We start from the raw sequence: 72,089 nt of genomic DNA on the forward strand, positions 1-72,089 counted from the left end.
GTGGAACCATTTCTCAACAGTCTTGGAGTGAATTGAGTAAATCTGTCACAGCTTATAGCTGGGGGAAAGTAGTGGGAAGGGCCCTCATCATGGGGCCACCTGCCCCAGAGCTGGCACTGCGGGGCTGCTGCTCCTTGGCTCCTGTGACCCTGTAGACTCCAGGGGGCAGGAAGGCAGCTGTCAGCTTTCACATGGCACTTGCTCCTGGCAAGCAAGCAAGTCCAGCAGCAGCCAAACCCTTGTCATGTTCCAATCAGCCTCACAATGGTGGAGACTCCACCGACTGGTGGCAGGTCACAGGAGTGTGGGAGCTCATTTGCCTCCCACATCTGACCCCCTAAACCATACTGCTTCCCCTCCTGAAAGCCTGAAGTGGCCTGTATAGAGAATTTCTTGTTCAGAGTCCCTTTATACAAACAAGTAACAGACATCACAAGGATCGTGGATGGGTGTCTTCCCATGATGGTTTACTTATAATTTACCGTCTAAACTGTTCCAAAAGACAGTAAAGAATAATAAAGGCATATATACACATGTGTGTCCACATTTTAGTTTGGATAAAATGGATTCTAACCCTCCTCGCACTTTTGTAATTTGGGGTCATGGAAGGACTGCCCTGTGCACTGTAAGGTGCTTAGCAGTGTCCACTAGGTGCCAGCAGCACCCCCACCCCCTGTTATGACAACAAAAACATCTTCGGACATTAGATTATAATAAGGATATAATATAGATGTGTGTCTATGCATGTGTATAATCAAAAATTATAGAGAAAAATGGAGAGTCTGATGTTCTTAGAAGCTGAACATTACATTTAGTCTGGCAAGTTCTGAATGATGGAAGCCAGAGTAGGCAGTAGCTTTACTGTAAGAGTCCTGGCATGGTTAAAATTCACTAAGGGCATCCCAAGGCCTCAAAACTGGGCCCAGGTTCAGTGCAGTCTCGTGCATGAACTCATTTGGTCCTTATTATTATCTCTACTTTATGGTGAGAAAAATGAGGCTGACAGAGGTTAACTAGCTTTTCTAAGGCTGTACAACTAAAAGGCAAGGGAACCAGAATATGACCAGTGGGGTGACTCTCAGCCACTAGAATTGTGCCTGCCTCCCAAATACAATAGCCACGAACCACGTGTGGCCACTGAGCACTTGGAATGTGACTGGTTGGAACTAAGATGTGCCATGAATGTAAAACATACTCCTGATTTCCAAGACTTGGTTTAAGAAAAATAATGTAAAAAGGTTTCATTAATGTCTTATGCTGAATAAATGTTGAAATCATATTTTGGGGTATTAGATTAAATGAAATATATCATTGAAAATCATTTTCTCTAATTCCTTTTATGATTTTAACATGTCTAGTAAGTATGTTTAAGATCTGGTGCAGTGGCTCATGCCTGCAACCCCAGCACTTGGTCAGGCTGAGGCAGAGAGATTGCTTGAAACAAGGAGACTGAGATTAACTTGGGCAACACAGTAAGACCCAATGCTACAAAATGTTAAAAAGTAATTAGCTGAGTGTGGTAGTACATGCTTGTAGTCCCAGCTACTCAGAAGGCTGAAGGTGGAAGATTCCTTGAGCCCAGAGGTTAGAGGCTACACTGACCACTGCACTCAAGCCTGGGCGACAAAATAAGACCTTGTTTCTAAACAAATGAAAAATACAAATTTTCAGAATACATACATGATTTGCATTAAATATGCTAGATAACATAATAATATCTCCCCTTGCATCATTTTAAAGAAAGGCTACAAAGAAAAACCATGTACTGTGGACCAGGAGAGAGATACCCTCAGCAAGGAAACCAGTATCATCACCTTATATACAATTAAAATCAGATAAATATTTTGGGGAATTAAGTTATGTGTAAAGTTCGTAAAGAGCCAAGTGAATTCAAAATTAAACTTTTCAAAGTATTTATATTCAAATTCGTATGTCAATCAACACAATTATTCTCCTCAATGGCATCAAGTCATTATTGGCTGGTCCCAGGCTCAGCCCTGAGTGGACCTGCAGCTGTGACAGCTTAGGCATGCCCTTCTGTCCCTCTTCCTGATAACTATTTACTTGCCACCTATGCCTCATTTCTGTGCGTTTCAGTTGGTTCAAGGCAAAGAATGATTTCCAATCAACTTACAGTTCCAGATACTGGCCTTTCTTGAAAGCTTTATTTGATTTTTTTTTTTTTAATTTCACACAAGCTTGTCATCCAGAATGCTTCTCCAGGTGCTTTCTGGCTGTCTGTTCAACCCACAGAGTCCCTTATGCCTCCTCCCCTTATCTAGAGATAGGGCTTCCATCAAATTCCCACCTCCCTTCTAGATGGGCCACATGATCAACAGGTCTCATGTTGGTAGCCTGGAGGCCTGAGTCCATATTCTCACCTCCTACCCTCCTACCCATGTGAGCATGGGCTGGATCTGAGAAACGCACTTGATAATATTACTGACCTGGTAGGGTTGTTGTGAGGATTAATAATTAACCCATGTACAACCCTTGGAATACTGCCTGGAGCATGCCAGTGCTCTGTAAACTTTAGCCACTGACATTTTCAGTTGTCTTTGGATTTAACAAAAGGGAACAAATCTTGTACATGAGGATATTCTTGCTTCCATCTGACCCAGGTGCCTGTGCCCATCCTTCCTCTCAACAACTCGGGAGCTCAACTGCAGACACTTGAGCTTGGTGGCAGAGAGCGGGAGGTACCACCAGAGATGGAGCAGGTGGCACAGCAGTGACAGAAGAACAGCAGGAAGAAAGCTGCTTCTACTATGTTGTTATTAAGGCTGATGAACAACTCTGATCATCACACAGTTGAAAATTACCGGATTCAGGACCAAAGCCAAGGGATTTGTTTCAAATCGGTAAATCCCCACAAGAGGAAGTCTCTAAAGCAGTCTCCAGGAGAGCACACCCAGAAAGTGCATGCAACAGGCTGCAAAGGGCTTTGTTTGTAAGGCCTGGGGGGTTGGGAGCAGGAGGGGGTGGGTGCTGCACTCCATTCCAGCTTGGTGCTGAGCCTTACAAGATAGAACAAAAGCAGGCAACAAGCTAGAGACCCAAGGAAAGGCAAAGCACCCCCTACTTCAGTCAATAATTGGAGATGGATGAAGGTACCTGCTAAATAACCTCACTTTGCAACTTTTATGCAAAGGTTTGACAAATGACACCCGTGAAAGGTACAAGAAAGTGATTAAAACCAGCCCATGCAAGAAGGCAGAGATAACTATCTTGGCGTTTGAGTCTCCTCTAGTTTCCCTACCCAATCTCCTCACCCCCATCATTGCCTTGAGCTTTATGGAGGTTTAATATACTTTTTTTTTCATCTGGTTACGTTCTTCTTTCCTCTTTCCTCCCTTTACCCCTCTCTGATAATTGAGCTTGTTCTTTGGGATCATTTTATCCAGTAGACTTTGTCCATTTAATGAGCCAAAATGTGCTTCAGCTTACTGTCCAGGCAGGAATTTTTGGCGCATAAGAATTTTCCCCCAAATCCTTACAAAGACCCTTTCCTGTTGAGGAAAATCAGTGGGGGCTCCTACTAAACCCAGATTCTTGGGCTTCAGAGGAGATATTCTGAATCAGATTTTCTCTGGAAGAGGGCAGTATCTGTATGACCAGGGGAATCTTATCATCAGAAAAGCCAGTGCAACTGCCAGGCTTTCTCCTGCCACTTGCCTGGCTAGTGGTTGCAGTGCAGGGTATGGAGAGTCAGTATTAGTTCTTTCATGGTTATGCTTTGCCCCTTACTTGGCTGAATGCTTCATCAAAGCATTGATGATTCAGGTGGTGATCCATTAAAGGGACCAACTCCATCAAATGCAAAATCACAGGGCCCCAGAAACTCTCACATGCTAATGTCTGAAGCTAACTGAACTGGGCCAGATCAGAGCAACTGTAGCCACACAGGACTCTGTCCCCAGAGGCCCCAGATATGGTGAGAAATGTCAGAAGGCATTAGTGATGTCAAGGAAATGAATTATACTCGGAAATAGCAATCTTCAACTTGGTCTTAATCTCCCCCTGCATTACTCAGAGTTACGGGGAAATGTCACCATGCCTGCTGGTAAAGATGACAGTCTATAGTTCCTTCCACCACACTCATTGGCAGAAAAATAATTCACTCAAGCTCCATTTCTTAGCATGTCTCAACCAGCTTCCTGGTGGAAGAAAGACATAGATATAGGATGCATGTAAGCACCTTAAGAAAATGCACTTAGGAATCTAGGCCTAAAATAACAAATGATTTGACTCTAAATAAATGTGCAACATGTCAGAAATCAAGTCCCTTCCTGCTTACCCTGAGTAAAAGAAAATATAGGTTAACCTTAATAACCCTTTTTTTCCAGTCAGTGGGTCTTTGAAAACCATCACTGCACTCTGACGCTATGTTTATTACTTTTATGTAATAAAAGTAATACACTATTTCTATCATTAATAAATTAGTTATTATTAATAAATGACTGCTATTACTATGTTTATTACTTCCTGCATAAACATGGTGGATGATTCTAGGACAAGACATAGCTAGGTTTAGCATGCAATTTGTTAATACTGCTCTTAAAAATAAATAACAAAGTGACTCTTACAAGCTCTATTTTTCTTGTTTCCAACCATTTCCATGTGCTTTACATATGCTGTATTAAACAAAAAACAGTTATTATTGTATAAAATTCATGCCTGATAAACCCATGTGGGGAGAGGCAGGAAGAACAATGTGGCCCTCTTTCAGGGTGGCATATGGAAAATGATGGGGTCATTAAGGCATGAAGACTAAGGACCTGTGAGGTAGGATTCTCTATAGGCCCCCATGACTGCAACTCTTTGTGGCGCCTGTGCATGATAGCATGAAGAATGATGAAAAAGTAATACTTCTGAACCCTACAAGGAGAGCCAAACTCATTTAAAATGACAGCTGTCATTAATACAGATGTTTATTGACTTGTTGGGGGAAGGGAATAATACTAAGTGTTGGGTTGGGGGCAGAATGACCTAGAATATCTAACAATAGCAATATGTAGACCCTGGCCCTACTCTCTGCACAAAAGGACAGCCATGACGTGCATCATGATGAGAGTCACAAACAATCACCCAAAGAAATCCAAAGAAGAAAAGCTCCAAGGCAAAAAAAAAAAAAAAAAAAAAGAGCTTGGTGTTACCTGTCTAGTTTATGACCTTTTCCCGTTTTTTTTTTTTTTTTTTTTTTTCCAACTGTCCTTCAAGGGGGCTGAAAACCAATTTTCATGCTATGGCTCTAAATATCAGTTTATCCCTCTGACAGGGTTCTGAGCATGCCCAGTAAGAATGATTTAACGCTGTGCTGATGACTTGCAACAGAAGAGCGTCATGTGAAAAGGTAGTCTGCCACAGCTAATGGGCTCTTGTTTCAAAGGGATGCTGTGTGTACATTACCAGTGTATGGAGAAGGTGCAGAAAGGCCCAGGCAGCCATTAGGAATGGAGTGTTGTTGATGATGAAAAGGCACTTTGCCGGTGAGGGAATGGTGGGAGAGAGAAGGCTTATCTGTCTTTTTGATTAGAAATGCATGCTTCCTTTCATCATCTGAGCTGAAAAATTGGCTTCTGCTCTTGGTTTATGAAACCATTTTTCTTTTTCCTTTCTTCCCAGGTTTGCAAACTGCTTAATAAATTAGTTACTGTGAGGTGCACGGGGGCCACAATAACCTTAGAGGCTTTTCCCAAATGCATCCTTAATATTTTATAAGTATTTAAATAGATTTATTCAATTTGAGCTGCCTGATTTATTAAAGCTGGCATTCTGGCACAAAAACGGGGTTCTATGCAGATTAAAGCTGATCAAAAGAAAGAGGCATTTCCAATTCATATGAAGTTTTTGAGGAATGAGAGCAAAACTTTGGGGTACAACTCATTGACCAAACAGGGGAAAAAAAAATCTGAAAGCATAGAAGCTTGAAATGGGAGCATCAAGTCCTTGGTCACACAGATATCTGAAAAACTCATTTTCATTCATTCATTGATTCAGTCAACATTACAGAGACTGCTGGGAATTGTACGAGCTACTAGTGCCTTTCTGTTGTTTTGTTAGAGCCATCCTAAAAAGATAATAGGACCAAAACTTAAGTGTCTAGTTAGCTCTCAACCCAAGAAAGACAACAACAGAAGTTAGATAATCTTATCTAAGTTTTCATTCTGAATTGCAAATAAAAGAGTAACCCCCAGTCTAACAGGAAGGGGCAAGAATTTTGGTTCCAGAAGGTCGTTCTTATCTCCAGAGAGTGACTGAGTCCACAAACAGTTCCAAGGAGATGACTCCTGTGTCAGCAGTTCTAGAGATGCTAAACAGACCAGTCACGCCTTGGGGATCCATGAGACCCTATGCTGGGACTACAGCTTCTAAAGACCACCCTGAGCTACTAATCATTTGTACAGAGCTTCAAAAAGTCAGATTCCAGATTCCAGTGGCATCAGGTGCTCAGAAAGAATCCTTTGCCATGTGTCCAAGCAATCTGTGAGAAGTTAAATTCTATTCTACTGGATTAAAAAAGTGAACTTGGAGATTTAGAACGGGTCATGAAAGCACCAGAGAAAGTAGTTGGAATTAAAGAGAACATAAATCACCTTCTCAAAATATATTTTTCCTTATTTGCTGGATTTCTACATGCATACTATTTGTCAAGTATTAAATCTAAATAGACATCTAGTCCCAAAGAGGATGAAATATGTTTGAAAGCATACAATAATAAATGTCATGCAACATAATAGATAATGTCCCAGTAATACTTTACAGAGTATATGAACAATTAAGGTAATTATCAATACCAACTATTTTATAGAAATGTGCTACCAAAAAAAATTATACTAGAGTCTCAGTGATAAGAAAGCAGCAGCCATGATGGCAGTCTTTGTAAGGCCTTACCTTTTCTCTTCTCCACTAATAACTGTTTGACTAAGAGAGCTGAAAATTATATCATTTGTGTTAGAATCAAATACAAATGGAATAATTGTCCCTTTTCTAATCAAAACACATTTGTGGATTGAAATACCACATGGGGCAATTTACAGTTAATCATGACGTTAATAAATATGACTCTAAGCTCATAAACAAACATTCTTTTGGCCAATATAAGAAATTATTGTCAAGCTTGATCAGACATGTAACAAAAACTGAACTTTGCAGAAAGTCAGCAAATTAACCATCTGAAAATAGAAATGGGCATCAGCAGTAATAAAAGATTAGATTTAGCTAAAATGCTTAGACAAATCAGGCATTGGCATTAGGAAATATTTAAAGCTGGCTTTGCTTAAAATGGAAAATATTAAGTATTACGAGAGTATTAGCTTCTCTAAAGAGCAAAAACTAGATGCTTGGTGATTAGAAATTTTAAAAACTAGAAAATCAGGTTTATCAAAATCAAAATTACCCAGAGCCTAAATTATATCAGAGCCACTTAACAAATGTTATTTTCAAGTGATATAGAAATATTTAGTACTCATTCTATTTCCATTACAGAGCTTGTGAATCCACTTGAGATTCCCTCCCTTAGCCTTGCCTAAATGTAAAATATGTATTTATTTTGGTCACAAAATATCTAAATGGCTATAAACGTATTGCAATCATCTGCAAGACCAGGGCTAGATCAGATCTGCGGAGGTGCGAAGCATAGAAAAGCTTAAGGCACCACCTTTCCCTCCTGCTGCGCATTTAAAACAAGAACACAAACCTTAAATCACAAAACTAATATGTATGCTACAACTGAAGTGTCTTCTTTCAGATCTACTCATTTTGGAGTGAGTGGGATAACTACCACTTACTTTCTGGGTACCCTAAGTGAAGTCTGCTCTTTGGCGATTCCAAACTTTGAAAAAAAAAATGCTTTAAAATGAAAGAAGTATAAGTTAATATCATCATCCAGTCTTTAAGAAGGAGAATATTTTGTCTGTTTTTGTTTTTGTTTGTTTTGTTTTGTTATTTCGTCTGTAGGTCAATTCGTAAATATCTACATCCCAATGCAACCTAGTGAAGTACAAGTGTAAGATCATACTCTAATTTAAGCATCTAGGAAACACAAGCTTTCATCTGAAGAATTGCAATAACAAATGCAAAGATCCAGTGCTTCCTTTGGATTGTTTAGGTAACTGTCATTCTTCCCCATTTCTACTGAAAATATACACCTAAGTCCAGAAAAGAAGAAATTTTGAATAACAAAGCAGTGTGTTCAGACTCAGGGGGCCACTTTTTGTTATGTGCAGGACTTTTTTATGATCTACTTTCTACTTTTCTAAAACTCTATTCAATCAATAAATATGTCTAGTAAAAGTAATAATCATTTGTATTTATGCGACACTAAATACTCATCAGGCTCGGTTATTTATATTGTCTTAACTTGTTAAACTCTTCCAACTATTCGGTACAGTAGGAACTATTTTTAATCCTCATTTTCTAAGTGAGAAAACTGAAGTTTAGCGAGCCTAATAAACTTATCCTGGTTAATGGTATAGCTGGGATTTAAACCTAGAAAGCTTTCAGAACTGCTGGCAAGGACTAGCAAAAGCAAACGTACTCTGGGTGTTCTGAATTGCTTACATTAAAATAGTCTGTGTAAGCCAAGATTGCAAAATGTTCTCGTTCTACATTATGTAAGAAAAAATAACTACTCCTGTTAAAAAATAGAATTTCTCTTTCTAGCTTTAAGTTCACAGTTTGTTGTTTCACTTTCTCTATGATCAAGGAAATAGAGTAAAAGAAGTACTTATTATGCGGCATGCAGGTCCTTGCCTGAATCTACTTGCCCTTCTTCCTTACTGAAAACCAGACTAAACATTTCTCAATGTCTACATTTTAAAATTTCCAATAGTAATGAATTGACTGTACTTGGGTTACTTTAACCAGATCCCCTCACTGTTAGCAGGTCTCACCTTCTACTGACATAATTTTATCACCACACTCATGGCCTTTCTGGGCCTATCCTTGGATTGTCCAATATAATTAAAGTCCACGTAAAGCACTGCCTATTCTGAAAATTGTTGTTGGAAGACCAGCAATAAGGCAATGAATTCCCAAAGCATCATATCTTAAAGGAACCTATAAATGAAATAAGTCAAGGATGAGGCACGTAAGTGGCTGGGAAAAAAAAAAAAATCTCCATTTAGTTTACACAACTTCAGCTTCTCTGTCTGTGCAGATTCCATATAAGGAATAGCAACTTTTCAAGCCAGCAGGCCTGGACATATTTCTTGGTCTTATAACTCACAGTTCTAGACATTCCAAGGTAGAGGGTCATTCAAGCAGAGTTGTAATTTCTTGTGTATATTTATTTCCAAAGTATCTAATGCATAGTTTCCCAATGAAATCATAGATGGAGGATAGGGGAATGCTAACTGGGTTATTCTTCAAGCATGCCTACAAGAGGCAGTCTAAAAGAACGGCTCTGAGCTTATCAAGCAGAAGTGCCAGATGAGAACTGGACCACCGCAGCAGGAGCTCTCACCGCCGTGCAGCTCACCTGAGCTCCAGCTTTGTCTGGGAGGTGATGTAAGAAGAGAAGAAGGAGAAAAGACATTCATGAGATTTAAGGAGTAAGTTCCCCTATTGTCACTAGTAGAGTGACGTGCATAACACGCAAACCAGGTTGATAGGGTAGTGTGATAGAGTCCAACAAGAATGTGCTGGGAGGTCAATGATCAGTATTCAAGTGTCTCCTCCAAATCCCAACCACTTACCAGCAGAGCAGCCCTGAGCACACCACTGACACCTTAGTGGTTGGATTGCCTTGTTTGTGAAAGAGGTTGGACAGAAAAAGATGGCAGCACATTCTCTTTGGATCTGACAGTCACCAAAAATTAGAAGTCAAATCTTTCATATTTGAGTTTTTTGTACTTGCAAAGTGAACAAATAGTATATTTAGTTTTACATCTTTAGGTGAAAATTCGAAAGGCAGGATAAATAATAAAATGAGGACAGTTTTTAAAAAGATCTAAGGCTGATCATTATTTACTTTAAGATAATGAGAATAGTTTAGTCAAAAGCACTTCTTAAACTTTATTATAAATACTGAATTATCTGAGAAAAAATTAAGTTACCCTCTAGTCATTCAACAAACATTTTTTGATATCTGTTCATTCATTCAGGTTTTACCCAACAGATGCACTCCCTGGTATTTGGGATACATATCCATGAATAAAAAGATGGATCCAGGCCTTCCTGAATTACATTCTCCTGGGGAGGGGCCGGTGGACTTAATAAACAATAAAGATAATAAATAAAAATGTTTTTCTGTAAGCTAACACATGTCATGTACTAAGGAAAGAAGAGAAAATTTAGTAGGCTAAGGAAGTTAAGAGTTAGGAAGTTGGAGTTGGGGAGTAAGGTAGTTTGTTCTCTTAAATAAAGTGATAAGGGGCCAGGCAAGATGGCTCATGCCTATAATCTCATCACTTTGGGAGGCTGAGGCTCGCCGCTCCCTTGAGATCCGGAGTTCAAGACCAACTTGGGCAATACAGTGAAACCCCATCTCTACAAAAAAATACAAAAATTAGCAGGGCATGGTGATGTGTGCCAGTGGTTCTGGGTACTCAGGAGGCTGAGGCAGGAGGATGGCTTGAGCCCAACAGGTTGAGGTTACAGTGGGCCAAGATCATGCCACTGCAGTTCAGCCTGAGCAACAGAGAAAGGCCCTATATCAAATAAAATAAAATAAAGTGGTGACAGTAAACCTCATTGAGATGACTGACATTTCAGCTAAGATTTCTAGGGGTGAAGATGTGCACTATGCAATATCTGGAGAGGAGCAGCATGGGTGTTTAAAGAAAGGCAGATAACCTATAAGAACTGTGGCTCATTGCCCAAGGAACATGAAAGGCCATCACAGGAATTTTCCCAGAGGAGAGTTGCAACCTGTTGCTAAATTCAGAAGTTGTGCTAAAATCCAGAAAGATTTTCTTTATATGTTTATTAATGTATTTATTGTGTTGCTAAGTGAACTCCCAGAGAATTGGGAGTACACATATGTACTCCATATTATAGTTATGTACACATATGTACCTAGTATCATAGCTACAATATATATTCATATTATAACTATGCATTAAGTAAATCAATGTAACTTTACAGTTCAAATAAGTATGTATATAAGTACAGTCTCTTATTCTAACTAATGCTACCAAACCACCATCAGGCACTGAGTGTTGGTGGTCTAGTTGGGAGAATGGAAAAGTTTTGCTCTATCTAAATGTATTCACCCATTAACTATGAAGCCCAACTCAAGCATTTGTAGAATTGAATTCTACTGGCATTTATTAAGTGCTCACTTCTGTGCCAGAAAATGTGTAAGGCAAAACTGGGAATGAGGAGGCCCTAGTGGGGAAGGGTATAAAGCACAGAGTTTGGTCACTTAATCTTAACCAAATTCGCCTTCTTGTTTTCAAAATAAAGGAGACTATTTTCTATTGCTCAAAGTTTTGGAGGGGATTAAATCAAATAATGCATCATTTACCTAGAATTGTGTTGGTCCCATGTTTTGTAGCCACATAGCAAACATTGCTTATTTCTCACCTGAATTAATTAAAGATGTTATTATTTTAAAATTAGCTAAGATGAAGCCAAGAGGGAATACCTTCAATATTTTAAAATTCTATTTTGCTGATATAAAGAAAATGTGGTACATGTACCTAATGGAGTACTATTCAGTCATAAAAATATGAGATTCTGTCATTTGCAACAACATAGATGAAATTGGAGGTCATTATGTTAACTGAAATAAGCCAAGCACGGAAAGACAAACTTCACATGGTCTCACTTATTTGTGGGAGCTAAAATGTAAAACAATTTAACTCTTGGAGACAGAGAGCAGAATGATGGTTATCAGAGGCAGCGAAGGGCAGTGCGGGGTTGGGAAATGCGGGGAAGTGTGGGTGGTTAATGGGTACAAAAAAAAAAGTTAGAAAGAGTGACTAAGATCTTGTGCTCAGCAGCACAATAAGGTGACTATAGCTAACAATAATTTATTGTGAATTTCAAAATAAAAGAATGAAACTGGAACATTCATAGCATAAAGAAAGAACAAATGCTTGAGGTGATGGATACCTCATGTACTCTGAAGCGATTCTTACTCATTGTAAACATCTCATTTACTTCATAAATACATACATCTACAATGTACCCCAAAATTAAAAATTTAAAAAACAAAACAAAACAAAAATAACCCGGCACTTGAAAGCTCTCTTTCAGCCACTCAGTTTTTGCTGCTACATTGACAAAATTACTTAACCTGCTGAAGGTTAAATACCAGTGCCTGGCATTTATGGAAAAATGCTTAGAAATGACAATAGCTATTGCTGTTTGACTGCTTTGTTCCAAGGACTGCTCTAAGAACTTTATTTTGTATGAACTCATTCACCAACCAAAGTCCCTACAAGGGAGGACCTGTTATCTCCCCATTTTACAGATAAAAAACTGAGACACAAAAATGTTAAGTGATTCTCCCACAAGCACAACACAGTAGTTCTAGAACCTATACTCTTAATTATTTAGTTAATAAATTACTTAATTACTTCTTCACCTTCTCTTTTCCTTCTCCTTTTTCTCTTTCTGCTCCTTCCCTTCCTGCCCCTCTTCTTCCCCCATATCTCCATCTTTTCCCTCTTATTTCCTTCCCTCTTTTCTTATTTTTTCTTTTGGTGAAACTTGAAATAGGGGCTGGGGTATGGTAAGTTTGGGACTGGAATGTATGACCAGAGACGGCCACTTGCAAAGTCATGAATTAAGAAAATTTTCCTTTTGACTATCTGACTCTCTTCCTCAGTTTTCGATGCTCTTATGTGTCCCGACGCCTAGCAAATGCTACATTTCCTGTTGGCAGGGACTTGCTCTCATCTCTACAAACTGTTACTTATATCTATCTGAGATACTCTCAAAAGCCAAGGTATTAAACAGGTGGGATTTGAGATGGAAAACAATCTAGCACAAACTGAGATACAGATATATTTAGGTGCAGAGGATTCTCAAATTTCTATCACAATAAAGCAGCTACTGCCACCTTCTAGTAAAGTCAGCCCAGAACAAGGGGAGTGATAAAAAGGACAACACACCAGTTGCTCTGGACCCCTAAACTCTGGGCCCCTGGCCACTCAGAGACCTAGCCTTGAAGCTTAGGGTTGGGTGCCATATTACCAGCTCAGCCACAGTGCAATCCACTTTCTACATGTGTGTGGCTGCTGTACCTACCACTTCCACCCTCCAACCTCACATTCTCATGTTGAAAGGGTTACAGGGTTCAAGGTAAGAATTCTGGCTTAGACAGATCTATAGGAGGGCTGCTTTGCCTGAAAGCAAGGAACAATTGGAGTCTGGAGTCCACATAACTACAATACCCAATTAGCTGGGAGTTCATTTAGTAAACACAGTTCCCTTTATTTGACGTACTTTCAGTGTTGCTTATGAGCTATATTCTACTTAAGAGTATGAACTCAACAATTATTTGCCTTTTATTATGAATCATTTATTTAGTCAATCTAATATTCTTCCCTTATGCATCTTAATACCTCAATTAACTATTATGAGTCATTTGTTATTTGTATACCAGAAAACTGCTTTCTAACTATTACTTATTGGTCATAATCAATTAGGGAAGTTTTCAGACTGTGGCTGTCTTATATAAATACACTGGTAAAGTTCAGCTCCTATGATTTCTGACAATTAAATTGTTCTGTCACTTGGGGACTCTCATTAATCTCAACTTGTCATCCTTGTTTACGCAGGTTATAATGGGCTATGTATATAAGTGAAATGAGATGCTAAAAGGCTTTGCCTTTTTAACTCTTCGATGAAAATGAAATTGAAATAATTTCATAAAGTGACAACTTTGAATTGCACAGTTTGAAGAAACTGTATTCTGGACAGTGGCCTGTGAACTTCACCATAACCCACAGCAATCTTTGTGTTTATTTGTAATTAAGAAATTAGAAAAATGTGAACTGGCTCCTGATACCCCACTTCCCAGATTCTTAATATTTTTATGTCTGGAGAAGAAAACCTTAGAGAATAAAGTCAAATTGTGTTGCTCTCCATCTTTACCAGCCAACTTTTAAAAGCTCTAGATAAAACTATTATATAATTGAGTAAAAGAAAAGAAACCTTATAGTGGTCAGAAAGGTCCTGGGGAAAAATTTACATATTAAGTGCCATGGACAAGGATTTGATCAATGGCAGGGCTTTAAATACAGGGAGATCTTATAAAGAGTACTACGGGATTACTATTAAGATGTAATTTACTGAGCATCATTATTTATGATGTGAAATATGCAAACAGTGCATTAATTAAATCCAGGTGTCTCTACCTTTAGCAAAACCTCTGATGATAATTAAATCATACAAATAACCCAAGTCAACAGATTAGAAATCTGAACAGAAATCTAAGAGCCTTAATAAAGTCATACATCACTGTAAAAGGAAATGGTGAGTATTCTTATTACATTGAGAGCAAGTCTGAAAAGAATGTGCAATAATAGGGCTGATTAAAAAAAGGATCTGAATCACAACTGGAAGGAACAAGGGGAGCTCAGATACCCAGGTGAAGCTGCTGATCAGAATCTGATTTAAGAAATAACCATGGGACAAACGTACATTTTCTTAGGAAGTCCAGATCAACCACATTTGACTTCCCAAGAAAATTCAGGTGGTCCCACATTGTTGAGCTACATCACACAGTAGGGTGCCAAGTTGAGAGGGTGGACAAGTTCATTCTTTAGGAAAAGGCTTTAGTAACTTTGAGTCTTCTGTGTGGTGGTGCAATATCTTGGGGTCACTTCCCAAAGGCAAAGAAATCACTGTTGACAGGGACTTTCCCCACGGGTTGAAATAGGATTACCACTTGGCATTAGACATCCCTTCTCATGATTCCATGATTCTATTTTTAGTATTCTGCTGTATCCTATACACGATGCCACCAGTGCCTTTTCTGTGTAAATATAGCTAACATTGACTGAATAGTTGTTACATGCCAAGCACTGTAGTACATTCTCATTTATCTGCATAATACTAGAAAATAATATTGTCATCAACCCTGTTTTATGCACAAATAGAGTTTCAGTAATGTGCTCAAGGTGAAGGCAAGGATGTGAACTCAATCTTCCCACCCCGTGACCCCAACTTGAACAACCCCACTGGCTTGTCTCTCCCTCTGAGCTTCAATCCCCAAGTCAGAGTATCTCCTCATTCACCCCCTTGCCCTAGTGAATCTGAGAACCATAACAGCAGCTAGATTATCTACAGTGTCAATTCCTTGAGAACAAGAACTGTAATTTGCTTACTTTTCAATCTCACACAGAGTAGGCATTGATGGTATTGGAGGAAGACAGTGAAAGAAAGAGACAGAAGGAAGGAAAAGAGTTGCTGAACTCAGTGACTTGTCATACCTGTCCAGTGTAGGTGGTCATGTGATAGAGAAACGTATGGAATGCCAGTTAAGAGACATGGTTGCTTGTCCAGTTAGTTCTATTGCTGGTTGGCTCTGCATTATTGAGTAAATAATTTAGTTTATCTTAACCTTTGTTTCCTCAGCTATGAAATGAAGATTTGGCCCAAGTGACCACTCTGAGACCCTGCTGATTCCACATTCTTTGATTTCATATTCACGTCAAAGGTGTTTCTTTCCAGTCCACTAGTGACCAGGATAAACATGTCTTGCCCCCAAACCCCTTCCTTGTGCCAAGCACTTTGTATGCATTATCTTCCTATGAGCCTCACAACAATCCTGTGAGGATAGTACTGTCACCCTCATCCAGCAGAGTAAGGAAAATTTAACAGGTTAACAAGCTCAAGGTCATGTGGTTAGCAACTGGCAGTAACGTAGATTCTGGTCTCATGCCTTTAGAAATTTACAAGTCTACTAAAGCTTGAGAACTGTTGAAATTATCAGTTAAATAGCTTCTTAGAAAGCACAAAATACTGTCCTGTGACCCTGATATATTTTCAGTGTGATTTCCTCAATCAACAGGGACCCGGAACTTGAGAAAAATGAAATCATCACTGAAATGTGATTTTTGGAATCTGCCATGTTCACAGTCACAACTGCATCTGTAACCCCGGGCAAGCATCTCACAAACGCATCAGATCACTGCAAACCTGTCAACGCTTGGCCGTCTCTGCCATCTCTCCCAAGGCCGGGCCCCTGGAGCACTTTCTGTCTGTACCATTCGGTTGTCACTTAATCACACACTGCCTCATCTAGCCTGTTGCTTCATGTGCTTTAGTTTTGCCTTGCCAACACAAACATAAGTTCCTTAAGTAAAAAACTGAGCTTTCTATTTCCTTCCAGACTTAGAATATCTATAACAGAGTCGGACCCATTAACCTTCCCTTTCATCCAAACTATGCAGCCCATTTTCAGCAGAGGATCAATCAATGTGCTCTTTCTCTACCTCAATTCTACTATCCTATAAGTATTAGCCACCCAACAGTTCAACTGTACTCAACTGAAAACCACAGAAAGCATCTTCAGTACCACAGCATGCTAGTAAGCCTGGTATTTGACTGCCAAAACTAACACAATGCCAAGGTAAAGAATGTGAGCAGAGATGCTGCCTGCCATCTAGAAAGAGGTCTGACTCTAATAGAGCTCTTCGGGTAATAGTTCCATGTCAACCCAAAGCAAGTTTAAAATCAGACCTAAGAGAGATATAGGATGATAGAATCTCCAAGATCCTGAGGAATCTTGCCAACTTCTTTCCTTCCGGATCAGATATGCTTATGCCTGCCCCACTCCTTTCAAAGAAAGCTGTGAGCATGAAATCAAGATTTCTTCTTACTCAGGCATAGATGACATGCCTTTCTTACTTCGGATTTAAGAAATCCTGCACAGCAGAAAATCTTTCAGAAAACTCAAGACTGTAGGACCCATTTTGTATTAACATCATTCTAAAAGTAATTCTCTGACTGTAGAGCAAATGGGGCCTCGGTAAAAGGTCTTAATATCCCTTTGGGACCTGTGGATTTTGCAAAGCAGAGCGAAAGGCTTAATCACTGGCCCTGAAACTCATCCATCTTTGCAAGTTCTACTTTCCAGAGTGTGAGCTCCACCCCTCCTGGAGTAAGTTGCACTGTAACAATAGAGAGTTGAGTTACTTAAGGCAAAGTTGTTTGGTTTCAACAACTAAATACAGGGATATCTTCAGGATACATTCTAGAGCAGGCGTCCCCAAACTACAGCCCGCAGGCCGCATGAGGCCTCCTGAGGCTATTTATCCGGCCCTCTGCCGCACTTCAGGAAGGGGCACCTCTTTCACTGGTGGTCAATGAGAGGAGCACAGTATGTGGCGGCCCTCCAATGGTCTGAGGGACAGTGAACTGGCCCCCTGTGTAAAAAGTTTGGGGACGCCTGTTCTAGAGTGTTAGAGATTCTTTTCCCCCCACAGGTGGAAAGCTGAGGTGTGAAATATTAAGATTCATCATAGTCATAAGATCCTTTGTATTTTTATTATCTAAAGAAATAGGTTCCAAGTGAAGATGAAGAGATAATAGTAAAACCAGGAATACCTGGCTGTAATAGTTAATATGTTCCAAATACTTACTGTGTATTAATACTAAGCACCTTTATATTTTTTTATTTAATATTCACAAAAACTCCATGAAATACAAGTATTAGTCTGTTCTCATACTGCCATGAAGATATTATCCAAGACTGGGCAATTTATAAACAAAGAAAATATAACTGACTCACAGGTCCACATGGCTGGGGAGGCCTCCGAAAACTTACAATCATGGCAGAAGAGAAAGCAGGCACCTTCTTCACAAGGTGGCTGGAGAGAGAGTGATCAAGAGAGAGAATTGGGGAAGAGCCCCTTACAAAACCATCAGATCTCCTGACAACTCAGCCACTATTATGAGAACAGCATGGAGAAACTGCCCGCATGATCCAATCACCTCCCACCAGGTCTCTCCGTCAACACCTGGGGATTACAATTCAAGAAGAGATTTGGGTGAGGAAACAAAACCTAACCATATCAGTAGGATTTATTCCCATTTTGTGCATGAGACTAATAAGCTTTAGCGAAGTCTAGTAATAACACAGTTACTAGGTGGCAGAACTTGGATTCAAATCCAGAGCCCTCCTACTCCAAGTCTAGAAATTAGCCACCAAACTTTAGTTTATGTGTCTATCCTTGCAAATGGCCAGACTTTCAGGACTGATCTTGGAGTTTGGTCTATGTGATTAATAAAGTTGGAAGAATTAGAGACAAATACTAACTTGCCTGGATACCTGCATTTGGGCTTATGAGTGGGTGCACTGGGTCCCTCAAGTTTGCTGGTTAAGGGACAGTGTCTCAATATAAGGCTAGTATCAATGGGGAGAGTAAAAGTGCTGACTTCAAACAGTGTATTTGAAAGTAGTGTTACTTGAAAAAGCTGTACAGTCTCAGAGTGGACCAAGAATCCCGCTGTGAACAGCACTCTAAAAAGTGTTGATAGAATCTGGGCTGTCCAGCTGTGAGGGGCCAGGAAATGTTTGAAGAGGTGACAAGTGCTGGAGACCTCCTTTACCCCTCCCCAACAGCTGCTGCTGCTAAGAGCAGAAGCTGCAGACACTTACTGTAGCCAAAAGCCACAACCACTACACTACACTCTCAGCCTTAAGGCAGCACCACCAGTCATGAGGGATGTAAACCAACTACCCCAAAGACAATGATGCCCCTGGAAGCTGCAGAAAAGAGCTGGACACTGGGCCACAGTAATAACCTAGCCCCACCAAGCACATCACAGGAGCCAAACCAAAGAAACTATTCCTTGATCTTTCCCTAACAACTCTACCTTGGGCAATGGGTAAAAGTTGAAGGTAGAGTATGGCTTGTTACCTAGGGATAATGTAGAAAATGGTATCAGCCTGATGTAAAGCAATCAGTAGGGGCTTAGAAGTCAACAGTACCTGGATTCAAAACCTGATCTTTCAGTGGAATTGCTATGCAATCTTGCAAAGTTAAATAAGCCCTTCAAATCTCTCTTTCTTCATTACTAAAGGAATAATACTAATTTCTGTTTAGAATTATGGCAAACATTAAATGAGATGCTTTATTATTTGAGATACATAGTGGATTTCCAAAAATGTTCTTTTCTTCTCTTCTCTCCTCTCATACATCCACAGAGGGATAAAAATAGCGATTTTCTGCTAAGGAACCCCATGAAGTTAGAAGCCCAGAAATGTCAGGTTAAAAAGTAAGCCAACTATAGAGACTTTGAAGTGTACTGCAGATTGCCACTAGAGATGCCACCAGGGAAAGTGAGTGGGTTCTGGCAGGAAATATGTTAAAGTGCTCAGACACGCCCCTTCCAGTTTTGATGATTTTTGATTCCTACAATGATGTTTAAGTGTTTGAGGGCAATGTGATGAACACAGAGAGCACTTCCAACTCCAGCATCTTTTGAATCAGTATTTTAACCCAACTTGAAAACTGTATTCAACACTGTCAGATACAGAAGCTTGTATGTAAATAAAAATGTTTGGAAGCTGTGATCCCATCCTTACCTGTGAAGACACTCTCCTCATTCAAGTCCAAGCCCCACTGCCATATGCTTTATCAACGTTTCTGTTGCAAGTGGCAGAAAACCCAACTTAAACTGGCTTACACTAAACGATATATGGCTCAGGCAGGTAAAGAGTCTGGTTTGGCTTCAGTTCCAGACTGATGTAGACCTGAAATGATGTCAGCAGGACCTAGCTCCTCACTGGGCTGCTTTGTATTGGCTATATTTGAGGATCTGAATGGTGGCCCACAGCAGCTTCAAGACCCCTTTGCCACAAAAACCCAGTTAAGAAGAGAGAAACTGCCTCTTGAGTGCCACACAAAAATAACTGAGATACAGATTAGGGTTTTATGATTATTAGTAAACCCAACTTTGGTTAGGTGGGTGGACTGTGACTGTTATCTTGGCTTGGAACATGTGATACCCCTGGAAATAAAGTCAGTGACATAGTGAGTAAATGGGCTAAGAGTAAAGAGGTATGGTAACCCCAAAGGAAGTTGAGTACTGTTGACACATAAGCAGCATGGATTCTACAGAGCAAACTGTCCTCCATTATACTCTAGCCCCTAGAACAGTCTTTATGTCCCTTAAACTTTACTAACTTCCTTTCTGCCTCTCATTTCGGGCTTATCACATGCAACTTTGTATTTTAGGTTAGTAATTAGTGCCTCAAGGGCAGAAGATACCTTAAATCTTTGCCTCCATCAACACTGTCTTTCACAGTGCTTCGGCCATAGTGAGTAAATTAAGGGAATTTAATAGAGATTAATGAATTTAACACACACAAGCATTGAAAATGAGTAATTGAAGTCAAAAGTTGAAATAGTTGATCTGGGGAAGAGATTAAAAGGAAACAACATTAAAATTATACAGTTTCTGGTTGAGAGGAAGAAAAGGAAATCAGAGGTCCTTTATGTGAAAGTCGCTGTCAGACACTTTGAAGTGTAATGTAGATCACTGTCAGAAATCCCTAACTTCCTTAATGTGTGGGCTCAGTTGTCAAGAGATGGAGAGGACACACTGCTCACGTGCACCAAAACCCCATGAAAAACAAGCCTGAACTTTTCCAGTCAAACCAGCAAGAAAAATTTCCTAAAAGATGAAGGAGGCAGGAGAATTAATTGGAGGAGGCAAGGGCTCCAAAAAGAGGAAAATAGTTTTCCAGTAACTCTGTCAAGAATGTAGGAGAAAAAGGCAAAAGTCCAGATAGGAAAATTCACTATCAAAATTACCCAAAATGTCTGTCTTCAGGATTAGGTCTGTTCACCATCAAATCTGGAGAAAGTCTTCATAGCTACATAAGACAGAAAAGTTGATTTAGTCTTTTAAATACAATCTTACTCTTTGAAAATTAACCTCCAAGCCTATCAGGACATGGGGTGTAGACTGCTTCTATTTTATTAAGAATTGCCCATTTCACCTTGTCGAGAATGCACAGCACACACACAAGTATAAGAAATTCACTATAGCCCCATTGTCGAGAAAGACATTTCCATGGAGAATTTCCCTTTAAGAGAAAAAGTTAAATGTGTCTTTGGCTCAACAGGACATTAGACAACATAGAACAGGAGGTGGAAAACTATGGCAAATAAGCCAAAGTCAGCTTGATGTCTGCTCTTGTAAAGTTTTATTGTCACATAGCCATACCCATTTGCATACTAGTGGCTGCTTTCTAAACCCGTAAGAGTAGGGCTGAACCGTTCCAATGAGAACCGTTCCAATGAGAATTGTGTTATCCACAAAACTTAAAACATTTTAGCATCAGTGAGAGACCCTGACAGAAAAAGTGTGGCAGCTCTTGGCCTAGAAGAGCATTCCAGCCCACGAGAAACAAGGGTGCTTTTTCTACCAGTTCTCAAAGAATCACATGTTAATGGTAAGAGGATGGTATGGTGTTTGTCAACATCAGTGAGGACTTACAGACTGCAAGTAAAGAAGGCAGGAACAGAGAAAGACAGAAGTGGAGTACAAGGCCACTGAGAAACCAAGAGGGGTGAAATGAGTAGGGGCAGAGGTGTGTGTTGGGCCCCCACGGAGCAAGAGGGAAAGAGAGGAGCAATTAGCAGAAAAGCATGCTGTGGCTTTGTCTGCCTCAAAATATTTCTTTCCCCTGCTAGTGCTGCACATTTCAATGTTTTATTTCTCCAACCCTCTGAGCATTACCAAATAGTTATTATCTGAGCTTCTAACAAACAATTATTCCAGCTCCTAATTTATATTTCAATCATTTTAACTACTGATCTTATGATCACATCCAGGCTCTGATCACATTAGTGTCTATTAACTATGCAGCAACCAATAAAATCTACATGAGAGACTTATTCCATATATACTCCCTTAGCACAATTTATTAAAATAATGTAGACTATTAACGTTTAAACTAAATGTAATATATATATTTAATATAAAAATTCTCATTACTGTGATTAATAAAATTTTTAGTGTAAGCTGATATTTAGTTAGAGAAAATGAACAAGATAAGCCAACTGAACTATTTCACTTACATTAATTTAATTAAATATGACTTTTACATTATGTAGGATCATGTACATACCACTGATAATTCTAACATATTTAAGGAATCAAAAAGTAGAGACCCACTATCAAAGTTTCAATTAAATCACTAATGGTCTTTCTAGATAAAGCATACTAACATTCCTCACTGAACCCCTCATTTTACTAGATAGGCTCTCAAGAATTAAACAAGTTGAAAAGTAATACAGTAATACCACCAGGTTTTCCTCCTTAAAAATCTCATTGTTTAGGGTTTTTTTTTTTTCCTTTTCAACTGCACTAGGGCTGTGTGTGTGTGTGTGTGTGTGTGTATGCGTGTGTGTGTGTATGCGTGTGTGTGTGTGTATGTATGTATGTGTGTGTGTGTGTGTGTGTGTGTGTGTGTGTAGGGAAGAGATGGGGGCAGGACATGAGGGTAGAGAGAAAGAGAAGGAAAGTAACAGACATGAAGAAAGGGAGAAGCAGATTCCATGATGATTCTGTGCACTATCTCCCTTTATATAGAAATCTTTCCCCAAATGATCTCAGGATGCATATGCTGGTTACATTCCACTTTCTTCCTTCTGATCTTCTGTCTCCAGCTGGGCTGATATAACTGCCCTGACACTTTCCAACTTTGTGAACTCTGACAGATAAAGATAACTACTTCATCCTGGTTTCTCCATTAGTAAAATGGGAATGGTTTTGGGGGGTGGCATTGTCAGAGTTAAGTGAGATAGGTAGAAATAGTCCACTCTTCAGTTGCTACCTCTCAGAGCTGGGTGCCTCTGCTGCTGCCTCTGAAAATGTTGATTGGCTACTTGTCTTCAAGCATTAGCACACGGCCAGCCACTGTGGCCAAATTATCTTCTACACATCCAAAGTCTTCCTGAGGCTGCCACGGCCTTGAATCCACCCTGTTTCTCTTTGCTGCTTTCCTTGTGTTCTGTGCTGATGGCATTCCACTGACCACTATGCTATCCCATGACCATTAAGGACTCAAAGGTGGAAGAGGAGAGTGAACTGAGCACTAGTACTGGGGTCTGCTGGATCTGTGCTTCAGTTTCAGCTTACGGACTGCATGGCTTTGGGTAAGTATTTAGTCTCTTTAAGTCTTGGCTTTCATCTCTACTTAATGGGATGACCAGTAATTGTACTTACTAATAGGGTTTTTGTGAATACTAAATGGCTACTGCAGATAAAGTGCTTACAAGACTGTCTGGCCCATATAAAGAGCTTAATAGCAATACTATCAACAATGAAGGAGATAGTGACCCCTAGAACAAAAGCACTGCTTTTTTGTGGCTGGATCATGCACTTGTGGTGAGTTTAGGACTTGGGGAGACCCAGAAACACGTCTGCAACTAGCAGAGTACCTGGCAGTGTGAGGATTCCATTTTTGAGAAGAACAGAGGGCTTTTTCTATATTATCCTGCTTCCCATAGTGAAGTAGAGAATAGGACACTGGAAGACCGCAACTCCATATTCATTTTTTGACATTAATTTATTGAAAGAGAAAAAAATCTCCTAAATGAACAAGTAGTGCTAAGGAAAGCCACTGACACTCCCTCCTTAGGCTCTATTGTGTTGTTTTTAAAAGGTCTGCTTGGGAATGACTGAAGCTGCAAGCATAACCAGAAACACAGCCACTTTCAGAGGGCAGGATCAAGGCAAAAAAATGAAAATTTGTCCCTGAAAGTTGTCACTCTCTGAAATGTACCAAGAGCCCTCACGTTTGATAACCTGGTTTCATACTTCAAAGTAAGGTGCTTCTGTCTCCATTGCCAAGAAAGGACAAGGAGGAGCTGAAAACAAAATGCTGACTTTTGAGCCTATGATCAGCACTAATTTTTGTAATTCTTAAACAGAAGGAGAACCTGAACCCAGCCTGAATTATCACCCAATCTCCTTAATAAATGTGGACAGGGAAATCTCAGGAAAGGTGCTGACTAATAGGCTGGAACAGATATTCGCACACCAAATCCATCCCAATCAGGTAGATTTATTTGGAACAGAGAGTCAGGCAATAATGGGAAGTAATTACTAAATGCAGTACAGTGAACTTCTGGAGACAGAGAAGGGTCCATGGCTGCCATTCCACCTCCTACTCTGAAGGGCTTTTGGTCATCTAGCCTCCCTGCCCCTCCCCTTCATTCAGCAGTAATTTGAACTGAAGGCAGCATTGTTCAAGGGGAGCTCTCAGGACTCACAAGTCCTCGCTGCCCCCTTAGTAACAAACTAGTTAATAGGACTTGTGTCATCACCTTTGTCAATTTCCCTTGCCCCATGACCCTTATTTTATTTCAAAGTTATGTTAGAAATCTGTAGAAGAAGCATACCTCCTCTGCCAATAAAGCCCCTGCTTCTAAGAATCTGTCCTTTCTTTGCATTATAAGGTGCTATTTGGGGGTCGGTGACATGGGCTCTGGACTCAGACTCTCCCTGATTTGAATTCTGGACCCAACACGTATCAGCTGGGGATATGACTTAGACTACCTGTTTTAGGTTCTTTTCCTGTGAAATGGGGATCATGTAGTACAAGCTTCACTGAGGTGTTGTACAAATCAAACAAGCTCGTGAAAGTCAAGGGCAATTTAATTAAGGTAGTGCCTGACACACAGTAAGTACTCAATAAATTTTAGCAATTGTTATCATCACTATCCTCATCATTTTTGCAGGAGTTATCCTTTGCATCTGAGACTCCCCAGTTTCAACTTCACAAGAAAGTGTAATTTCATTTTAATAGATCATTTAATTTTAAGAAATACCTCTCTTCTCTATTTTCTGAATTCCACCTTTCTGAGTAAATTTTAGGTAAAACTCAATTATCTGTAATTTTTTAAGTTATTTTCACTTGTTCAATACTATCTCTTAAAATTTGTTCAATTTCTCTTTCCCCTTCTTCTGGAGTATTCTTCGGTTATCTTCTAACAAAGCTTTATTAAAAAGCCTTAAGTTGAATTCATCTCATGTCCAATGATTATATTATCTTATTTGCACAATCCCTTAGCTGTTTTTTTATATAATCATGCCCATGTCTCTATCCTTTAACTTCTGGTTAATGTGTCAGTTTCTCTGCATTTGCTCTTCCTCCTGTCAATATTTCCTTTAAGTACATTCTCAATTCCAGGTATGGAATCTGTGCCTCAGATTTCTATAAATTGCCCCCTCTTCTAATTAAAGTGTTTTCTTTGGGTTTAAGAATATATTTATATTATATATATATACATTTTTAACTGATTTCCTGGCAGGAAAGAATTGTTGATAGCCTTTTTAGTATATGCTTTATATACTTCCACTTTTATCATTAAGAAAAAGAAAAGATATCTATGGTGGAAAACAACCAATCTGTGTGGTTCGAGATCCATGGGTGCTCTCCGGCCCTTTAAAAAAATTAAAAAAATAAAATAAAAATAAAAGAAAAAGAAAAGATAAAGGTGGAAGTATATTTGCAATTTCATTATAAGGTGCTATTTAAGGGTTAATGGCATGGGATCTGAAGACAGACTCCCTGATTTGAATTCTGGACCCAACAAATACCAGCTGGGTATATGATTTAGACTTTCTATCTTCAGGATTCTTACCTGTGGAATGGGAATCATGTAGTATGAACTTCACTGGCTGGTTGTATGAATCAAACAAACTCACACAAGTTAAGGGCAAGTTAATTAAGTTAGTGCTTAATATATAGTAAGTGCTCAATAAATTTTAGCAATCATTGTCATCACCATCTCATTTTTGCAGGAATTATTCTTTATGTATCTTATGTAAATATATGTTTTATATACTTCCACTGTTATCTTTAAGAAAAAGAAAAGATAAAGATGGAAGTATATAAAACATATACTAAAAGAAAAAGAAAATCATATTTTCTTTTACCTTCCAAAAATTCACTGACTTCAAAAAATTTACTGTATTTTAAAATATTGTATTTGTTGAAAATGACAACTTTAATAGTGCCTTGCAGAATAACTAGGTGCTTAGTAGGTTTTGTAAAGCTTTGCAATGAACTGCACTGAGTCTATGATAAGTTCCAGGACTTTCTTCATGGAAGTCAGTGACATTTAAGTAAGGTCTTGAAGCATCAAGTGAAGGTGAGAAATGCATTCAGGGCAGAAGCTAAATGACCATGGGCCCAGAGGAAAGAATAATCTAGAGTCGGAAGTCCTTTGGCGAGTCAGAAGTCCTGAGCAGAGCTAGGTATGTAGAAGTTATAGGGTGAAGATTCTTTAAGGTAAGCCTGTTTTGCTTTGTTTTATTGTATATATTTAAGCTGTACAAATGATGTTTGGAAAGCTACATATAGTGGTTGTATATACTTATACATAGTAGTTAACCACAGCCAAGCAAATTTACATATTCATTATCTCTTATCTTTTAGCCATGTCTGGAAAGTTGGATGAGGAGGCTTTGAAAAGCCTTGAGAGCCATGCCAAGGAGTTTTTACTTCATCCCAGTATCTGGATCAGCAGAGAGTCATAACCAGAGCAATGATTTGGGAAGATGTATCTGGATTAATAAGGGAAAAAGTAGGAGCAAGAGAGGAGATCCACTAGGAAGTTTCTGAAATGAGTTAGACAAGAAGTAATAAAGGTTTAAATGAGAGTAGTATCAGCTAAAAAGAAAAAAGGCATCTCATCTCTTAAAGGTGAAATGGAAAGGACTTGCCAACTAATTGTGTGTGGAATTCCAAGTAAAAAATGCTGAAGATGCTGAGCTGGACCTCAGAATGCTACATTTCGTCTCGTGGGCTGAGAAGAAAGGCCAAGGTCACTGCAGTAATGAATGCTATGGAAGAAAACTAGGGCTCAGAGGAGTCTGCAAAGGTGGAGGAGGCCAGCCTTGCTACTGTGCGCCAGCCCCCACTGTGATTTACCATGCCTGAGCCTGTGAGAACTGAAGCTGGAAACAAGTACACCAAAGCAGGTGACCATGAACCAGAGTATAAGGACAGCTGGGGCTTTGGCATTGGGGAGCTGGTGTGAGGAAAATTGTGGGGCTTCTTCTGGTGGCCACATTGTGTCTTGGTGGATGACAGTCTGCAATTGAGCAGCTGAAGTCACCCACTATGTCATGTGGTTTGGAGAAGCAAGTTCTCAGTGCTGTGTGTAGAGAAGCTGATGCCACTGAGCTCCTTTTGCAGTGTGTTACAGGCCACCTATAACACAACAAGCAGCCCAGGAATCACGAAGCCATCTATGAAGTCCTACTGGTGGCCAGCAGTATACAGGGCAGCTGTTCCCAGAGAGGCAAGACAGTGATGAGAGTGACGCTGCCAAGGCCACAGAGGTGCAGAGCAATCAGATAATCAGACACTTTTGGGGGATTCCAGCCCTCTGGCCCCAAGAGCCTGGAGCCACAAGAGGAGGAGAAGAATCCCAAGAAAGAAGTTTACACACTCCTGTGGGTTGAACCCGAGGCAGCTGCTGATGCACCACCCCCACCAGCCAAAAAGCCCCAAAAGAGCACAGCTAAGAAGCCCAACATTAGGGAGATTGTTGATGAACACAAAAGAGTAGCTGGTGTACAAGTTGAGACAGAAGTGCCAGAACATCAAGGACCTTTGTGTCTCTTGTGGGAGCCTCAATGTCACTCTGGAACAACCTTTGTTCATGCTAGGAATATGACAACATTGCAAGAACTTCTTCCTGGAGTGTGCATAACAGTACGATGATGCTGGCTGTCAGTCCCGCTGCACCATCTGCTGCTAGGAGTGCAAAGTGCTCATGTGCTAGAACAACTGCTGCAGGTGCTTTTACGTGGAGGGTGTAGACCTCTTGGTGGGGCCAGGCATTGCCCAGATGACCATTAAGGAAGACCCCTGGAACTGCTACATGTGTGAGCACAAGGGCGCGTGTAGACTGCTGCAGCAGCGGGATGACTGGCCCTCTCAGCTTCAGATGTTCTTCCCAATAACCATAACCAGGAATCTGACACTCTAGAGGTCTATGTGCCTCTCCCAGCTGAGAAGAGGAAGCCGCCCATCCAGGTGCCATCTCTCTTTGATGGAATTAATATGAGGCTTTTGGTGCTGAAAAGCTTGGACATTTGGGTGGACCACTACATGTCACGGAGATGTGTGAGGACACCATCGCAGCGGGCATGCTATGACACCAGGTGAGGGTCATGCACATCAGGGATGCTGGAACCATCATGCAGAAGCATAACCAGGAGTGGGGCCCATTCTCTGCAATGACCTCTTCACTGTCAACCCTGTCCATAAAGGACCCTACAAGAGCACTAGCCAGCAGTTCATTGAGTTCTACCACCTCCTGTATCACACACAGCCCAAGAGAGGGAGATGATCACCCTTCTTCTGGCTCTTTGAGAGTGTGGTGGCCATGGACATTAGTCACAAGATGGACATCTCACAATATTTTATTCTAATCTTGTGATAATTGATGCCAGACAAGTGTCAGCTACACACCAGAACTGCTGCATCTGTGGCAACCTTCCCAGTAGGAGCAGGCTATTGGCATTCACTGTGAATGTAAGCTGGAGCTGCAGAAGTGTCTGGAGCATGGCAGGGGAGCCAAGGTCAGCAAAGTGAGGACCATCACTACTAGGTCAAACTCCATAATGCAGGGCGAAGACCAGCATCTCCCAGTCTTCACGAATGAGAAGGAGGACATCTTAGGTCCACTGAAATGGAAAGAGTACTTGGCCTCCTTGTCCATTATACTGACGTTTCCAACATGAGCCACTGGGCAAGGCAGAGACTGTTGGGCAGGTTGTGAAGCACGGCAGTCACCTGCCAATTCTTCCTTCCACTGAAGGGGTATTTTGCTTGTATGTAAGGGACATGGGGGCAAACTGAGGTAGTGACACAAGGTTAAACAAGCTAAAAAAAAACCCAAAAACATAATAAAATACTAACAATATAAAACTAGAGAGAAGTAGCAGCACCCAAAAGAGAAAAAAAGGAATTAAAAACAAAAACTAGACAGGCAGAAATAATGAAGGGCTTTGCCTTGCAAAAAGATTGGACATCATCTCCTGATTTTTCAACGTTTTTCTTCAGTTCTGTTTAAAAACAAAACCAAGCTCCCTCACCTCCCTCCTACTCCTTTTTTTCAGAGGGATTTTCTGTTTGGGGTTTTTTGTTTCTTGTGATGATAGAAACAAGAGAATTATTGCAGCAATAATCAGTAACCAAAATAGTAACAATATCTTGCAGAGGAAAGGTGGGAGAGAGGAAAAAAGGAAGTATTATAGAAATCTATATACTGTGGATCGTTTTTTACTATGTATCTTTTTCTTCTTGTCTCTAGCCTGATCAGACAGAAGAACAAGCAGGGGACAGAAATAGAGGGACACTCAGGTAGAAGCATTCCCTGCCAGCCACTGAGTTGTTCTGCCAGCACCATTCCTGGTCACATAAATCAGAACCAGCCAGCAGAAGAGAGAGAAGAACACCAAACAAGACACTTTTTTACAGTATTTCAGATGACTGACACACAGAAAACCTTAAAGAAAATCAGTTTCTAGAAGCTACTATTACTTCTTGTTTATAGCTTATATATATATGTATATATATATATATAGTATATACATATAAATAGCTCATATTTATCAAATATATATGATATATATTACTAATATATATATGACCTAGAGTGTATATATGACATATATATATATATATATATATATATATATATATATGACCCAGTAGTAATATATATGATAGATATGAGATATACCCTATATATCTCAGACAGATATATCAAATATATCATATATATCTTTGTACGTCATTAAGAATTTGCTTTACATATCTGGGTGCTCTTGGGTTAGGTTCATATATGTTTAGGATCATTAGCTTTTCTTGTTGCACTGATCCTTTTACCATCATGTAATGCCTTTTTTGTCTCTTTTGATCTCTGTTGGTTTAAAGTCTATTTTATCAGAGACTAGGATTGCAACTCCTACTTTTTGTTGCTCTCCATTTGCTTTGTAAATCTTCCTCCATCCTTTTATGTGGAGCCTATGTGTGTCCTTGCACATGAGGTAAGTTTCCTGGATACAGCACACTGATGGGTTTTGACATTTTATCCAATTTGCCAGTCTGTGTCTTTTGATTGGGGCATTTAGCCCATTTACATTTAAGGTTAATATTGTTACGTGTGAATTTGATCCTGCCATTTTGATGCTAGCTGGTTGTTTTGACTGATAGTTGATGCAGTTTCTTCATTGTGTCAATGGTCTTTATCATTTGGTACATTTTTGGAGTGGCTGGTACTGGTTGTAACTCGGTGCACATAAATCCGTAAACCTGGAAGAAATGGATAAATTCCTGGACACTTGCACCCTCCCAAGCCTAAACCAGGAAGAAATTGAAACCCTGAATAGACCAATAACAAGGACTGAAGTTGAGGCAGCATTTAATAGCCTACCAACCAAAATAAACCCAGGTCCAGATGGGTTCACAACCAAATTTTACCAGACATACAAAGAGGAGCTGGTACCACTACTTCTGAAACTATTCCAAACAATACAAAAAAGAGGGAATCCCTCCCAAATCATTTTATGAGACCAGCATCATCCTGATACCAAAATCCAAAAGAGACTCAACAAAAAGAGAAAACTTCAGGCCAATATCCATGATGAACATAGATGCAAAAATCTTCAAAAAATACTGGCAAATCAATTGCAACAGCACATAAAAAAGCTTATCCATCACGATCAGGTGGGCTTCATCCTGGGACGCAAGGATGGTTCAACATACGCAAGTCTATAAACGTAATCCACTGTGTAAACAGAACCAAAGACAAAACCACATGATCATCTCAATAGATGCAGAGAAGGCCTTCGACAAAATTCAACAGCCTTTTATGCTAAAAGCTCTTAATAAATTAGGTGTTGATGGAACGTATCTCAAAATAATCAAAGCTATTTATGACAAACCCACAGCCAATATCATACTGAATGGACAAAAACTAGAAGCATTCCCTTTGAAATCTGGCACTAAGCAAGGATGCCCTCTTTCACTACTCCTATTCAATATAGTATTGGAAGTTCTAGCCAGAGCAATTAGGCAAGAAAAAATAAATAAAAGGTATTCACTTAGGAAAGGAGGAAGCCAAATTGTCTCTATTTGCAGGTGACATGACTGTATATTTAGAAGACCCCATTATCTCAGCCCAAAATTTCCTTAAACCGATAAGCAACTTCAGCAAAGTCTCAGGATACAAATCAATGTGTAGAATCACAAGCAATCCTATACACCAATAACAGACTAAAAGAGAACCAAATCAAGAGTAAATTCCGATTCACAATTGCTACAAAGAGAATAAAATATCTAGGAATACAACTAACAAAAGATTTAAAGGACTTCTTCAAGGAGAACAAAAATGACTGCTTAAGGAAATAAGAGAGGATATAAACAGATGGAAAAACACTCCATGCTCATGGTTAGGATGAATGAATATTGTGAAAATAGCCATACTGCCCAAAGTAATTTATAGATTCACTGCTATCCCCCTGAAGCTACCTATGACCCTCTTCACAGAACTGGAAAAAATTACCTTAAACTACATATGGAACCAAAAGAGTGCATGCATAGTCAAGACAATCCTAAGCAAAAAGAACAAAGCTGGAGGCATCATGCTACCTGATTTCAATCTAAACTACAAGGCTACAGTAATCAAAACAGCATGGTACTGATACCCAAACAGATATATAGACCAATGGAACAGAACAGAGGCCCTGGAGGCAATGCCATACATCTACAACCATCTGATCTTTGACAAACCTGACAAAAACAAGCAATAGGAAAAGGATTCCCTGTTTAATAAATGGTCTTGGGATAACTGGCTAGCCATGTGCAGAAAACAGAAACTGGACCCCTTCCAGACACCTTACACTAAAATTAATTCCAGATGGATTAAAGACTTAAACATAAGACCTAACACCATAAAAACCCGAGAAGAAAACGTAGGCAAAACCATTCAGGACATAGGCATAAGCAAGGACTTCATGACTAAAACACCAAAAGCACTGGCAACAAAAGCCAAAATAGACAAATGGGATGTAATTAAACTTAAGAGCTTCTGTACAGCAAAAGAAAGAATCATTAGAACAAGCCAGCAACCAACAGAATGGAGAAAAAATGTTAGAAATTTACCCATCTGACAAAGAGCTAACATCCAGAATCTATAAAGAACTAAAATAGTTTTACAAGAAAAAAAAAAAACAAAAACAAACCCATTCAAAAGTGGGTCAAGAACATGAACACTTTTCGAAATAAGACACATATGAGGCCAACAAACATGAAAAAATGCTCATCATCACTGGTCATTGGAGAAATACAAATCAAAACAACATTGAGATACCATCTCACACCAGTTAGGATGGCGATCATTAAAAAAATCTGGAGACAACAGATGCTAGAGAGGATGTGGAGAAATGGGAACACTTTTACACTGTTGGTGGGAGTGTAAATTAGTTCAACCATTGTGGAAGACTATGGCGATTCCTCAAGGATCTAGAAATAGAAATTCCATTTGACCCAGAAATCCCATTACTGGGTATATATCCAAAGAACTATAAATCGTTCTGTTATAAAGATACATGCACACGTATGTTCATAACGGCACTGTTTATAATAGCAAACAGCTCGAACCAACCTAAATGCCCATGGACGATAGACTGAACAAGGAAAATGTGGCACATATACACCATGGAATACTATGCAGCCATAAACAACGAGTTCGTGTCCTTTGTAGGAACATGGATGAATCTGGAAACCATCATTCTCAGCAAACTGACTCAAGAACAGAAAAATGAAACACCACATGTTCTCACTCATAGGCAGGTGCTGAACAATGAGAACACATGGACACAGGGAGGGGAGCATCACACACTGGGGTCTGCTGGTGGGGACTCAGGAAGGTGCAGTGGTGGGTAGGGAGGTTGGGGAGGGATAACATGGGGAGAAATTCCAGATACAGGTGACGGGAGGATGGAGGCAGCAAACCACATTGCCATGTGTGTACCTATGCAACAATCCTGCATGACCTGCACATGTATCCCAGAACCTGAAGCACAATAAATAAAAAGAAAAAAGAAAAAATGTTCAACATCACTAATCATTACAAAAATGAGGATCAAAACCACAATGAAATACCATCTCATACCAGTCAGAATGGCAATTATTAAAAAGTCAAAAAATAACAGATGTTGGTGAGGTTGTGGAGAAAAGGGAACACTTACACACTGCTGGTGGGAACATAAATTCAGCTATTGTGGAAAGCAGTGTGGTCATTTCTTAAAGAACTCAAAGCAGAATTACCATTCAACCCACCATTTTTGGGTCTCATTATATCCATTATTTGGTATAAGCCCAAAGGAATATAAATTGTTCTATCATAAAGATATTTACATGCGTATGTCCATTGCAACACTATTCACAATAGCAAAGATATAGAATCAACTTAAATGCCCACTGTGGTAGACTGGATAAAGAAAATGTGGCACATATAAAACATGGAATACTACACAGTCATATAAAAGAATGAGATCACGTCCTTTCAGGAACATGGATGGAGCTGTAGGCCATTATCTCAAGCAAACTAATGAAGAAGTAGAAAACCAAATACCACATGTTCTCATTTATAAGTGGAAGCTAAACAATGCATACATGTGGACACAAATTGGGGAACAACAGACACAGGGCCTATTTGAGAATGGAGAGAGTGAGGATGTTGAGGATTGAAAAACTACTATCAGGTACTATGCTTATTACCTGGGTGGCAAAATAACATGTACACCAAACTCCTGTGACAAAAAATTTACCTATATAACAAACCTTCATATGACTCCTGAACCTAAAACAAACAAAAAAGGATTGGGAGATGTACTATGTCTTGTGGCTCCAAATCCATTTTCTACGTTAAGCTTTGGGATACTGGGCATGGAGTACTACAAACAACCTTTCTCCTTGGCTAGCTGGCTTTCTACTATGTTATACTAATGGGAGTAACAGAAAGAGACAGAAAACCTGAAGAGGCATAAGGGGCATGCTTTCTCCTGTTTGTTCAGTGTTCTTGTCGGCATCATCCCAGCTACAATCCTTTGCTTTGGAAATGGCAGTTATTTCCAGTTACCAGTTATTTTCCACTTCTAAAATCAGTTTCATGTTGCACCCATTCAAGGTACTAGAGGGGGCTCTTTCCAGAGGTCCAAGCCCCATCTTCATAAAGCTTCTAATAATCACAACCTTTCTCTTAAGCCTCATATTGGATTTAAGATAGCTGACTCTCTTCTAAACTGTACACCAAGCCAGTACACAGTAGTTATTAAAAGGAGAACAAAGACCATTTTTTCCTAGTTGATAATTGGGACAAGAAATTGGGTGGGTTGGGTCATATTCAAAGGTCTGTACTCTCTTCCCATCTTTTCTGTCCACAAAGCACTCATTGGCTACCTAGGGTGGAAAATGTCACCTGTACACATGATTTGGGGTTACTGTGGTCCACATTGTCAGTTTGTCTATGCCTTGACTACAACAGTCAAAAGGTAAACCCACCAAGCTAAGCAGACCCTTCCAGCAGCACATCAAAGAGCAAGCATCTTGATTACACTGTCTTACTCAGATTTTTCTCTTCCAGTCCTTAATGATGTCAGGCTTCCACAAGACACTACATTCAACATCTGAGTTATTCTGAAAGAGAAAGTTTAAATCAATTGACAAAATAGGAATCTAGTTCAACAAGAAATACAAAATACAATGCAAAAGAGGAAAAAGGAATCTCTCTCAGTAAAAATTAGACTCTTCTTAAAATCAAGTCTATTTTCTGAATGTATTTCTGAGGTTGGAAAACTTTGTTGCCTATGCTTAATTGTTCTGTCAATCAAACTAAAGACCCTGAGAAGCTTTGAACCACAATGGAAAAAACACATCAAGACCCATAAGATGCTATCAAAGACCTCTCTGGGGAACACTGTCTTCACGGAATCATCAGAAAGAAGCCCAGTCGGAGTCTTTAACAAACTTAAGAAAAATTATGCAAATAACTCAATCTCAGCTCCCAGGGACTTCCTCTTTCTAAAATCTATGCTGACTCAAACTCATAAAATGATTAGGACCTCCTTTTCAATATATAATACATAGTTTTGTTTCATTATCTAAAGAGCCCTGTGTTGTCTGAAACAATAGAGAAATTAACTTCATCTGAGTTGCTCTTTGGGCTGAATTATGAAAAGCTGTGCCTCTTAAGTCTACCTCGAGTTTAAAATATGGCACACCTGGACAATCTGGTTCTCTCCAGGGAATGTACTAACACAATGTTTATATGTCTGAAGTCCACCATATGGAACAACTGTGTCATTAAAATGGGCATTAAAAAGATTTGTTCACTCAGCTAAATTTAGACAGATAGTAATACTTGGCAATTATGTAGTGTCTTTCACCTGTCCATCTCAAAGTAAGCAATTTATAAACACATATTGTTACAAACTTTTTATAAGCCAAAAGTATGTCAGCTTTTCCCTCTGAAGAAAACAGCTTCTGTATGCCATACACTAAGTTCATACCAAGTAAGAGATGGTGCAAAATCAAAAAACATAATATATACACATAATCTGTACTCATAAAAATTAAAAATTAAATTTATAAAAACCACAAGCAAAAACAAAGCGGTCCAAAAATGTTAAGTACATATAATCTAAAATAGTAACTACAATGTGTCCACCCTGAGCAGGGAAAAGAAGCACTACATGTGTGGAAAATATTTGTTTTCTTTTTTCTCGCCTTGGATCCACAAAAATCAGAATTTTCAAATAATTACAATACTGTTACTTAAATAACTGTGAATGGAATTGGTTAAAACCTCATAACCACTTCATTTTAGCAATTCAGTGTCTGGCAATAAGAATTAATAGGATTCCTATGCAATTTCAATTAGGTTTTCCATAATTGCCATCTGTTTGTATATCTAGCTCTTTAGGTTTATTTCTCAGTAGGTCAGAACTCAGAGATGTAGAAGGATAGTCCATCATTCTCTCTAGACCACTAACATTCCTTGGAACTTTATACATGCATATAACTTACTATAATTATATATTATACATGCTGAAGCATAGCAAGAGTGACTTTTACTCTAGTTCCCAATAAGTTCCTCATCTCTTTCTGAGCCCACCTCAGTCTGGACTTCACTGTCCATATGACTATCAGCATTTTGGTCACAACCATTCAACAAATCTCTAGGAAGTTCCAAACATTCGCTCATCTTCCTGTCTTCTGAGCCTTCCAAACTGTTCCAAACTCTGCCTGTTACCCAGTTCCATAGCTGCTTCCACATTTTCATGTATCTTTATATCAATACCCTACTCTTGGTGCCAATTTTCTGTATTAGTTCATTCTCGCACTGCTATACAGAACTACCTGAGCCTGGGTAATGTATAAAGAAAAGAGGTTTAGTCAACTCACAGTTCCATAGGCTGTACAGGAAACATGGTTGGTAGGCCTCAGGAAATTTACAATCATGGTAGAAGGCAAAGGGGAAGTGAGCACATATTCATATGTTAGAACAGGAGAAAGAGAGAGAGAGAGAGAGAAAGAGAGAGAGACAAAGGGGAAGTGCCACACACTTTTAAATCATCAGATCTCTTGAGAGCTCACTCACTATCTTGAGAACAGCAAGGAGGAAATCTGTCCCATGATCCAATCACCTCCCACCAAGTTCCTCCCTTAACATTGGGAATTACAAATCAACATGCAATTTGGGTGGAGACACAGAGCCAAACCACATCACAATCTGTGAGTCAATAAATGGGTAGTAACTGAAAACAAGGAAAATAAGGTATTTTTCTATACCAATAATAATGTTTTTTTCTGTACTGTGATTACTAAAAGCTTTAACTCCACTATTTGTCATTATTTCCTATTGGTTTCCATTTTACTGTTCTCTCTTACAAAGAAAAAAATCACCTTCTCTGATGCCCCCTTATTAATTACAAAAATACATTCTTCTTGTTCCTTTGTCTTACATGTTTCTTCCCAACTCAAGTGCTTTACTCAAAACTGACCTGAGCTCAATGTCAGATTCCTCTTCACCATTTCAACTGCCTGGATTATATCTGACAGACTCCTCTCTCCAGCTGAAGTTGTGACTACTGAAGACCAAGGCAAGGTAGTGAATATGGGAACATGGGGAGTTATCTTGTTTTCCTACATCACATCCTACAACTAGAGGCAATTACTTTGTCACTACCCTTGTCTTTCTTCTACTCTTTCTTCGGTTTTAAAAAACACCACTTAACTATGTCTTGAACACACTAGGAACTACTCACAGATGCATCTCACTTATTTATCTGCCATTGTTCTGAGCTACTCATGCTGTGCTCTGCCCATAGGCCCCTTCCCATCAACTAGCATCCCTTAATAGTGATCTGAGCCTTTTTCTTTTAAGCACCTTCCCATAAGACGAAGATCAGAAAATTACTCCTAGTTATAAATTGGCTGCTGTGTCTCTTCTCTTACTCATAAACACTGATTGCTGTGTTTTCTGTCTTCAAAATCACAGCCAGCTCTATCCTCCCTCGGCCAGGAAAAAGTTGTACAGAGACTCTGCCTGATAGACTCTAGTCCCACCTATTATCAACATACTCAAGATGAAATAAAATAAAAACAGCAATGTATTTCCAACTTCACACAAGAAAAAGAAGATACATTTATCCCTATTTCTCCCATTAAATACAGCTAAAACCTTTGGTTTTTACATCTAAAGCAAGTATAGGAAGATTGTAAGAGGTAGAGAAAAGAAAACTAACTAGGAAACTCTGGACTCAAGAACAGACATGGCAGTGTGTTCTTGCATTTCCGTTTGTGTTCTCTGTACCATCAGCTAGGTACTTGAGAAGGCTGTAATATGTTACAGATATTTTGAAAAAAAGTGAATGCAGTTTCCTATAAAACTATACATAGACCTACCTTATGACATATCAATTTCATCCCTAGATATTTATGCAATGGAAACTAAACCCCATGTTCACAAAGTACATAAAAAGAATGTGCTTGGCAGTTTTATTCATAACAGAAAAAAACCTGGAAACGGCCCATTGTCCACCAATAGAAAAAGGGATAAACAAACTAATACATTAATACAATGAAATACTACTTAATAAAAATGTATAAACTCTCAATACATGCAACAAGGATAAATAAAAGCTATTACGCTAAATGATACAAGATAGATACAAGAGAACATACTACATGATTCCATTCATATGAAATTCTAGAACATGCAAATAATGCTATAGTGAAAAAGATCAGAATTGTTATTGTCTCTGAGGAATCCAACAGGGAATGACTGGGAATAGACACAATGAAACTTTCCAATATGAGAGATATATTCTATAACTTGATAGGGGATTATGTTACACAGATGTATGGATTTCTTAGATTTCATCAATTGTAGCTTTAAGTGTACATTTTATCATATATAAAGTTTACATCATAAGTAAAGAGTTGTAAAGAAATGTTGAACTCTAGTTAATACTATTCATGTTGAAATATTTAAGGTGAAGAGTGGTAATGTCTACAATTTATTTTGGAATACAAAAAACATGATAGATTAATGGATGGATACATAAACGAAATAATAATGGTGGAATCTAGGTAGTGAATATATTTGCTGTAAACTTCTTTCAACTCTTATGTTTTAATTTATTATATTAAAATGTTAGATGGTAGAAATGGCCATACATATGTAGTTTTCTTTCAAGACTCTATTGTGTTAGAATATTTCTTTATTTTATTACTTGTTTATCTTTTAGCTAGTGCCACACTTTCTTATTATAACTTTATATTAAGTTCTTCTCCTTCAAGATTATCTTGACTATTTTTGATCCTTTACTTTTACTATAAATTTTAGAATAAACTTGTCAATTTTCACAATATCTCCTCTGAGATTCTGATTGAAATTAGATTGAATCTATGGATCAATTTATATGGGAAATAAATACTTTTACAATATTTAATCTCCAATTTATGAATATACTCTGTTTCTCTATTTATTCAGATCCTTTTAATTTCTTTCAATAATGTTCTGAAGTTTTCATTATATTAGTCTTAAATCTCTTTTTGGTCTTTTTTTTCTATAAGTATTTGGAATTGCTTTATTCCATTAAAATGTTACTTTATTTTTTAATTGATGGTTGCATATAAATATACAATGAAATGAACCAGATATCCTTGGAGAAGTGCCTAATTCTAGGACTAGAGCATTTTAGAGAGCCAGAAAGTAAGAAAGTGCTCAAAAAACAGAACCAAAAAAAATCATACACTGATGAGAGTATATCAAAGGGACACAGGTGCCAACTGAAAGAGCTATCAACAGTCAAAGCTGGAGCAATTTGCACAACAAAATAAAACAAAATTGTATTTACTGGATCATAAGCTAAAATATAAAATAAATATCCATGAGTCAATACTGATAACAATAAATTATTGACTAAATAAATACAGGGAAAGAAACATATCTCTCATGTAAAAGTTAAAAATAATTTATATAGATACCCATTCCTTAGCAAAAGGGAGCATAAACTCTCACTTTTTCAGTGAGGGTTGCCCACAGTGACTGCATTCAAATAATTTAGTATAGAAAGGTAGGTAGAATAGAGTACATGAAAAATCCTGGCAAACATCACCTCAACCAGTTGATCGAGGTCAAGATCAACAGCGATAAATCATGCTGATAGTGTGTGCCTGTTAGACTACATGATTTAAATGGCACTCTACCTCTATGGTCTTCCTCCCAAAAAGCCATAACCATAGTCTAGTCATAAAAAAAATAAAAATCAAACAAATTCCAATAGAGAGGGATTCTACAAAATACCTAACCACTACTTCTCAAAATGTCAAGGTCATTAAAAACAAAGAAAGTTTAAGAAATTGTCATAGTCAAGAGGAGCCTAAAGAGGCATAACAACCAAATGTAACATGGTATAATGGATGAGATACTATAATAGAAAAGGGGCATTAAATACAAAACTAAGGAAATCTGAACAAAATGTGGGCTTTAGTTGATCATAATGTATAAATATTGGCTCATTAATTTCAACATTAAAGGAACTCTATTTGTTGAACTTGTATCCAGAGACCTTAACAAATTTACTTATTAAGCTTCATAGATTATCTGTATACTCTTGAATTTTCTGTATAGACAATCCTGTCATTTGTGAATAATGAAAGTTTGATCATTTCCTCTCTAATTCATTTATCTCTTTTTTTTTTTCTTTGCTGCTATGGATAGAACCTTCAGTACTACATTAAATAGAAGAGGTGATAGCACCATTTTGTTCCCATATAAAGCAGAAAGTTTTCAACATTTCACCATTAAGAATAATTTTTACTATAACTTTTCTGTACATACTCTATTACATTAAGAAAACTCCTTTCTATTTCTAGTTAGCTGAGATTTCTTTTTTATAACAAACATGCTTTCTGCTATACCAGTTAATATAGTGATATAATTTTATCATTGTTTTATTAATATGGTGAATTATACTGTATATTTTTTTCAAATGTTAAACCAATGTTGCATTGTTTGAATAAACACCACTTGGTTGTCATTTATTATCCCTTTTACAAATCATTAGATTAAGATTTTTAAAGATATAGTTTACTATTTTTGTATCCAGATTCATGAGAGAAAATAGCCCGTAATTTACCTCTCATGTTATTTGTCAGGATTTGGTATCAATACACTGCTAGCTTCATAAAGTAGGTTGGCAATTGTGTCCTGTTTTCGTACTCTTTTTTTTTATTGCATTTTAGGTTTTGGGGTATATGTGAAGAACATGCAAGATTGTTGCATAGGTACAGCATTTGTGTAAGATTGGTATTATTTTTTCTTTCAACGTATATGACAGTGTACCAATGAAGCCATCTAGGTCTAGAGATTTCTTTGTGGCAAGGTTTAAATTGCAGATTTAATAGTAGTAATATATCTAGGACTATTTATATTTTTTACTTCATCTGTGTCAGGTGGGATATATTGCCCATTTTTAGTAATTAATTCAACATGAGTCTTCACTCTCACTCTCACAGTTGTTCTCTGACTTTCGTTGTTTTTGGTACCTAAAGAATCTGTAGTGATATCTACTTTTCAACTCCTGACATTGGTAATTTATGACTTTTCTTTTTTTCTTAATTAAACTTGCTAAGAGTTTATTGATTATACAAGTTTTTTTCCCAAAGATTTGACTTGTGGTTGGCCATATGACTTTCCTCAAATCCAGCGGAATGTTCGTAAGACATATATACTTCTCCATGTCCAGCATCATGGAATCCCCAAGCATTCATATTCAAAAGCACAACAAAGTGTTTTTAAAAAGCACTAAAAATGAAACAAAAATCAAATCAACAAAAACCTTCCTAACTCTGAGCCTTACATAGAGAGTATTAGAAGGGACTATGGTAAGAAAAACAGCTTGACAGAATGAATTTCTGAAACTAGTGTGCTTTGATGAAAGACAGACTAATATTAAGGAAACATGCTTCCCCTTAGGTTGCCCAGCAGTCCTTCTGTTCTCAACTTGAGATGGTCTGCCCAGGCAGCTACAAAAATGATGATGTAGTCATGTTGTGAAACCAATCAATAATCTTTGACAGAGGTTATGAGGGAAGGAGAAATGTTTCTAGAAGGACCTAAGAATAGAAAATTTTCTAATTATTCTAACTTTGTGAAAATTGAAGATACAGGATTTAATAAATGACCTCTTAAGGTTTCCTCCAGCTTGATTCCTTCACAAGTCACAGAATCTGACTTAAGATAACAAAACTCTTGGATTTGTTTAAACACATCTACATTTGATTTTTGTAGTAAAACCGTCTTGAGATATTATTTCCCTGTTCAACTAGCATATCAAAATACAATAAAAAGCTCACAAAACATACTTATCAAGAATTGGAATTTTAACATGTCTTATATAACATAGCTATTACACATAAAAACATATATATTTTAAGTACCCATATGTCCTATTAAAAATAAAAACTAGTGTTCAGCAATAGCTATTTCCTGCTAAAACTACCCATTGACTTCTTTCCTAGACAAATGCAGCTCGTAAATTGACCCATTTCAGTCCATCTGTAAGTACAGCATGTTCCACATCACAATTATAACACAGGAATCTTAACTTTAAATGAGACAAAACAAACATAAAATTAGCACTAGTGGAAACCCCCTGCCACTCAATTTTTGTTGAGTTTAACACCTTCTTATTTTATACATTCTTCCACTTAAACAGTTTTATATTAGCCCTGATACGATGCTTTCCAACAATCGAATGTTGAGCTGTTTAAAAGCACTAATTAGCAGCTTTAATGCAGAAGGGAACATGTGTATTAGAAAATTCCTGTAAACCCAGAATACCCTTTGGGCCCTGCCACTGGTTTCTGAAACAATTCAACAAAAAAATACACTATATTGTTAATCACAAGACTTTTCAGGAATATAATCAATCACAGAGGAAATATAAACTGTACCTTTATAACCGAAAAGAGAAAAATAATAAATCTCATTTCAGCTGAGTATAGGAATCATCACAATGAGCACATGCATTTATAAACTAAGTTCATTAATAATAATGATAAAAATATTACACTTATATATACATCCAATTGACATGTGTGCATTGCATTCAATTTTAGCACGACTGGCAACACATTTATTAAATTAACATTTCATTTATTTCTTTCTATCACCTCCAATAAAACCAAAGCCATGTTTATATACATATTAAATTTACCAAAAACTAAATGATCTTGAAGTATTTTACACTATTTTGAAAATATGGAGGCATATTTAATTCTCAAAGTATTCTAGGAACACATTCTTCTATAATCTGGAATGTCCACATAACCTAATTATTTCTTTTTAGGTAACATTTGACATAGCTAGCTATTCATAACTTTGAGAAATGTTTTTCTTTTTTCCAACTTTCCACATACCTTGATCAAATAATTCTAGTTAATATTTCTAGTACATGTAAATAATTATATCCTTGAGTGCTTTAAAATTAGACTAATTTCTACACCATTAAGGAGCAAAAATGTTTCTACTTTTTGATGCATTATAAGTGGGAGATATTAATTTCCAGATGAAATTATGCATAAGCAGAGGAACAGCTTTCTACTGAGATAATATTTAAACATAAAATGTTAAGCATCTCAGGATTTACAAATGATTAAAAGCAAATAAGAAAGTGCAATCATATTGTATTTGGATTGTGGGACCCTCTCCCATCCATGCAATGTTTTAGTTCCCGAATCAAAAACCATCTTTCTATTTTAAAATTGTTTACTTGCCAAGTTAAATGGTTTGAACAGTAGCAGAGACTCAAAACCAAAGAAATGGCATACTTGAGTAAACATGTTTATGCTATGTCATATAAATGAATTATAAACAGTGGTAGTCTCTTTTGTTTTTATCTTTAATACTTTGTTATTTGCACAACCTGCCACTAAGCAATGTAATCTCTAAAGCAAGTTTTGAAAACTTGAAGGAAATTAACTCATGCCAAATTACAGACATTTACTAATATAATATAATACTAACCATGGGGATCATAGCTTTTTAAAATTATCCTGAAAGGATGGAAGGATCCCACTGCAAGTAGAAATTTCCACACAATGAGTCATTTCAATTCTTCCCAGATTTATTCCACTATTAGAAACAGATTTGGACAAGGATCTCACATGCTTGTTATGAATATATTTTAATATATTTTTCTCCAAAGGAATAAAGCAGGCTGACACTTGGGATTGTTTCTACTTTCATGTCTTGCTTTAAATGGTGTTTTATGTTTCAAACTAATGAGTGCATTTAATGTATTTAATGTATAGTATTTTATTAAATACACTGAGTATTTCAATCTGAGGTGCTTCCCTGACTCTTAATGAGCATTTTTATGTATGCTTGCAGTATGTTTATAGTCATATCATCCTTTAGAGGCAGGTTCTCCTCCTCCTCCTCCTCCTCCTCCTCCTCCTCCTCCTCCTCTTCCTCCTCTTCTTTTTATTATACTTTAAGTTCTGGGGTACACATGTAGAATATGCAGGTTTGTTATATAGGTCTACATGTGCCATGGTGGTTTGCTGCACCCATTAACCCATCATCTACATTAAGTATTTCTCCTAATGCTCTCTCTCTCCTAGCTCCCCACCCACTAATATGTCCCAGTGTGTGATGTTCCCCTCCCTGTGTCCATGTGTTCTCATTTTTCAACTCCCACTTATGAGTGAGAATGTGTGGTGTTTGATTTTCTGTTATTGTGTTAGTTTGCTGAGAATGATGGTTTCTAGTTTTATTCATGTCGCTGCAAAGGACATGAATTCATCCTTTTATATGGCTGCATAGTAGTCCATGATAGATATGTGCCACATTTTCTTTATCCAGTCTATCATTGATGGGCATTTGGGTTGGTTCCGAGTCTTTGCTATTGTGAACAGTGTCACAGTAAACATAGTTTTGCTCTGTCTCCCAGACTGGAGTGCAATGGTGCAATGGCATGATCTTGGCTCACTTAAACCTCCACCTCCCAGGCTCAAATGAGTCTCATGTCTCAGCCTCCTGAAAAGCTGGGACTACAAGCATGAGCTGTCACACCTGGCTAATTTTTGTATTTTAAGTAGAGATGGGGTTTCACCCTGTTGGTCAGGCTGGTCTTGAACTCCTGGCCTCAAGTGATCCACCCAGCTTGACCTCCCAAAGTGCTGGGCTGGTGTGAGTCACCATGCCCAAACCCCTCTTCTTCTTTCCAATATGGGGTTTCATGTCACCATATGTGACAGGTGACACTGTCTCTTCATAAACGTACATCTATCTGTATGCTTTGATGGAACTGGGGTAAGATGAAAGAAATCAGGTAAGGGAAAACGACACTATTTCTAGTTCTTCACAGGCCTTCTATGTTGAATGATACGACTATTTTATTCATTTCCTAGAACTGCTGTAACAAAGTACTACACACTAGGTGGCTTAAACCAGAAATGTATTGCGTCACAGCGCTGGAAGCCAGAAGTCCCAAATTAAGGTGTTAGTAGGAACTTACTCCCTCTGAAATCTGTAGGGTATATACTCCCTCCTTGCCTCTTCCTAGCTTCTGGTGGTGGACATCAATCCCTGGCACTCCTTGGCTTGCAGCTGTGTCACTGTAATCTCTGCCTCTGTAGCCACTTGGTGTTCCCTGTGTGCCTTCACAATGTCATCTTATAGTAACATTGGGGAGATTGAGCTAAGGCACCCCTTTCTTCAGTATGACCTCATCTTTACTAAATACATGTGTAATGACCTTATTTCCAAGTAAGCCCATAATTTTGAAGTCTGGGCGTTAGGACTTTGGCATATCTTTTGGGGCAGGGGGACATTCTTCAACCCATAGCAGCCATTAACTAATATCAGATATAAACCTAATTTAGCATGCCTGGGCCTAAATCACTAATGAGCATCGTTCTTGGGATCTTCTCCCTTCCAGGAGTTCCATTGCCTGGAGATGGCTCCATAGAGAGCCACCTTTCTCCTTTAGGAACCAGCTACGCAAAAGCAAAAGGAGTGAAGTGGAGAGGTTAGGATTGCTAAGACTCTTTCATTCATGGACCGTCCTGGTCTATGCACAGACGTGGTCTTTAATAAACATCTTTTTGGGGAAATTAAGATAAAAAGTAAGGAAAGAATCCCCTCTCTCTTGTCACATTACAAACTCTTTATTTGAAAAGGTTCCATTCCCTCAGTCCATTGGGAGTGTTCTGCTTCCCATTAATTCTATCCTGTAGAGATCACTAGTTTCTAGAGTCATTGCCATCCTCCAATTCACCAATGAAAAACCTGCTGTTTTTTTTTTTTTAAAAAAAAGGGTTGGGGGGAACAGGGCTCAAAAACAACGTGTGGGGAGTACATTTGCATTACCTCCCACTTCAGCCTTTGTCTTCAAAGCCCTTTCTGCAAAGTATTAAATGGTGTTTGGCTTTTTTTTTTCTTTTTCTTTTTCTTTTTTTGTTTTGTTTTGTTTTTGGAGGGGAGGAGAAGTCAATGAGATTTTTGAAAGGGCTCAGAACAGAGAGGTCACTTTTGAACAAACGACATGTAAGGCAAGATAAATTTACACTTTGCAGACCTCATGAAAAACAAGTCCAGCTTTGTCTGGGATTCGCTGAGAAGTCATTGAAGGTAAGCATCAGTTGCCTATTGGTCATGACAGGGTGAAAAACCAGAGAAACATGAGCTAAAAAGAGTTTATATGTAACTGTAGGTTGATCATCCCCAACTTTTCACAAAGGCCTTTCATTTCCATTTGGAATGAGTATATGATAATCTCGACAGGCCAGCCCGTCACCAAGCACAACACTGGACTCTTGACATTTGCCTAATTATCTTTTCTCATCATCAGTCATTTCTTGAAGTCTCAGCTTCATTCAGATGCCAGGTATTTCCGAAATTAATCATGTCATTGAAAGCGGCATCTTTTCATGTAAACGGACTTTATTATCTGGATCAGAAAGCTCCCCCTTTGAGCAGCAAAAGCCCATTTGTAGGGAAAGTGTCTGAAATCTGACATGCTGCCTTCCCAAGAAAGATTCTTAGTGTTGACCTCCCAGCAAGCACCAAGCGTTCGTCACTGTGAGCTTGTGTGTGTGTGTCTGTGTGTGTGTGTGTGTGTGTGTGTGCCCGCGCGCGCAGCTAAGAGCCTTAGGCTGGCTGCATGCTAATTTACCCCATTGTTTCAGGGTGACTGCCTTTTCAGTATTTAGGAAAAAAGCCTTTTTGCATTCAGCTTTACCTACAATTACTTTATGTTTACTTCGAGGGCCATCATCTTATCTTTATTGCAGCTATATTAGGGGATGCCAGAGCTGCTTTGTCTCCTTGTAAGATTGCAGAATACAGACAGGGTTTAGCATGCTAGCCAGTATACTCCTCTTTCATTTAAAGGCATTTTACAAACTTTTTGGAACCTGGACTAAATCAACATGTGGCCCTGCTCAGTCTCTTCAAATTCAAAGATGAAAGGCGAAAGATACTTCTGAGAGCTGGGGTGAAGTGCCATCAAATTTAATTTTTCAGAGTACAACATTTAGTTTATAAAGAATGGGCAAATAGGGAATAGAAAGCAAGAACCTCCCACTTGTGAAAATATCACCAAATCTTCAACAAGGCCTCTAAGAGAGTTGCATATTCAGGCTCGCAACAGTATATTGGTTGGGATGTATATCTAATTAGCAAGTAGAAAAATCAACTTCTAGAACAAAATTGCAGTGCCAAATCCCCTGCCCTACATGCATAATGACACATAGGGAAAGTTCATTCTACATCTCAAACTCACTTTTCTTTTATTCTATGCTTTAACAACTGGATGTTTGTGATAGGGGTATTTTCTCCAAGTGAAGAGTAATATTAAAAACTTACAATCTTTTCTCCTAGGTGGAAAGAAAATTAATGCTGTGACATAAACTGACAAAAACCAGCAATTAAAAGTTAAGGTGGAAACTCCTTCATGATGGTTTTTTGTCATTTGCGCATGGTAAATGAATTTAGTGAGAATAATTGCTGGGGGAAAGATCTCATTGTAGAGCTGGTCAAGAAAAAAATACGTATTTCTAAAAACTTTTCATCCTCTTTAATACCAACTGGTTTTACCTGTCCCCTATTTTCTTCTATCCACTTCATTTTCCTAAACCTGAAAACTTTCTTAAACTGAAGGAAAACAAAATCCTCTTTTCATAGCCTTCAAAAAAACCAAGTAATACTTTTCTCAGTTTTCAAGACAAATTAACATAGACTCAAAAAACATTGACGGTATTCCAAATCAGAACTGGGAAAGAGTACAGATGATTTGGAATTTGGAAATACAGCTTTGGAGTGTTGCATTAACATCCAAAGTCCTGTAAGAAAAACATATATAAAAAAATCAACTTTTGAGGGGCCCCATTTAGGAAAGATCTTAACCCCTCCATTCTTTGTAGTGTTTGAAGATTTGCCAAAAGGGAGAAAAGGGAGAAAAGGGAGTATAAATTCAAGGAATGAAGCTCTAGGCTCCAGGCCAGCAACTCTGAACATTCATCTTTCCTCCTTGGTAAGAAGAACAGTTTCTGGGGAAGAAGTTTCATGAGGGCTTGCATGTCTCAGAGTTTTCCTGAATGCCAAAATGATTGTGAACTTTACCTTCCTTTTTGCATCTGCCTTTAGTCATTTTAATCTTGGATTCCTTTCATCTTTGGGGTTTACTGTTACAAACATAAATGGCTTATTCTGGTGTATTGCCATTCTTTGTATTCTGATAAATCATCTCCACTATCTTTTTTTTTTTTTTTTTTTTTGAGATGGAGTCTTGTTCCATCACCAGGCTGGAGTGCAGTGGCACAATCTTGGCTCACTGAAGCCTCCACCTCCTGGGTTCAAGCAATTCTCTTGCCTCAGCCTCCTGAGTACCTGGGACTACAGGCACACGCCACCATGCCCAGGTAATTTTTGTATTTTTAGTAGAGACAGGGTTTCACCATGTTGGCCAGGCTGGTCTCCACCTCCTGACCTCATGATCTACCCACCTGGGCCTCCCAAAGTGCTGGGATTACAGGCATGAGCCACTGCACCCGGCCCTCCACTATCTTACTTTGCAACAATGCCACCATCTCCTGGGCTGCTCAAGATTTCCATAGCTTTTTACACATCACTTACTAGGAAGTTGTTAAATTCCACGCAGAACTATGAACCATGAAAAACTAGATTATAAGCTTCTTGAAGTCAGGCTTATTAAATACAATGATACCTCTTATAAAATCAAAAGACGGGCCTGATACACGGACAGAGGAAAGACATCATTCTGATGCATGAATTTTCTAGTATGAACAAAGCATGGAATAGTGAAAATCTGAACTACATTACAAACTTCTACACACGAAGTGCATGTTTGCTTGCATTATCTGTAGTGATGAGCCCAGTAATGCTAACAGTGCTTAACCTGTCCAGCTGAACAGTAACCACCAATGAAAAATCATGTGAGATGTTCACAAAAGACCATTCTTATCCACCAAACAATCACTGGTTTTTATCTATTTCTTAGGACAACATGAACCAAAAATTTTACTCTTTCTCCCCTGACCATATAGATGAAAATACACAGCCACAGAAGGGTCATGTCTTAATCCCTAGCAAATGGTGAGTTAAGTCTTTTTTAAAATTTACTCTGATTTGTTAGCTCAAACCAAACTTGGATGGGCTAAATGTGTTAATGTGTTTTTGGAATTCTAACACCTTGGAAATTTAGGAATTGTCTTTGTGCTGGATAAAGTAATACAGAAATGTCTATGGCAAAAGACGGCAAATAAGCTGAAGGAAATTTTTTAAAAATATGTATTTTATTGTGTTTTATGAAGGTAATTTTTAAGGGTGTGTTGCCTGCTAGAAACTCAAGAAGGCAGGGAGAAAAGCAGAGTTCTGCTCTGAGATCAGTTAGATACATCATTAGGATTCCAAAATTGTTCTGATTTGAATCTTATTCCCGAACTGAGGTGTTACTGGTTTAGGGGCTTTTTTTGCAGAGGGCGAGGGTGTCTGCAGACACTAGCACCCTCTCTCTCTCTCTGCTACTTTGGAAAAGCAGAAATTGTTCCTTCAAAATGAAGTCAAGCCATTAGAAATTCGAAGTGTAGACCCCATCCACAATACTTGGGGTTTGAAGACCTTTCTGTACCATAGACCTTGTCCCTGAGAAAGCTCCAGAGGATGGAATTATAAAACGTAGCTCACTGTCATCCAGGAATTCCTAGTTCAGAGCTAAAAACCACTGTCATTGCTTTTGGCTCCTGTTCCTTACCTGTGAATTTCTCCAGCTCTTTATTAAAATTAAAAACCAAACTGAATTATTATTCTTTAGAAAAGCGACAATCTTCCTATGGTATTTGGCAATAAGCTGGAAGAATCTCACTGAAGAATTATAAGATGTCTTCGAGATTGAAGTGAACGGCATCTGTCTTGCTGCTCAATCATCGTAACACCAGTGACTCTGCAGTTTCATTACCCATCTTAATTTCAGATGGATGACAACCCAGACCCTGGGAGGAGGCGTCAGTTACTTTGCTTCTTTTCTAAATTGGAGCAGTCAAAGCAATCTCAAAAACAATTCCAACAATTCATCCCGTCTTCTCCCCAAATCTATTCAAGTTTCAGCCCTGATTGCTGCAAGAGTAAATGAAATAATTTGTCTACCTCTCAAGAAATATTCCATACATTACAGTTAGGACATCTACATAATGACAATGGGCCTGTTTGTGAAATACCTCTTATCAGGGGAAACCTAGAAATATGCATCATTTTATAGTTTAATATTCCATATTTTCTGTCATGCATTTCCTTAAGAACTGTGACGAATGGATGTAATTTAGTTATTAGTATATTCTAGCTCAATGGTAGTGTGTCATGCTTTACATAATACAAACGCTTCTAAAATTATACGTAAATTCTTTTACTTTTGGTAAACTTGGTCTTGATTTTATATTTAACTGTATGGAATTTCAGAAATTACAGCTCTTCAATTTAAATAATTTTTGTTAATTACTAAATACTTCAGAGCTAATTCAAGATATTTAATTCATTGAACATTTAACTGTCTAATATGTGCACGGTATTGTGCTAGAGAAATTAGACAAGTGGTGGCCTTAAGAGGTATGCATCAGAGGTAGAACTATAGAATAATGCACACAAACACACACACACACACACACACACACACACACACACACACATACTCATGTCTTTTTAACAAAAACTATTTTTCATCATAATTGCAGTTTAGCACAGTGGTTCAGGGTATGGGCTCCAGAGGCAAATGACCTGCTTTCCAGATACGCTCTGCCACTTACTAACTGTAGGACATTGGGCAAAGTATCTAACATCTCTGTGCCTCATTTGCCTGGCGTATATCATGAAGACAATAGTAGAACCCACATCAAGAGAGCTCCATGATAATTATATTTGGAGAGAACAGTGTCTAGGACCCAGTGGGCACTTCATAAACATTAGCTAATACTGTTATTTTCTTGTCTGAAAATAGAAATAATAATAGTAACTTTTATTGAGACAGTCTGTCACTCTGTCACCCACACTGGAGTGCACTGGTGTGATCACAGCTCACTACAGCCTTGACCTCCCAAGCAATCTTCCCACCTCAGTCTCCTGGGTAGCTTGGACTATAGGTAAACACCATCATAGTTGAATAGTTTTTTATTTTTTATTTTTAGTAGAGATGAGGTCTCACTATGTTGCCCAGGTTGGTCTCAAACTCCTGAGCTGAAGAGATCCTCCCAACTCTCTCTCACAAAGTGCTGGGATTATAGATGTGAGCCACCAAGCCCAGCCAATAGTACCTTCTCTATAGGGTAGTAAGGAATATCAAGTGAGTTAAAGCATTTAAGCTTTTAGATGCTGTCATTATCATCAGCATTAGAAATGTATCATCAAAATGTATATGGAAGCACAGAGGTGGGGAGGATTTAGATCTAGAGTACTGGCAAAGTTACCAGAACAGAAGTGAAATTCAAAATGGTCTGCAAAGAATGAGTAAGATTCTGATAGGCAGAGAAGGCAGAGGAGAAATTTTCTGGGAAAAAATGGCTTTTCTGGAAAGTCAGAGTAATTGTCCTGAAAGATAATAATGCATTTGAACTCAGAGTGCAAGGGACGGATTTGGAGGTTTATTAGCAGAGGTATAGGAGAGATAGTCGAAAATTAATCTGGGAAAGTGTGTAAACCAGTTTATAAGATAAATATAAATCACCCCATTAAAAAGTGGGCAAAGGACATGAACAGACACTTTTCAAAAGAAGACAAACATGTATCCAACAAGCATATGAAAAAAGGCTCAATATCACTGATTAGAGAAATACAAATCAAAGCCACAGTGAGATATCATCTCACACCAGTCAAAATGGCTGTTATTAAAAAGTCAAAAAATAACAGATGCTGATGGGGTTATGGAGAAAAAGGAACATTTATACACTGTTGGTGGGAGTTCATCCATTATGGAAAACACTGTGGCAATTCCTCAAAGACCTAAAAACTGAACTACCATTCAACCTAGCAAGCCCATTACTGGGTATATGCTGCAAGGAATACAAATAGTTCTACCATAAAGACACATGTAGGAATATGTTCACTGCAGGACTATTCACAATAGCAAGGAAATGGAATTCACCTAAATCTCCAACAACGATTGACTGGATAAAGAAAATGTGATACATATACACCATGGAATACTGTGCAGCCATAAAAAAGAGAGACATCATGTTCTTTGCAGGAACATGGATGGAACTGGAGGCCATTATCCTTAGTAAACTAACACAAGAAAATAAAACCAAATACCATATGTTCTTACTTATAAGTGGGAGCTAAATGACGAGAATTCTTGGACACATACAGGTAAATAGTATACACCGGGGCCTTTCAGAGGGAGGAGGGAGGGAGAAGGGAAAGGACCAGAAAAAATAACTATTGGCTACTAGGCTTTATACCTGGATGATGAAATAATTTTACAATAAAACCCCATGACAAAGGTTTACCTATGTAACAAACCTGCACATGTACCCCTGAGCTTAAAATAAAAGTTAAATTTAAAAAGAAAAAACTGGAAAAGTGTGTTTCACCCATATTATTGAAGGCTTATACCTTGCATTAATAAATATACATGTGGTCTCCATCCTGTAGACATGTTGAAGTCAGTAAAGTATTTTATATATATATATATATATATATATATATATATATATATATGTTTTTTTTTATTGCATTTTAGGTTTTGGGGTACATGTGAAGAACATACATTGCTGCATAGGTACACACATGGCAGTGTGGTTTTCTGCCTTCTGTCCCCTCGCCTGTATCTGTCATTTCTCCCCATGCTATCTCTTCCCACCTCCCCACCCCCCCATCCCTCCCCCATTTCCCCCCAACGGACCCCAGTGTGTAGTGCTCCCCTCCCTGTGTCCATGTGTTCTCATTGTTCAACACCCGCCTATGAGTGAGAACATGCGGTGTTTGATTTTCTGCTCTTGTGTCAGTTTGCTGAGAATGATGGTTTCCAGGTTCATCCATGTCCCTACAAAAGACGTGAACTCATCGTTTTTGATGGCTGCGTAATATTCCATGGTGTATATGTACCACATTTTCCCTATCCAGTCTATCATCGTTGGGCATTTGGGTTGGTTCCAGGTCTTTGCTATTGTGAACAGTGCTGCAATGAACATTCGTGTGCATGTGGTCAGTAAAGTATTTTAAGCATAAAAATCACATGAATTAATCCATTGTATATCATTTCAATAGCAACATGGAAGGTAAATTCGGGAGAAAACAGTTTGGAAGCACAAGACAGCTAGAGCAACAGCATAGGTAAAATATTAATTAATATATAAATGGCAGAGAAATAAAAAAGATCAAGAGGGAACCTACAGATCAATAAATCACAATGTTAGAACCCTATTTGAAGTCTGACTAATAAAAAGTATTTTGAAAAATTTATGACATTTGTAAGACTATTGTAAACATGAAACTTCATGACATAGTTAATGAATTAAAGAGTTTTATTGCTATTTTTAGGGGTTATAATAGCATTGCAGTAATTTTTTTTAAGTTTTTATCTTGTACTGAAACATACTGAAACATGTATGATTACAATTTGAGATTTGTCTCAAAACTGATTAGGAATGTGAATAGAGCAAGATGGATTTTGGGGTGTCAGTAATGGGTACATAAGATTTATTATTCTTTTGTCTTCTTCTATGTCTAAATTCTCCATAATAAAAAAGGTTTTAAAAAGAGAAAGTGTCATAACAATGGGAAAGGAAGAGGGAAAAGTGGGTTTCAGAGCCATGCAGAGGTAGAAATCAGAGGAGCTGGCAGCCATTTGGAAGAAGAGATAGAAAGACAGGATTCAAATTTAATCCCAGATTTCTAGCTCCCATGACCAGACAGACAATAATGATCATGACCAAGAAAATAGTAATGGAGACTCACCTGTGAAAGTTTTTTTTAGCATTTACCAAATGCTCTTGAGTTTGCTTTTATTTAATCCTCAGAATAGCCCTACGAGATAATAGCCTCATTTGGCAGATAAAGAAATTGAACCTCATAAAGTTTAAAAGTTCAAACAGGGAAGCAGGTTTTAGAAAGCAAGATAGTGAAGGGAGGCAGAGCCACTTTCTTTGACACAAAAGTTCACTTTTTGTTCTGATTTTTAAAAGAAATTAATACATTTTATGAGCCCCTAACAGTATTGTGGGCTTTTGATACTACATCTAATATATAAATTGATCCTCAATGGAGGGTGAAAGACCTTGGAAATCTTCATGGGAAACTTAACACTTCTTAGGGTCACCTCCATAAACTGTGCGTAATCTGACAATAAACACTTAGGTAAACTTGAGGGTGTCTCTTTTTAAAGATATCCTTCTTTTTTTTTTGTTTTTGTTTGTTTGTTTTTTGCTATATTACCCAGGCTGGTCTTGAACTCAAGACCTTGGCTCAAGCAATCTTTCCACCTCAGCCTGCTGAATCACTGAGATTATAGACATGAGCTGAATCACTGGGATTATAGACATGAGCTTATAGACACCTAGCTTAAAGATATTCTTGACTTCTTTAAAGAGATATATGCCTCTTTGATATCAAAAATCACCTAAAAATGTATGTAAGTATAATTGTATTAAGTACAGAGTAATCATTCTTGTTTAATAGCTTACAAGTTTAATTTTTAGATGTCAAGGTGACTTTTTTTGCATTTGAATGACAACTTCTTCAGGAATCTCTTTGTATCAGCTCCTTCCAACCACCAAGAAACATACTGGACATCTTATAAGGGAAACTGAAAAGAACAAAAGGGAGGATGTCAAACTCAAGCTTGCTGTTTCTTCTTCTCTGGCAAGCTAAGGTTGGAGTATTGACATTCCATCCAGAGTCCAATTGCTCCTCCTAAAATCGCATTCAGAAAATTCTTAAACACCATTTATAGCTAATTCTCTCTGAAGAGTTTCCCTTACGACCGCTACTGCAGAAGGAAACAAAGAAAGAATAAAAGGGAGGAATTCATACTATATTTCAGTAATGTTTGATTTCTACATCAGTTGTTTTCTTCAAAATAATCTGGTTTGTGAAATCAAATCATTGTATCATCAAGTCAGTTACTCATCAAGGTGGCCTATAGATTTTAATCTTATTTAGATATTCAAAATATGCTGCTGGAACTCGATGAGTACAAAGCTTCTTATTGCTGAAAAATTTTATATTAACATAGATTACCTTATCCTGAGGGAAACTATTCCTTCTCCTTGTGAGAGTTCTCATGACCCTAAGCCAGTCCCTGAGCCTTCGCCAACCCTCAAGCATATATACACACACACATACACTTACACTTTCTCTCACAAACTTCCTTTTTCTTATATTCAAAAATAGATGGCTTCAAACATCAGCTAATTCTTGCATATTTAGCCAGGATGAGGGGATTCCATGGACTGATTCTGGCTCAACAGTTTAAAATCTTATGTTCTGTTCCCTTACATTATGTAAGGTTTGCTGTGTTGCTTTTATTTCTTTTCCTTTCATTGATCAAAAGGTTTCTCCAGTTATTATTCAGTGTGTACAGGGCGAGAGCCACCCACCCCTTACTTTTACATGAGCTGCATACCATATTGTACACATGATGCCCCCAGTGCATCGACCATGACCCCCGAGAAAACACAAGTCAAGCCACACATCTTCCTGCCTACAGTGGCAAGAATCCAGACCTTGTTATCCAGGAGCCACTGCTTGGGGAGTGAAAGAATGAAGGCAACCAGAACAGGCCTGGCTCACTCACACTAACAGTGGCTTTCCAAGAATATGCTGACATTTCCAGAAGGTCAGGATGGGCAAGATCCAAGTTGGAAAAACTATGAACATATTTAGTTCATAATTTACAGGTTTTCATATATTTGCTTTATAACGTGAAAAATGAGAAATGAGGGACTAGCAAGACTAACAAACAGAATATATTAATGTACATGTGTGTGCATGCACACACACACACACACATACAAATTCCCAAAACTATTGCCTATATTGGGAAGAGAAAATTTATAAAAGAGAGGCAGACATAAAAGAAGAAATTGTTTATTTGTTTGTTTGCCTTTATAAAACCCATTTGGGAGAAACATCCGTATATATACATCAGTTATCTGGCTTGTCCCAGTTATACTGATGCTAGAGATGTCCTTTGTTAGAAATTAATGTGTGTAATAAAGTTTTACATTTTTCATATGTTTTGAAGTATATGAGCTATATTTCTTTTGACTGCATAATTACTTTTTGTACACAAGAAAAATGAGGTGCTTAGCCCTAAGTAAATAACCTCAAAACAAACCAAGAATAACAGTTACATTCTTTTCATCTTCTAGGCTGTGTACAATAAATATTTCCAGAAACTTTTTAAGTTACATTATTGTGACTTAAGAAAAAAATTTACATTGAATCAGAACTAAGTTCAGACAAAAATGTGTCCCACCCTCATGTGGATATTTGTTGCATGTTTGTTGAGAGTATAGACTAATTACAGCTACTAGTTTTTTTCCTAGATTGTATTAATTTCCAACGTGTTTTCTTTTTAGACTCTGAAGGTATCTTTTACTCATGATAAGCCTTTGGGGGAAATAACACAATAGATTTAAGGTATTTTAAATCATTTCTCTTTCTAGAGAGGTGCTTTAGTAACTCCTAAGTTCTTGTCGAGGAGAATGTAATCAACAAGATTGTATGCTGCACTGATTACAGTCCCTTTTCTTTGGATGAACTGTATCTTTAAGGCAAAGTATTTGACTGCTCCTAAACAATGGGACTACCTATTTTAAGCAAAGGAAACCAGTTCTGTCCTTCACAACTCAAAGAACCAATTTGGATCTTTAAAAGTATTTATGTGGCGACTGTAAAATCTCAAATCAGGGTGAGGGGAGACACTGCTGCAAATGCTTACAGACTTATTAAAAGACCCCTAATACTTTTTAGTAGCTGGCTCCATGATAATTACCAGCTGGTCTGTTTTCTTTTCCTTCTCCAATAATACTTATTATGACCTTGATACAAAAAAAAAGAAAAAAAAGAAAAGTATTAAATTTGGTGAAGAAGCTCTAAGTGTTGCCAAGCTTGAATAAACCAGGAAAATACTGATATTTTAAGTTGCTCACGATGGACTCTACATAAATAATACATCAATATTATATATTTTCCCCACATCTTTAGTAATAGTGACTATAACTCAAATTTTGTCTAAAACTTCTCATGAAAATAAAACAATTTTATATCTCTCTGATTCCTAGATAAAAATCTGTTTATATATGGGAGTGTGTGTGTGTGTGTGTGTGTGTGCACGCATGCATGTGTGTAAGCACACAGAAAACAGTAGATGCCATACATACATATTACCAATCATTACCTCTGCAAATTTGAATTCTCGCTGATTTTTTTTCTCTATATTTACCTGTGATTTGAATGTTTCTGTAATAAATGATTACAATTTTATAATAAGGAAAGTTATTAAGTTTTTGAAGATTTTTATAACTAGGAAGATTTGAGAAATGAGTTAAAGGGGACTTTTACATCTCTATGAAATTTTCACTAAGAAAAAGTATCTGCTTTAAGGACAGTGAAAACAGATGGGTTGATCTACTAAGAATAAAAAAGTAAAGATAAAAACTCAGTAGCAGCCTTGCCAGGCAGTAATCTGTCTGAGAGTAAATGGAAAAGAGAGAACCAATATAAGCAATCAGAAAGGATTGATCTGAATAAATGGAAACCATATTGAGAGAAAAGAGGCTGGTGTGAGGAACGATGGTGGGGATACTTTATTAGAGGCTTGTTTATTCATTCAGTTATTTGTTTATTTAAAGAACTTGCCTGTAAAGATTTATAGTACAATACCAGCAGCAAACATTGAGGGAAGTGGAAAAGCTAAAAAGACATGGTTTCAAGTTTCCAGGCACTGAGAGTTTACAGAAGGAACATTCCCTCCACTGACAGACAAAAAGCCTTAAAATTAACCATCACTCCTAGAGAGTGTATTCATTCCTATGACTGTGACTTGAATATAAGAACCTGAGAGAGAGAGAGAGAGAGAGAGAGAGAGAGAGAGAGAGAGAGAGACAGAGAGAGAGAGACAGAGAGAGAGAGAGAGAGACTGACTCAGATTAGTCCCTTTGTTAGTGGGTATCTACCACTGACACAGAAATTCTCCATCATTCTGGTGGGTTATTGATGGTCAGTAGGCCATGCTTTGTTCCATGTACCTCTGCTAAGATATTTCACTGGGAATAGGGAGCTTGGATCTTGGACTCTCCATTTTGCTACAGGGTGTCACACAACTCTCCTGTCCACATCTCACAAGCTCATTTTTAGATATTGGTATAAAAGTCCTCAGTGGATTCCCATTACCACTGGAATAAATCCCAAGCTCCCCACCTAGTCTCTACCTTCACAGCCCTCACCACTTCCCAACACAAACCTCTACACCTTCCCTCTGCATTCATTGTCACCTCCCCAATAGCCATAAGTGCCTGACATGCATTTCCAGCTTTCCAATTTTGTTCATCTTGCCTGAGGTACTTTTTCTAGATTCATCTGCTGCCTACCTTTAAAGAGTCCATGGAAGACCTACAAAATCCCACATCACACTGAACAATGCCTTCCTAATGCTTAAAGTGCTTAAACTCCATCTATAAACTTCACTCTGTCCAGGCTTTTAGTGCAGAGTTCTTATCTCTCTGGCTAGATCTGGATCCGGTCTCTTGGGAGATGAGCATTGCCAGGACAGAAAGAGAGTAGAGTGTGGATGGTCTACAAGGACACATAATGTGAATTACTTGGGGTTTTTTCTGCTTCCCTCTCATCCTCATATCCTGCAACCATGTAAGGGAATCAGGACATTGTTCCAGAAGGTGACCTAAGTGTTCACATCTGGCTGACCTGTCCTTCCAGCCTGCAGCTCTGCAAGCCTGGAGCATTTCAAGAAAATTAAGCTCAAGCTCTCTGCAAAAGTGCTTTCTGTTTCCTCTTTCCTTTTCCCACCTCCTGTTCCCACCGCCATGTCTCTCTACCCTATTCCAATTGAGATTTGGACCAGTTTATACAGAGGATTTTTCTTATGTCCTAAAGAAATTCAAAAAATATAAACACTGTCACTGTCTCTCATAATAAAGAAATTCTTCTTATTTCTTTTAGTAAGAAAAAACAAGTTTCACACTTTTGGTTTATTTAGCTGGACAGAATCCAAAGACAGAGCTCTAAGTCAGAGGACAGAGTTTTAAATGATGACTTGTCTGTTTATAGATGAGTAATTGGACTTGCTGTACTGAAACTGTGGGATGGTGACTTGTAGGTCTGATATTTATTTACATAATTCACTGAATGTAACCGATTTTGAAATATAGCTTATAAATATTTAGAAAATATTGTTTCTAAGTACCTGCAGCATCTTTACAGTGTATCAGGCTATTTATTTTGAAACACTATCTCTTTTTATTGAGAGGTAAGGTAGATAGCTGAGCAGAGATGCATACAGAGTAGAACATAATTAATATTGTGGGGGAGAAGGAAAACGAAATGGCTGTTAGATGGGGAACAATCAGTCCTCCCTCACAGGAAAGGCTTTTTTATGCAGATGAGGACGTTGCTCCTAGATATGCATTTGAACTTTCTATGTTTGGTTGCCTTGATTTTATGTTTTAGTGAAAAAGGAATCTGTACAGGATCAGGAGGTCCTTCAGACCAAAACAATGAAGGCTTGGTGATCGATTTCAAAAGTGGCCACAAACTCTCCCCTTGCTCAGATTCATGTTTTTAAAATCAGGCTTTGCTGCTCCATCCTTTTAATGGTGAAATCTATTTCTCCATCCCTTGAATCTAGGCTGAGGTTATGGCATGCTCCAGCCAATAGATTGCATCAGAAGTTCATTGCACATGTTTTTAACGTATGCCTCAACAGGCTTTCCACTTTCTGCTCTAACTCTGAAACCCTGAGCATTTGCCATGTGGATAGCTTAGTCTGGGCTGCTGCATGATGCAAGACACGTGTCTCAGTTACCTTCATCACTCCGGGTGACAGCCATCCAACTCCAGAAGCAGAGCCACCTAGCTGACTCAAACCTAACCACAGATGCATGAGTGAGCCTAGCCAAGGTGAAAAGAACCACCCAGCTGAAATCCCAGCCAAAATTGCAGACCTACAGAATCGTAAGCTGAACAAATATTGTTGCTTTGAGCCACTAAGTTTTAGGCAGTCATTTCAGCAGCAAAAACTTAACTGGCACAGGTTTACAATGGCTCTGGGCATGAAACCACCCAGAATAGCACTTATGAGTCATAACCAATGTCCATTGCCTCCATTGTGGTCATTAAGTAAATCTTGCATCTACATGAAACAAGCAAGTCATTTATTCAATCAAAGTCTATCGAGCACCTAGTTTAATTCAGGTACTGTTTGTTCAAGGCTGCTGGGAATACAACAAAAACAAGACAGATCAAGTTTCTGCCCTCCTTGAGTTTATATTCTAGTGATGAATAAAGACACTAATGAACAAGCAAGTGAATATATAATACAATGTGAGCTAGCAAAAGTGCTTTAAAGATAAAACCAAAGCTAGTAAGGTGAGCAGAGAGTAATGGGGGAGGCTATTTTTGATAGTGTAGGTGTAGAAGCCTTGCCGAAAAAAAAGATATGAGCAGAAGATAAAGTGCAGAAATGAGCTATATAAAAATCTAGACAAAGAGTATTTACTCTCTGCTGGGGCATTTTAAATTAAAATTATACTCAAGTGACCCCCTCAGTCCAGGATTCCCTTTGTACCCCTTTAAAAACACTCCATAATCTGTCTAGTACTCATACCTATGTCATAATCAAATTTCACATTTTACATTTAGTGATGAAGTCATGTAAGTTGCTGAAAAAGAATGCTGGGGGGGTTAAAAATTTGTAATGTGGATTTGTTAATTGTAGGCAAAATCCTATTTTCATAATTATACAATGTATTCCTCTCATAAAATAGAAGTTATTTCTCCAGTAATCTTTGATTCACTTTTTAAAAATATGTGTAATTAACTTTCTTATCCTTAGCAAACTAATACAGTAACAGAAAACCAAATGCCTCATGTTCTCACTTATAAGTGACAGTTAAATGATGAGAACTCATGGACGCATAAAGGGGAAAAACACACACTGGGGCCTTTTGGAGGGTAGAGGGTGGGAGGAGGGAGAGGATCAGGAAAAATAAATAATGGGGTCTAGGTTTAATACCTGGGTGATGAAATAATCTGCACAACAAACCCCCATGACACAAGTTTACCTATGTAACAAACCTGTACTTGTACCCCTGAACTTAAAAAGTTTAAAAACACATAAAATAATTTAAAAAAAAAAACTCTCTTCCTTTAACTCCTCAGAACTACCTCTAAGGCAAGGCAAAGATTTTTGTTGTTGCTATCATTGTTTTTGTTTGCTTATTTTAGGAAAAAGTATCATATAAGTGAGATATTGTATAACAATGTATGTTTGCATACATATGTTTATTGCAGCATTATTTACAATAGCAACGACTTGGAATCAACCCAAATGCCCATCAATGGTAGCCTGGATAAAGAAAATGTGGGACATGTACACCATGGAACACTATGCAGCCACAAAAAAGAATGAGTTCATGTCCTTTGCAGGACATGGATGAAGCTGGAAACCATCATTAACAGCAAACTAACACAGGAACAGAAAACCAAACACTGCATGTTCTTATTCATAAGTGAGTTGAAAAATGAGAACATATGGACACAGGGACAGGAACATCATGCACTGCAGCCTGTTGAGGGGTTGCAGGTAAGGTGAGAGAGAGCATTAGGACAAATACCTGATGCATGCAGAGCTTAAAACCTAGATGATGGGTTGAAAGGTGCAGCAAACCACCATGGCACATGTATACCTATGTAGCAAACTGCACACCCTGCACATGTATTGCAGAACTCAAAGTAAAATTTTAAAAAATGATTTATGTTGTCTATGGTGAGGAATAAATCAAGCAAGACACAGACAAAACTTTAGAGCTCTTGTTCTATGTTTGCTTATTAAACAGCAATATTGAACCATTTTTTTATTTGCAGAATTCTAAAGTCATCTAGCACCAAAAGCAAGTACATTAACTTTCAATAGGATGAATACCCCCATTTAACAATTGATATAAATCATCCTCCACAAGGGAACGAAATCTGAATAGGAATTCACACGATGGTTTAATAGAAGGTGAGGTTTAGACATAGAGTAATGTGCCTAAAACTGCTGACAGTTCACTAAAACCTATCTTTTTTGATTTTCTGAGCACTGATCTAGACTCTATTTTCTAGCCTACCTTTCATTTATGTGTGGTCATGTGACTAGGTTCTAGCCAATAGAATGTGAGCAAAAGTGTACAGTGCCATGGAAAGGTGTGGTCCATAAAATGACTACAAGTAATCATCTCTTCTCTTTCCTTCCATTTGGCAAAATATTGGTACCCAGAGTAACCCTTAAGTCTGCACTAAAAATAGTACAACCTCCATCAGCTTGGGTCCTTGAAAAGCTGCAGGGGGCATAGCTTCTATTTGCCTATACAATTAGAAAATAGTACACTCATTCTGTAAGCTATTCTATTTGTCAGGGGGTAGAGGATGGAAGGCTATTGTTTTTGCAGTCTATCATGTCTTCATCCATGCAGTATCTACCATTCTGCCATGCCATCCATACCAGAAAAACAAACATACAATATTCTTCAGTGGTAATATTAAGGCAGGCAGCTGATGAATGAAAACAACTGCAAAATAAATGTCAACAATGAGTTTTATCAACACATATATCTTAAAAGACCTTGTTTGTAAACAGGGATTATTTCTTTACATATTTTTGAATCCGGACAGGTGTAAAAGTTGTTGACCGAATAGCAGACTCTCAGAAAGTGCTGAACGAATAAGTAAGTGAATGAATGAAGTGGAATCTCGGAAGACTCAGTAATGTCAGGAGACACAGAGTTTAGCAAATGTTTCACTGTGAATTTAGAAATGTTTCTGAGTATTAGCTTCTTTCTTGTGAAATTATGTGATTGGTCTAAATTTCTCCAAGCTGGGACATTCTGAGTCCTGTTTCAGAAGGTAACTGGTCCTTCCAATAAAGAAATGAGCAGGACACAGAAGGTCTGAGGCTTCCATACTGTGAGAATGGAGTCGTAGAGGCCTAGAAAGCAATGTCTCTTAGGATTCAAGCCACAGTGTAAGCTACCTCTTCGACTTCTGGGATATTCCAGCTTAAGTACCTTCAAACCATCATGAAAAGAGAGCATTAAGTCTAGAAGAGGTTCTAAAGAGTATGTGATCTGAATTCCCTCACATCACAGATGAAGAAAATTAGAGCCTCGAACATTAAGCCACACAGCCACTCCTCCCAGCCAAGGTTAGAACTTAGATTTCCTACCTTGCAATCCAGGTTCTCTGTTAGTCATACCATGTATTTGCCTATGCTTAGCCTGATCCAGGCTTAAAATTATCTATATCCAGCCCTTATAATAAGAATCTGCTGTATTTTGTTTGTTCATTTGGTTGGTTTAAAAGATTATTTTGTGTTATCAAGACCTTTTTGTGTATTTTTTTCTTAATCAGCTTCACGGTAGTACTCTAAATCAACTCCAATTCTTTTCTCCTGTGATATGCATACTAAATGTGTGTCCCATAATACACTAATTGGGAAGCTTTTCTCTAACACACTTCATCAGGTTGACACTACCAACCCAATTTCCAAGCTCCTTATGTTCTGGACCAAAGAAATTTCTTTTTAACAAAATAGCCATTATGGTCAAGAGAGACAGAGAAAGTGCAGATGAGTAGCCAGAGCTCGGTACCTGGGTTCAAAACCTGGTGTCCTCTCTTGCTTGTTACTGATGAGGGGTCAGTTTACTCCACCTGTTCGAGTCCAATTTCCTCTCCTGTAAAAAAAAAAGGGATTTGATTGTAGTTTTGAGGACTTACACACATATGCATATTCTAGTCCAAGATCTGGTGAGTTATAAGTCTTCAATAATTGTTACTTCTCTTCTCCTTCCCCTTATCAGTTGCCACAATAAATAAATCATTTAAGCTACCTGAGCCTATTCCTTCATCTTTTTTTTTTTTTGAGATGGTGTTTCGCTCTTGTTACCCAGGCTGGAGTGCAATGGCGCGATCTCGGCTCACCGCAACCTCCGCCTCCTGGGTTCAGGCAATTCTCCTGCCTCAGCCTCCTGAGTAGCTGGGATTACAGGCACGTGCCACCATGCCCAGCTAATCTTTTGTATTTTTAGTAGAGACGGGGTTTCACCTTGTTGACCAGGATGGTCTCGATCTCTTGACCTCGTGATCCACCCGCCTCGGCCTCCCAAAGTGCTGGGATTACAGGCTTGAGCCACCGCGCCAGGCTCCTTCATCTTTTATATGGGACTAATGATGCTTAACTTTATAACCTCACAGGACATTTTTGATAATCAAAGAATTGATGCATCTATGGTACTTAAAAAAAATAATAAAGAGGATAAGCTATTAAACAAAGACAAGGCCTGAATATTAACACCTCATAATTATTATTATTATTACAAATATTCAAGGCTGCACCTGGCTCACCTGTCTTTATGAAGTTTAACATTAAGTCATAAAAGTCTTATAGGACAATCCTGCCTGAGCTATTTTCCAAACCAAACTGGTCATTTAACTTGCTTAAACATTTTTTTCTTCTTCAATGATCAAAGCTTCTGTTTCCAAGAATCTGTAAGACATGTCAAAAGCATTTTCAATTGCCGTTCCTGAATTTCATGAGCCTTTGCTATAGAGGACTACGAAACAGAAAAGCTGTGGTTCTCCTCATTCTCCCACCCCAAAAGTTAAATCTTTTAGTCTTACGTTCAAAAATGCCAATACTTTGCCCACTCTGTACTGCCTGCCAATTCAGATGATGTTATATCATGGAGCTTATAAATCATCAACTCTTCAGGACTATGGATATCATAGTGAATATTCTACGCACTATAAAGCTAGAAGGCAGGAAAGGGCCTCAGAAGTTACCCAGTGTTTGTCTTTATCACTTTCATTGCATGGGTATTTCCTGCAAAACTTCCCATTTTCCAGAATATCCCACTCAATACTTTGACCCTGCTAGGCTTAAGTGATCAATCAGCTATTTCCAATATTGCAAGATTTTTTTTAAAGTTATCTTTGCCTGACCTCTCAATAACTTCATACTCTATTCTCCTGGAACTCATTCCCTTGGACCCCACCCCACTATGTCTTTGCCCAGAAGGTGAAGCCTAAAGAAGCCTCAATATAACCAGCATTAACGTGTTTCCTTTCCCTGCATCCTTTTCTGCTACTTCAAATGAAAGAGCCCTGCACTGTCAATTGATACTAAGCATCTTGCGTAATTACTTGTCACTAAATTGCAGCCATTAGACTGCCTTTCTTAAAAAAAATACTCCTTATTGCTTGAACTTGTAGAGTCAGCAGGTTTCTTTATGGTGTTGTTCATTACTGTCCTCGAAGTAATCCTATGCACTGTAATCCCTCCCCAGTCTGAGGTTTCCCTTTCTCTTCCTATAGTTTGCTTTTCACTGTAGCTGCTGAGCAGCATAAATCAATACAATGCACACCATAAACACCACAAGTGCTAACCCTGCCAATTGGCTCTCTTTAATTGGTTTCAGCTAAAAACCTGTAAACCTATTTGAAGTGAAAAGGCAGACAAATCAAAGGCAAGATGAATGACCTGGAAGGCCTTGCTGAGCTAGGGGGTTGCAAGCTCCAACACGGTATTTTTCATCTCTGTCATGGGATTTTTTTTTTCCATTTCACTCTAGATCCTTTTTACTTCCCAGGTATTATGCTTCAGCAGCCTCCACATTCATAATTAGGGAAAGGAAGGTGGAAATACTCCAGAGGCCAAATGGTGCATTTTAGTGATTGTGCTAATGGTGGGAGCAACCTGAACAGAATAAATATCCCCCACAATTAGTGTTATATTGACAATTTTTCATGATTATCTTCTCTACAAATAAACTCAAGTCCTGATGAATTGCCCCTCAGATGTCACACACAAATGGCAGATTTACTGCACATTTTTATTATTACCATGCTGAACTTTAAAAACCTATGGCTTTGTCTTGTTTCAAAATGCATATACTTTTTGATTTGCATTGCTGCAGGGAAAGCCTGTGTTTCATTCAGATATTGAGGTTTGTTTATCCACAGTGACAACAGTGCCTCCAGACTGCTGGGTTCCCCAAAGCCTATCATTCAGGGGAGGCTAACTGAGGTGACTGGAGGAGGCCATTTCACCTAAGGGGTCCGGGTCAAAGATCTCTGGGAATGGCCTCTCCACTAGACTGGTCCTGAGTTGGCCACACTCCACTTTCTTCCCTTTGCCTTAGGTGTATGCTCTAGTCAGCCAAATTAGTCGCTAGTTCATGATCAAAGCAACTAAGCCTGGGACCCTTTTCTAGAAGGTTCCAAATCTTGTCAAGCATGCAATGGTATTTGAAAAGGAGAGGTTGTGTTCAACCAATAATTAAAAATGTATGCTAAAATAGTCACAGAAAAATCCCCTGGGTAGAAACACACCAAGATTGACACTCGTAAAAGGGCTTGTCAAAGAGTAAGACATCTGTGTGTGCACACACCCACACGCAAACACACAACACTGGAGGAAAGGCATTTTCTTTGGATGTGGGCTCAGAAGCGCAGGCTGTCTCACAGGCTGGGTTGTCTCTTATGCAATTGCCATATCTAAATTAGCATTTCCATAACACAATCATTTCATCTCACTCTTGAAACCACTTTTATCTTCCATTTTATTTTAATAGGTGCTACAGTCAAATTTTAGGAGAGGCTATATGCTAAGGCAGCCCCAAACATGATTCATCTTACACCCAATTGAGTGAATACAAATGCAGTCATCTGGCATGCTCATTTAGATCTTTCTTTAGTGTTATTACATGATTCTCATTAGCAGCCCCCCAAAATCTACCAGGTCAGTTTTCAAAAATCACTGTGAGGCTGAATTTCTAGCAATACCTTCAGGATGAAGCTGGTGGTACAAGGTGTATCCTGCCCAGAAATTAGATACTAGAAGATACCTACCAGAGTATTTTTAAACCTAACCAGCCAGCAGGGCATCCCTCTAATCCTGGACTCAGAATGAGATACACAGAACATCTCCTTGTAACCTGTGCAAGCCAAGGTAAAGTAATGTTGTAGCATTGAGTCCAGTGCTCCTGGTTTTGATTGATGTCATCGATCTTATCTCTCCCTGAGTTTTTGCATCCTGTGACTGTGCCCATCCCTCCCTCCTTAACTTGCTCCATAGGTAACACAGGAACAACTTCTTTTATTGTAGGCACTGATTTCTCCCATTTGGAAATGACTCCCCAAAACTTTTTCAAGCCAATGGATCGCAAAATGTCCCATAATACTGGTGTGTTATTTATTATAAAGTTTTTCCCAGTCTATGAAGTTGCTGCTGTCTAGATGTAGGTGGGGAAGCAGTTGGGTCTATGATACCTAGCAATAAACAACTGAAGAATCAGAAAAATGCTTTCTTTTATAGCCTGTTTTGCAAATTTATCAGGAATTTTAAAAATCACTTCCTCAATCCTGTTTCCATCAGTTGAGCTATTTAAAAGTTCATTGCCAGAGGACAGCCAGGGATTTCCCACAGGTGAGCTCAGCTGAATGTTCAGAGGATGATCGTTTAGTTTGTTCACAAACACACAGAAACAGGTTTCCAAGCACAGAACTTCCTTTCTAGCGTTCTCTTCCCCTAATATCCCTAACTCCACTAAATCCAAAAAAATTATGATCGTCTGGGTTTTGGCAAATGCATGCAATGTTAGCAATCCCTATCTAATTGCAGGCTCATTTGAAGGAGATGTTGAAAGAGAAATTCTTCTGATTTACTATTCCACTTTTTCTTTTTTCTTTCCATGGCTTATTTCATGTTTAATCTTTAAAGTGAAAATAAATCTCTACAGGAAAAGTAAAATATCCCCTTAATACAAGTATATAGATCGCTTAACCTTTTCATAAAAATAATTTTCATTTAGCTAAATAGCTTCAACATTAATGCCCCTTGAAAGAGACTACATGCAAGACTGCAAAGGGTGAAATGGCTGTGCCAATTTCTAGCCATAATTAAAGTTTCATTATACCAGCGTCTTCACAATATTAAAGTGGTATAACTTGTGTTGGAATGACCTGGGGGTGTGTGCTTAGAATGTGGGGCTTCTTGAGAATGTAATAGTGCCGCTTTCTGTGCTAACAGATTCCATTCATGTTCACTCTTTTTATGTCTGCCCTGAATCAAAACGGGTCTGTAATTAATACCGTCAGAGAATAACCATTAATGATGGACAGTGATATAGTTTGGATGTGTGTCCCGCCTACTGTTTCTCATGTTGAAATGTGATCCCCAATGTTGGAGTGGGAGCCTGGTGGGAGATGACTGGATTATTGGGGGATGATTTCTCAGGAATGGTTTGGCACCAGCCCCCTTGCTACTGTCCTCTCAATAGAGAGTGAGTTCTCCTGAGATCTGGTCGTTTAAAACTGTGTAGCGCCCCCACTCCTCCCCCACACCGCGCTGTCTTGCTCCTGCTTGTGCCACGTGATGTGCCTGCTTTCGCTTCACTCTCTGCCATGACTATAAGTTTACTAAGGCCTCCCCAGAAGCAGATGCTGCTAGGTCTGCAGAACTGTGAGCCAATTAAACCTCTTTTCTTTATAAATTACCCAGTCTCAGGCATTCCTTTACAGCAATAGGAGAACAGACTAGTATATACAGCTTCCAAAAAAACACTGGAAATACTTTATTTCCAAAGGTAAATGCATTCTAGCCAAGCAGCCCCTTCAGAGTTCTAGCAAGTTCTCTTTTTCCTTCTTTAATCACATGATTTGTTTGGAGAAAACTCATCTATCCACCCTTCTTTCTGATTTCGCCATTCTGTTCCAGTCTACTCCATGAGGTCTGGATGTTGTCAAAGAGAAAGTGCCCAACTACCTTCTCTCTCCAGTCTGGTTAGTAATTCTGATCCAAATTTTCCCACCACAGTTCAGAACAACTGGCACCATCTATGTACTTTTGGGGTTTGCATCTTTACAATTCAAATGAATTTGGAAAGTTTTCCCACAACTGCAAACGCTACTTTGCTTGTCGTGGAGAGGCAAATGAAAGGGAAGACTTGATGTGCAGTCTTATTCCAGACATCTGCCCTTTCCTGTCTCCTTTTTGAATGTCTACCAAAAATATATTTTCATTTTTTAATAAAAAGAGTGCAGTGAAAGTAAGATCAGCTAAAATTCTGGACAGCATTCCCCAGTGGGGCTTCCAAAATAAATGCATCAACATTCTCATTTAGCACCACCTGCAAGGAAAGTCTATGATCAGCATTCAGGCTCGATAATGTAAAAATGAAGATTACTACTTGGGAAATAGGTTTCAGGATCAGGTCTACAGAGGATAGCTATAAACAACAGAAAAATTCCTCTTACAGATAGAGTCTTCAGAATACCTTACAAACATGCTATCTTTGGAATTCATGTATCAGCTTCCTTCCCTTTTGAGTCACATTCATTCTTCTAAATCAAACAGCTTTTACATATAAGCTCAACATCATAAATTATGGAAATCTATTCTTCAACCGTTCTTCCCAACCAAGGTTCCTTGAGATAATTAAGTCTCATAGAAAATGATTTCAGTCACTATTTTCTCAATTCTCCCAAGGAAAGTACTTAGCCAGTTCTAGATGCAGAGGAGATAGGTTAATTTATTACATACAATGGATGTCTTAGGGCATGAGGACTTAATCCTCTAAAAAATCTTGAGAAGGGCTGCTAGATGTTTCAAAGAGCATAGAAATACCATCACAAATTAATTTGAAAAATATTGCAAGGCCCTGTTTGTCCCAAGTATCACTAACCTGTCCACCACTATAACAACTAATAGTAGAAGTAAAAAGATTAACTTTCCTGTGCCAAATGCTGACAATTGAGAAAGCCATAGAGAAATTAACTAGCAAAGACTGAATTTGAACCCAAAGTCTGCCTGATTCTAAATTGCTAGGAGATAGAAAAAAAAATTGATTTTCCTGAGAAAGATGGCAAGGAGTGGTAGGACTAGGGATCTGACAGAACTGAGAGGCTTGACATACCGGCTGGAACAAGCAGAAATGGGGAGCAGGTCAAGATAGAAGTCAGCTTGGTTAATGACAGCAACCAAAAAGGTCAAGGCACACAAGAAAAAAAAAAAAAAAAGCCAGGAAGAGGACGGCGACCGTAAAGCCAGGAAGAGACTCAGACCAGGCACTGAGGTGCCTCTAAGGAGGCTACCATATATTGGAACCCTAGGGTGAAAGTCCAAGTGAAAATTTAAGAAGCATTTTAAAATGGTGAGTAAAACCAATTTCTTCTTTCAAGGAAAGTAGTCTTGCATCACATAATGATGTTTCCCTCAACAGAGGACTGCATGTACAATGGTGTTCACATAAAGCTATAAAAGAGCTGCCCTATACAGGAGTATGATTTTTTAAATCTTTGATACCATATTTTTACCATAACTTTTCTATGTTTAAATATACACAAATAACATTGTGTTACAGTTGCCTGCAGTATTCAGTACACATGGTGTACAGGTTTGTAGCCTAGAAGCAATAGACTATACCATATAACCTAGGTGTGTAGCAGACTATACCATCTAGGTTTGTGTAAGTATAATGCATGAGGTTTACACAATGACAAAATCAACTTATGACACATTTCTCAGAATGTATCCTCATCATTAGTCAATGCATGACTGTATAAAGATGTGAAAGAAATCAAAATACACCATCCCAAAATATACTGTTCTGATATATTGATTTTTTTGAGCTGAAAGCCATTGAGGAAAAAGCTGCAGGAAGAGCTCTTTGACTGTCCTTTTTCTCTAAAAGCAGAGCATAAATTTTCCATGAGAAAGTTGCTCTCTCTGTACCAGGAAGAAGAGAACGTTCTTATCACTGGAGAGAGGGAATCAAAGCTGAGATGAATTTGTACAAACCTTCTAAGATAATCTTCCACTAGTCCTCTTCTGTGTTTCCTAGTAACTTTTTCATAGCCCAAACTCATTTCACTACCATCTCTAGCCCAAACTCCTTTTTATTCTGTCTTGTCACATCTCCACAAAGATTTTAACATTCTTTGCTAAAATGGTGTATCAGCTCTCAGGCCTATACATGTTCTGGGGTCTTCATTTCTTGTATAAGAACCCTCTGTGTACATGTAAAATTATTAACATCAAATACAATCTGTAAGCCTTTCCCCTGTTAATCTATCTTTTGTCCATTTAATTTTCAGGTCCAAACACAGATCCTAATGGGATAAAGGAAAAGTCTTTTCTCCCCTACACAAACTTCTTTTGTTTTTCTCCACAGCTGATCCCAGCCTGCTTTTGATTCCCAAGGTATAGTGTCTCCAACATCACTCTTCAGTCCTAGTGTATGGAGCATAAAGAAGAAAGGGGAGCATGTCAGTCAAAAAAAAAAAGAAAAAGAAAAATGGAAGCAGCACAATGCTGACTTAGAACTGACTGCCTGGATTTGAAAGCAGTGTTCAAGATAAAAGTTCATGGCTAAAACACAATGATTTTCCTTCTTGTCTGGGTTGTCATGGTTTTTTCTCTAGATAAGATTCTATTTCTAAAATTAAAAGTAATTATAGAAATTAATTAATTTGTAAAGAGAATAAAGCAACTGTATCCTCTGAAAGTCAAAATCAAAAGCTCTAGATGAAGACATCCATGTGAAACATCTCTTTCCCAGTTTATTTTGTTTTTTTTTTTTTTGAGACGGAGTTTCGCTCTTGTTACCCAGGCTGGAGTGCAATGGCGCGATCTCGGCTCACCGCAACCTCCGCCTCCTGGGTTCAGGCAATTCTCCTGCCTCAGCCTCCTGAGTAGCTGGGATTACAAGCACGTGCCACCATGCCCAGCTATTTTTTTTTTTTTTGTATTTTTAGTAGAGACGGGGTTTCACCATG

General features: G+C 38.3%; 1 pseudogene; it reads left to right on the forward strand.

Annotated features, from left to right (window-relative positions):
- Positions 1–26,684: 26,684 nt before the first annotated feature.
- On the forward strand, positions 26,685–28,727 carry LOC101031631 (DNA (cytosine-5)-methyltransferase 3A pseudogene; annotated as a pseudogene).
- The last annotated feature ends 43,362 nt before the right edge of the window (positions 28,728–72,089 follow it).

This window comes from Saimiri boliviensis, chromosome 1, assembly GCF_048565385.1.
Source record: "Saimiri boliviensis isolate mSaiBol1 chromosome 1, mSaiBol1.pri, whole genome shotgun sequence".
Taxonomy (NCBI): Eukaryota; Metazoa; Chordata; class Mammalia; order Primates; family Cebidae; genus Saimiri; species Saimiri boliviensis.